This window comes from Mustela erminea, chromosome 1 (genome assembly GCF_009829155.1).
Source record: "Mustela erminea isolate mMusErm1 chromosome 1, mMusErm1.Pri, whole genome shotgun sequence".
NCBI lineage: Eukaryota > Metazoa > Chordata > Mammalia > Carnivora > Mustelidae > Mustela > Mustela erminea.
The window spans coordinates 218,790,097-218,851,535 of NC_045614.1; the positions used below are offsets into that span (position 1 = coordinate 218,790,097).

Sequence of the window (61,439 nt, forward strand, 5' to 3'; positions counted from 1 at the left end):
GTGTCCCCAGGTGTGAGCCCCTGTGTCCCCGGATGTGAGCACCTGTGTCCCCGGGTGTGAGCCCCTGTGTCCCCGGGTGTGAGTCCCTGTGTCCCCGGGTGTTTGCACCTGTGTCCCCGGGTGTGAGTCCCTGTGTCCCCGGGTGTGAGTCCCTGTGTCCCCGGGTGTGAGTCCCTGTGTCCCCAGGTGTGAGCACCTGTGTCCCCGGGTGTGAGTCCCTGTGTCCCCGGGTGTGAGACCTGTCCCCCCGGGTGTGAGCACCTGTGTCCCCGGGTGTGAGCCCCTGTGTCCCCAGGTGTGAGTCCCTGTGTCCCCAGGTGTTTGCACCTGTGTCCCCGGGTGTGAGTCCCTGTGTCCCCGGGTGTGAGTCCCTGTGTCCCCAGGTGTGAGTCCCTGTGTCCCCAGGTGTGAGCACCTGTGTCCCCAGGTGTGAGTCCCTGTGTCCCCAGGCTGGCAGGCCGGCCTCTGCCAGCAGCGCCACTGCCCCCTGCACACACACACGCACACACACCCCATCTATGGGGAGGCGATGCTGACCGCCCCCACCCCCCAGCAGGAGTACCAGCCTTTCAGGGGAAGGCAGGTGGGGAGGTGGTGGTGACCTGCAGGGCCCCGCCCCCGGAGCAGAGGGAGAGGGGCAGGCCCACCCCGGGGGCAGGGGGTGCAGAGAACTTCCAAGGGGAGGGGAGGGCCAGGGCGGGCCCACAGGTCAGCTCTGCTAGCACCAGAGCAGGGCTCGTGTTGCCACAGGAACTGAGGACGTGGGGTACACGGCTGGTACCCAGGGTCCATGAGACGAGCCTGGCTGCGCTGGGTTGCACTGGGGCGGGGGGGGGTGCGACCCCAACTCCTCAACCTGTGAAGGGCATAGCCCGTCCTCCAACCACCGGTGAGACAGCAGCTCCCAGAAAAGCCCTGGCGCAGAATCAAGCCCATCACATGTCCCCGAGCAGGCACGAGTGCCACCTCGAGCTCACGGGAAAGAACCAGCAGCTGAGGCCGCCCAACGGCACCCGTCGCCTCAGAGTCCCGCCAGAGTCACCCGCCTTCCGACACCTGCAGAACCGTGTGGCCTCCACATTGGCCGGCTGCTCCCCAGAGCCCCGAACGGTGGGGAGGCGCTGCGCTCCGAGGAGAGGCCGGCCACAGCAGGGCCGCTGTGGGGACAGGGCCCCGCAGGGAGAGGGCGTGGCGGGCAGAGCACAGGAGCGAGCAGAGAGCAGCTTGCTGAAGCACACTTGGGCCTGGGGGTAAAGTGACCCCCCCCCCACGGCTCCTGCTGTGCAACCCTCGGCTGGGGGCCTCCACCGCGAGCCCTGGATGCAACCGGCCCTGGGTTTTTGCAGGATCACGTAGAATTCAGCAAGGACAAATACTATGTGGACTGGAGGAAAATAGAGAACTTTATTTTCAACGTAGTAATTAAACTGCGCCACAGAGCAAGGACACGAGACTCTTTGTTTCCACTTAATAAATACAAGGGAGTAAAAATACTTCGTTTGCAAAGAGACCACCCATCTTCCTTCTCTAGACTCCTCGGAGTCCCGCCCGCACAAAGCCCGCCTTCCCTCTGCGGGAGGGGCCTGCAAGTCCCATTTGGGGACAGCACCTGTCCTTTCTGGTGCCCTTCCAGGTCCAAGTGCTCATACTGGACGTCAACGTGACGACGGTTCCCCCGAGAGAGAAAGAACTGGGTTTCCTTACAGAAGCCCCGCGTGGACGGAGCCCTTCCCACCAGCTCCCGGCGACACCAAGAAAGGACGCGTCCGCTCAGCGCCCGAAAGGGGGGGCAGGATAACGGAAAGTGTGACCTACTGTATGTCTTACAGACGGTCCCTTATTTCAAAAATAGAGATTCCTACTTAAATTTAACGTGTCTGAAACCGGCCAGGCATCCAAGTCTGCGACACATCTGTTGCTGCTTGTTCACGGAGCCCCTGGCACTGCACTGCTGGGCCACCCAGGCTGGCGGGCTCCGGAGCTGCAGCGAGATCACAGACCACAGCTAAGTGCCTTGCCCCCACGCTGGGGCCTGGGGAGAGGGACACCCCACCCCCACCCCCCGCACACCATGCTGCCCAACGGGCAGCGCCCAAGGTCGGGGATAAGGCATGCCTCTGCGCCCAGCACTCACGAGGGTGAGCGTTCCCTTCCCACGCCACGCTGCAAAGGACAAGTCCGTCTCCGTGTTAGGCTCCCGCTGCGGCCGCACATGCCGAAGCTCAGAGCTCCGGTGTCTACACGGGGCCGCGTGTTCCTGCCCTAATGACGTGCAAGTCAGCGAGGACACAGATCGAAGCATGACCGGGAGGATAGCGTCTGTCCTCACAACCAGCAGGAAACCTCTTTCACGCATCCCATTTCTCATCAATCTGTGTTTTTAAAAAGTATTTATTTCCTGAAAGTATCTCTAAGTGTGATAGTTTGTAACACACGACAAACAAAAACGATGTAACGAGATTATAAGGAAACAGGCAGGAAGTACTATGAAGCACTGAAACCAAGTGACGTCCCCGGCCGGGCCCGCAGAGCCCTCCTGCCAGCCACCGCTCGAGCTGCGAGGCCTCGTTCCCTCGAAGGAACATTACTGGTTCTAGGCCCCAGCAGTGTGGCACACACGCCCCCACCAATGCGACAGAAGGGAAGCCACAGCCTGTGTGTGTGCACCCCGGCCGGGAGAGGGGGTGGGACAGCTGTCAGCATCTCCCCAAAGCGCCAGGCCAGCAACACGGTAACACTGCCTCTGGCTGTCATCGTCCTACATACAGCATAATTTCAGAAAAGAAGCCTGTCTGGAGCGGGAAAGGTAGGGAAAACAAGAGATGCTGTGGTTCTGCAAGCTTGCCTTTTTTGGTACCAGCACAGAGTGTCACTGTCACTATGCGTTCAGCAGAGAAAGCCGGGCCGCGGCTGGGCGCCGTGTCTGTGCGTGCGTGAGGACGGGCCTCAGAGCCCCAGGGACTTCTGCGCCAGCTGCCTGGCCACCCGGCAGAACTGCTCCCGGTCGTCCCGCCACATCTTAGAAGCGTCCACGTTGGCCCCGCTCTCATCGTTGGGCTCTGCAAGAGAAGAGACACGCGCCGTGGGCAAGGAGCTCCGGAGAGCAAGGGCCGGCCGGGGTCTTCCGCCTCGCTGACACCCTCCACGTGTCCTTCCGGAGCCGCGTCCCAGAAACACGCGCGAGGGGAGAAAGTCAGCTCTCGGACAGACCCACCAAGGGGGGCTGAGAGGCAGCGTGAAGTCAGGGACACGCACGTGTGGCAGGAAGACCCACCCTTGTGACCCCTACGTCCCGAGTGTTTTGAAGACAAACGTTCTATCTTGCTCTGGACGCCCTGGGCCCCACTCCTCCGACTAATGTCCACCCAGCTCCTGCCACAGCCCAAGGCGAGGTCGACACCTGGCCCCGGGGCACACCTGACTCCAAAAGGTGCCCCAGACAGATCAGGACACACACACAGAGGCAGCAAGGCAGGGAGCCAGAGGCCCAGAGCGGGCCAGGAGCAGGGCCCACGGCGCAGGGAGCCAGAACAGTGGGAAGCACGGGATGGGAGCAGAAAAGACAGCCAAGAGGCCAACTGCGAGCAGGACCATGGTCCCTCCCTCCTGCCCAGCCCTGCATCCCTCTGTGGCCACCCCGTCTCTGTCCCTCCAACCACGATGGCTTCTTCCTCCCATTTACTCAAGAAGCCCTTCCTCAGCAGGTCCTGGGTGTGAGGTCCAGTGCAGGGGACTGCACCCCCGCCGCCAGGGCACTACAGACGGGACAGTCCACACACACATTGTTTCAAACTTGGGGCTGCAAAGTGGACGACGGGAGAGCAGGAAGCAGAGGACTTGGGGTCCCGCAGGCCTCGAGGAGGGGTTGTGCTCAGCGGACCCCTGAGTAGGCCCAACGGCAGGGAGCATACGAGCACGGACAGGGCCAGCCCGGCTCCCCACCCAGCCCCGGTGACAGCAGGAACCCAAGGCCCAGACGGCTCACAGAGGACCAAGGGCTGCAGCCTCCTCTCAAAGCAGGCCAGGACGGAGGGCGCCGAGTGGGGCCGCAGCCGAGCTGGGGGGGACCGAGCTGAGAAAGCAGCCCAGAGCACAGGACACGTACTCTGACAGCAACAGGTCGGAAATACATTAAAACATTCTCTTTTTTGCCCAGTGCGGAGCCCAAGCCCAGCTCGAGCTCCCAACCCTGAGACCCAGACCGGAGACGGGATCAGGCGCCGCAACAACCACCGGAGCCAGGGCCGCGCCTGTGCGACGACCTTTAGCGGTCAGCCTGGGCCTCTCCCTCCCTGCCCCCCGCCCCACCGTGCTCTCCAAAATAAACAAATAAATAAGTAAGTAAATAAAACCTTTTAAGAAAAGAATTTATAGGGCGCTTGGGGGGCTCAGTGAGTTAAAGCCTCTGCCTTCAGCTCAGGTCATGATCCCAGGGTCCTGGGATCGAGCCCCGCATCGGGCTCTCTGCTCAGCAGGGAGCCTGCTTCCTTCTCTCTCTGCCTGCCGCTCTGCCTACTTGTGATCTCTCTCCGTCAAATAAATAAATAAAATATTAAAAAAAAAAAAAAAGAATTTATAGCAAAACTGTCCCGGTGCGACTTACAGCTGCCATTCGCAGACCGCCGACCTACCGCCTCTCCTCTGGTGCCCTGGCAGCGTGCGGGGAAGGGAGTGCCTCCGCCCTCACACGCGCACACGCACGGACATTGGACGTCCTCACCTCCGCGCCGCGCGAAGGGCCACTGAGGCCCCACGAGCCTCCCCCGTGCGCCTCCCACTCCTCCACGTCTTTCCTTCCTGGCCGTCTAGGCTATCGCCCCCACGTTCCCTGAGCACCCCCCTTCCTCGTGCCCTTTCTCACGCCCTTTGTCCTGCCCCTCAGCCACCGTCTCATCCAGACGTGAGCTCAGCCTCACCTGCACAGCGGGCCTCGGCCCAGCGGCCACCAGGGAAGGACACCCCCACGCCAGACCCTTCTCCCCACTCTGCGGGCTCCTGTTGCGGAGACGGCAGCCCTCTCCCCCGGTGCTGAGGTCAGAGACACAGGAGCCACCGTGCACACCAGCGAGCCTGTCTCCCATATGCAACCCGTTCTTGTGGCCCCACAGCGGTCCCCGGCCTGCAGAAGTCCTTGTCCCCCAGCCCACTGCAACACTTGCCCGACAGGCTCCCTGCCACACGGACAGTCTTGCCGAGGTGTGGCTGCACAGCCTCATGTCCCTGGCTGAGCTGGAGCCGCAGCCGGTGCTGGTGGTGTCCCCACACGAGCCACAGGCCTCATTCCAAATGCCCCTCCCGCCCCCTTAGCTCAGTACCTCCTCCGCAGGACAGTCCCATCTCGGGGCCGGCCTGACAGCCCCTGTGAGTCCAGCTCAGGATGTGTCAGTGACTGGCCGCCACTGGCGGATCTGGAAAATCCCCTCAGAAAGCAGGCTTACGGCTGGGGTCTAGGACACACTGCGCTGGACACCTCAGGACCCAGTGTCGGCCACACGGCAGGTGCCCCAGGAAACACCGGCTCCACGAGCGCGATCCCCAAGGACCGGAGCGCGGCTCACTCTGGCCAACGTCCAGACTCATAATCATGAAGAGTGTATACGAGTAATTCCGCGAAAAAGCAGAAGCGGCAGATGTGGATGAAGCGCGAACAGACACGGCTGTGACAGAGGAGCAGAGGAGGAGGACACAGGACAGAGACGTCTGCGCGTCCGGCCCCCCTCCCGCCCCCCGGGGCGGCCTTACCTGCCAGCATGCTCACCACCGACAGCAGGATCTTCTCCACGCTCTGCACGGGGCTCCAGCGCTCGGCGCTGCTCTCGTAGCCCATGGGGTCGTCGCCCGGGGCGTGCAGGATGGAAATGCAGACTCTGCCGTCAGGGTAGACTGCGGGGGTGAGGACGCAGCAGGTGAGCCGAGAGAACGGGGACAGCGGGCAGCAAGGCAGGCAGCGGCGCGGACACAGAGAGCCAGCTGCTCGCGCGGCTGCGGCAGAGCCCGAGGCCCCGAGCGCCGCACCCTGGTGCACCCGGCCGGCTGGGCCCGCACTCGCCGACCAGGCTCCAGGCCGTCTGCCTGGCCCCAGACACCCCCACAGCTCCGCCTCCACGGGGATCTGGATTTGTCAGCAGTGCGTCTGAACGCACTAACTAATGATGGGGAACCTGGCAGAGAACTAGTTCACCAAAGTAACTCTTGTAACGAGCATTACAGTAATTGTCAGAGCTGATTTCTAAGATTTTCCAATGCCCCCATGAAACCCTGGAACCAACTGGACGTGGAAATCTACATCCCCGGTGCCAGGATGAAGGCAACCAGGATTACAGAGACTTCTAGAAGGAAAAAGGTACCCTGACTTCTCCCAGGGCCTCCCTCTAACACACAGCCCGTCATCTGTGCCCTGGAGGTCCGCGGTATCCCGTCGAAGTCACGGCCACCAGCAGCATCAGGAACCAGACCCGTGTGCTCTGGGTCGAGACAAACGCGTCTCTGTTCCCAGTGTGTGACTGATGCTACCAAGGACCCAGCAGCGCCCGCCGCTTCTCTCTCTCTCACGGGAGAGCCTCAGGCGGTTCGATGTGTACCCAGGACAGCTCCACTGTAAACTGTGAAGGCTGCAGGTTATAATAACAGAAACGACAGACAATTCAGGATAAATGTATGTAACTCTCCTTCCTCGTGAGCGCAGAAGCCCCAACCACTGAGACACCAGAATGGCTTGAAGGACGCCCACACACATGCGCCACCCCACCTCGACCGTGGCCACCTCACAGCCAGCCTTCTCGAAAGAACGGGGCTTCTGAGCACTTACCGCACACACAGAACTGCATCAGTGTGAGAAAAGAAAAATCCGAAACAGTCTGTCTGAGGAGGGAGCTAACGACCCACACGTAACATCAGCAGGACGCAAGTCGATCCAAATGAGGGTCTGCATGGCCGGTCCCACAGGGGGACACGATCCTGAGCCCCTCTGGCAGGGGTGGGGGTCTGGGCAGGCCTCCCCCGACCCCGTGGAGGTGCCCAGGCTAGGGGAGAACTGCGAGGTGGGTTCGTTTGTTATTAAGCCAAGGGGTGTCAAAGGCTCGGCCAGTTCTATAAACACTCCCGTGGATTAAATGAGACTTGAGCTATTTCATACGCAGAAAAGTACAGGAAAATAAGGAATACTCAAATGAGAAAATACTTCATTTCTACAAAACAGGGCATCTTACTCGCTTTTATTCTCCACAACCATTAAGATCATGATTTTCGTGGCAATAATCATTTATAAAAAACGAACATTATCCTAGGGGCGGCTGGGTGGCTCTGTGGGTGAAGCGTCTGTCTTCAGCCCAGGTCAGGATCTCAGGGGCCTGGGATCGAGCCCTGCGCTGGGCTCCCTGCTTCTCTTTCTCCCTCTCTCTATCAAATAAATAAATAAATCTTTCAAAAAATTTTATGTAAAGGAACATTATCCTAAATGTGATCCTTAAAAATATATTTTCTTACTACACTATACGTACTACAGACACTCTTCTCTACGACCATGTCTTGTAAAGGAAAAAGGAAAAACCAGAGCTATTCAGGAATCCAATTCCTACCACTGGACACTTTCCCAACTTAAATCCATAAATGTAATTAATGACGGAATTCCCCCCCCTTCAAAATACATGTTTATTTTAGAAAAAAGATTTACAAAAACCAAAAAAGATGCCGTTATTGAAAGAGAATCACTTTCAACATTTTTGAGCCATGTTCCCAGTTATGTGCATTTACCCACGAAGCGTTTTCAGGACGAGTGAACTGTAACAAGGATGAGGACCCGGAACCTGCCTTCCTCATTCGACACAGAACTTCCGCTCTAGATCATTAAATTCTACTCAGGTCACTGAAAGTATCTGTATAGTACTCGGAGGTACAGTCTAGCGTGGCTCGGCTGTTGAAAACAGCTGCTCCGGCTGGTCCCCACCGTCAGAGCCCACGGCGGGTGGGGCCGGAGCCACACTGCGCGCACACCCAGCGTGCGTCTCTGACCGGCCCGCCGGGAGAAGGAGCCAGCAGGTCAGAGGGCGCCCAGCATCAGGTCCACATTCACCATCTACGTCACACTGTCTTTCAACTGATGTCACCACCCCCACGAGGAGGTGGCTGTGGTTTAACACACGGGTTACACCTCCCAGGCTCTGCGACCCCGCCCACAGCCCCGAGCCTCCTGTCGGACCCACGCCCCACAGCACTTACTGTTGGGATGAAACATCTCGCAGGTAAATCTCATCTTTGGGGGACTTAATGGGTAATCCAGCGGGAAGCTCAGGATGGCAGGAAAGACCCCGAACTCAAAGCAGGTGTCTTCTGGGCCCCTGGAGGACAGAAAGGACAGAGACGCTCAAGTACGTTTCCCAGAGCCCACCACACTAGTAAGAAGCTGGGAGATTTCTACTGCTTCACAAGCGCACATGGAGAGACTATGTGAACGCTAACGGTGAACCGTTACTTCTCTCTGAGCAGGGAAGCGTCGCCTCCTCGTCCCACGGCAATCTGGTTAGACTTAGGGACAAGCACAAACACCGAATTACAGGCACAGTGTCTGCACTAATGGAGCTAAGCGTGGGCGGCAGAGCCTCCCCAAAATACGGGATCGGGGGAGAGCTGCCAGCAACACTGGAAGGCCTGGGGGCGTCTGTCTGCTGTGTGCATGCTGCCGTCTCGTGCGATAAAGGTACACTGTAGGCGCACACCATCGTATTAACCAACCGAGCCACCCAGGCGTCCCCACACCATCGTATTAAATGAGGGTTAAGAGTTGTTATTTCAAAGGCTATTTTGAAATTTTTAAAAGTGCCCAAGAAACGATTTTGTCACCCTTAAGAAAGAGGTACGGAGCACCCCGTGACCACGGACGCAGCTCCTGCAGGAGCTGGGGGTGCACACGCGCGGCAGAGCCAGGCCAGCGCCCCCCAGAGTGCAGTGTCACGGGGCACCTGCGCGCCTGTCTGCGGGGCTTCCGTCCCCATCACAGGAGAGTGGCAGAGGCGGATGAAACCACTGCTGAGTCCTGTCAAACCCCAACACAATACGTGTGAGTTAACAATATCTGGGACCCCATGTGGGTCACGACAGCAGCAGCTAGTAAGAGCCCTCCCTTATGGGCGTGCATCAGGGTCGCTCGTATGACGGCCTCCGTGAGAGCAGAGCTGCCCCCTAGGAGGGCCGGTCCCGCTGAGCCAGGGTACAAACCAGCAGCTCTGCGAACACACCACCCCAGGAGCCCGAGACCCAGGCCACTGCAGGGGCTGCTGCACACCGGAGACAGGCTCCCTTCCCAGATGAAAACCAGACACGGCACAGGAAAAAAACAACTGAAATAGATTTATTCCGAGACAACCTTCATTGTTTAAAAATCATTTTCTCAGGGCACCTGGGTGGCTCAGTGGGTTAGACCTCTCTGCCTTCTGCTCGGGTCATGATCCCAGGGTTCTCGGATCAAGTCCCACGTCTTGCTCTCTGCTCAGCAGGGAGCCTGCTTCCTCTTCTCTCTCTCTGCCTGCCTCTGTCTACTTGTGATCTCTGTCAAATAAATAAATAAAATCTTAATAAATAAATAAATAAACAAAATCCTTAAAAAAATCATTTTCTCAAAGTATGAGTTTGTTTCAAATCAATGAGACTATTTTGATGCAGCAAAATAATAATATAAACTTGCAAGCAGTATCAATGATGTTCACGTCCACAATTAAAGGAAAAAGAAAAAATTCAAAAGGACACGGGACAGAGGGCTTTCCTGTCCCTTGTGAAGCCGCCCAGGGCTTTCGACAGCACCCGCCGCAGACACCCAGATCACGTCCCGGGAGGAAGGGGCCGCAGCAAACCAGCCACAACGAGACACGGCGAGAAGTGTTTGGGGGAGCCCGTTTGTTTTTCCTCTTTAAGAGACCGACCTTGATTTTGAGCACTGTGCCTCTGCTACTCTGGGGGGAAACCACAGTGAATAACTACTTTGTGTTGCAGGTGTGAGTGTCCCAACGGCGCCCACAGCCTTGGCAGGAAACCAGGACTGGAAAAGCCACATGAAGAGGGACAAGCGGCGGGCAGGGCACCCGTCCTGGAGAAGGGGCCGCCACGGCACAGGAAGCGAGCGCTGCCACCAGCAGCAGCCAGAGGCCGGGCAAGGCGGTCTGAGGCCCGCCCTGAGCTTCCCGTCCTGGACGCCTGTTCCTCTGTGGGCGGAGGGCGACCGCCCCTGCTCCCCGCCTTCCCTCCGCAGGTCCCTAGCGGCGGGGCGTCTGCAAGCTCCGCTTCCCCGCAGGGTCGGCAACGCTGGGGAGGCCGGTGACCACAGAGCACGGCCGCCAAGCCAAAGGCATCCAGGTCGGACCAAGGCGCCCAGCATGACTCCCGGGAGGCCAGCGGCACAGGCGCCCCTCCAGCGTCCGTCAGGAACGCTCCCCGGGGCCCCTGCATCGTGGGCACAGCCGAGTCAGAGGAGAAAAAAATGTCTGGGTGGTGTTTTGGAACAAGCCAAATGGTATTTGCTCAACGCTCTAGTAAGTTCTTTGTTTCCCATAACAGGGCTTTCTTTAACACTTAAAAAAAAAATCCCCTTGGTGCCCCGTAGCCTCAGAAGCAAGAGCAAACATTTCCCTCAGGGCTCCCACATCTTACTTATCAAAGCTGTTTTCAAATGCCCTGGTTCGCTACTGGTTTGAAAGGAGGGTTTCCCTGTCTTCCAGGACGCCCTGAGGCTGGGACAAGCACGCAGGGGCCGTGCCCAGCGGGCCTGCTGACTCTGGAAAATGCTGTCGCGTCAGCTCCTGAACCGCGACCGAGAGACGTAACCAGTGTTATTTTTGGACGCACCTTGGTGCCATACTCCAGAAAGCCTCACTTCTCTCTCACTAAAGGCCTCATCTCAAAAATGCTCAGATAAGATAAAGTTTGAGAAGAAAGGAAACAAACTCATCTAAAACACACAAAGTCTTCAAAGCCAGTAAATTACCATCCCTCTGTCCACTAAAACCATGGTCTGCACTGTTCCAGAGCTCAGAGGCAGGGACTCTCGTGCCTGAGACAAGCATCCGCGGGAGCTGTCCCCCGTGCTCTGCACTGTGAAGGGAACCTCCTTCCCAGCCGCTCCGGCCGGCCGCCAGACAGCGGGAATGACCGGCTGAGCGGACGCCGGGAAGGCCACACTTGCGGCCTGAAGCTGACCCCTGACCAGCCACGGCCACTGATGAGCCACGCTCTCCCTTCTAGAAGATCCACAGCCCAGCCCACCCTGCGCCCTGAGCCGCCGAAAACGCGCGCTCACGCGCCGAGTCCCTGAAACCGGCACAAACGCTCCCTTAGTCCGTCCACCCGGAATCCCAGTGAGCAGCCGCTCTCCCTTCCCCGGCGGAAACCGCACCTCCGGGACACGGGGAGCTTCCAGCTGCGCGCTGGAGGCCGCAGAGACTGTGGCGCTTGCCGTGCGCCCTGGGTGTCTGCATGGGAGTGAGCCGGCGGCCGCCGGGAATGTTCTCGGCCCGCGGCCTGCATATCACTGCGGCTGCAGCGGCGTGGAAGCCCGCGGTCCTTTCCAAGCCCGCACAGCACACGGACGATCGTCTCCGACACACAGACGACAAGGCTGTAGGTCACGGAGACCGTAAAGCACTCGCGAGTGCCTAACTGCAGCTGCGCTGCTGAGGGAGAACGCGCTCTCCCGGGTCAGGACCAGCCGCAGCGGGAGAGGAGGAAGGCCGCTCCGAGACGGCGGTCATCGCCATCGCGGCCCTGGCGCTGCGGAACCCCCAGAGCACCCGGTGGGTGGGCCGGGCCGGGGGCTGCTGTCAGCTGGGGCGTCACCCCTCCAGCCATCACTGCCCCTCAGCGGAGCCCCAGCTCACCCGGGCGGAGGGTGGCCGGCTCTGCCGCGGCTACTGGCCTTCACTCCGTCCGGCCGCTGGGCTCCAGGCCCCACCAGGACGGCAGGGGCGGCAGCTGCACGAGGCCCCCAGGCCACTCTCTGGGCAGCAGGAGCCCACAGTCTGGCAGGAAAGACGGCACGGGCTCCCGGGGACTGGGGCTGAGGGGCGCGCCGGGGCAAGGAGCGGGCAAGCCGGCTGGGCATCGGCTTTGCTCCTTTCTCCTTCACTTGTCGTGCCCTGTGCGCCCTGATCGTCCCAACGTGCGGAACCCGGGCCGAGAACCCTGGCAGGAAGACAGACAGATGTCCTGTGCTTCGGGAGAGCGCGGCACAGCACAGAGTTTTCTCAGCCTGAACCAGTCCATAAGGAGGCTGCAGGCATCCTCTGATTTGGGGTTTTCTGTGATACGGACATCCCTGAAAACGGAATCAAACGTATCTGACCTACACTTGAACTCAATGAGCCTATCATTCCGAGAACTTCCCAGTCGGTTCTAACAAACACCAACCTTCACGACATGAACGGACTCTGACTAGAAAAGTACGTGTTGGAAAATACTCAAATACATGAGGTGTATAACCTAACAAAACGCTCCCCTCCACGCCCCCTCCGGACTCACCTCCCCAAGGCTAACAAGCTCGTCTCTGCTCATCTACTCACACACCTTCATCTGCGAAACCGGATTCTTTCAAATTAAAAATGTATCATGGTGGGGCTCCTGGGTGGCTCAGCGGATTAAGCCTCTGCCTTCGGCTCAGGTCATGATCTCAGGGTCCTGGGATCGAGTCCCGCATCGGGCTCTCTGCTCCACGGGGAGCCTGCTTCTCCTCTCCCTCTGCCTGCCTCTCTGCCCACTTGTGATCTCTGTCTGTCAAATAAAAAATAAAAATCCTTAAATAATAAAAAAATTATTTAAAACTGTATCTCGGCACCACTGACCAGAATGTGAAGAGACCTAATGAAGCGGCCTGGGAGCGAGCCCTGAGGCTGTGCAGGCGGCAGCCGTCCTTGGCCAAGCCCACACCTCCCCGTGGAACCCCCGCTGGCGTCGCTGCGGACACCGACGCGCCGATCCTGACATGCAGAGGGACACGCGCGGGACCCAGGAAGAGGCAAAAGAATCTGGAGGAAGAACAGAGCGACAGGAGTCGCACTTTCCAATTCCAAAACCTCCTCCAAAGCTCCAGGAACCGAGACGGCGACGACGGGAGGAGGACAGGCCCAGATCAACGGAGCGCGACGCGGAGCGCGACTCGGAGTCCGACAGAAACCCGCGCGCGGGTGGTCGGCTGATGTCTGCGGGGCGGCCAAGGCAAGTGTGCAGCCCCGTGCCGGTGACTAAAGCTGGGCCCTCCCGAATCCGTCTCCAGAGAACCCCCAACGGTCCAAGGACATGAAATGTAAACGAACAGAAAACACAGAAGAAAACCTCTGGGACCGTGAGCTGTGCGACACCAAAAGCCTGGTCCATAAAGGAAAGAAACTGCGGAAAGGAAAGAAACACCTGAAAATCACATGTCGGACAAAGGATTTGTTTCCAAAATATATAAAGACTCCACAAGAGGAGTCCAGGTAATGGGCAACAGTTGTGCAGGCCACCAAGACCCAGGGGCGGCGGGCAAGTCCCCAGAGACCCTCCGCACGGTGAGTTCAGAGAAGTCAAACACGGCCCCGGTGAGCGCCCCACACACCCACAAGGCAGCGGGGATGGCGCCAAGCGCGGGCGAGGGTGAGGGCGGAGAAGGGAGCCGGCTCACAGCCGCCGCTCCGAGAGCCCTGGGGAAGCACGGAATACGGCAGTGAGATCCCCAAGGCCTTCCCCCCTCTTCTAGCCCGAGGACACAGAGCCGGCCCACAGCACAGGCCTTTCCCGTCCTCACCGAGGGCTCCCCTGGAGAAGTACACCCACCCTGTGCAGACAGGGTCCCCAGACAGCCCAGCGCGACGAGGCCGCACGGGCCAGACTCTGGAGCCAAAAGAGGCAGAACAGGACACCACCTCCCTATGCGGACGGTGCGCCTGTCTGTTTTGCTCCAATCAAGCGCAGAGCGGCAGGCACGAGGGCATGAGGCTCCGCCGGCCCCCAGGCCGCGGGCCCCGCAGCTCCCCATCTGCTGGGAGGCCTGGTTGTCTTCCGGGCCGCGGCTCAGACTGCACCGTATGCCCAGCCGGGAGCCAGCAGACTTACCTTCCACCAGTTTTCTTAAAGGTTTTATTTAAGTCATCTCTGCACCCATGTGGGGCTCGAACTCAAGACCCCAACATCAAGAGTCGCACGCCCTTCTGCTGGAGCCAGCTGGGCGTCCCAGAGCTGCCTTCTGCTTGTCCTCCGAGAGGAGCTTGTGCAGTTTCGTTCTCCGTGCCCCTCCTGGGCACTGATCTGCTGCGCTCACATCGTACACCCTCCGCCTCCTTCTCTTGGGGGCACACATGGGGTCCCCCCAAATCCTTTGTACCTGTGGCCCAAGCACCCTCACTGCACAGCCGAGGAGAGACGGGGGCCCTGTGGGTGAGACCCCGTGCCCCCCCGGAAACGGGCCACGCATGGTTTCAGAAACACTGGGGCACCACAGAATCTCCGGAGACAATCAAAGAACAAAAGAGAGAAAAGAAAACCCATCACTAAGGAGTGAAACTCAGCCAGGTGTCTGCGAATACGGCAGCGTGAGGCCGATCGACGGGACGACAGCTAATTCCCTAACAGGTGTTTTAAGTGCATTTGTAAACGGCCTCTTGTTTGTAAAAGGGTCTGGAACAGGACCAAGACCCACGGGCGCACCAAATCCTGAAGCAGGGGAATTCCACGCTAACGCAACAGCCTTACTCAGATATAAACGCGCTGAGGAAACCTGAAAAGCTCTCCTTACTTTTTTTGAAGTTGAAGTTGAAGCTGAGGCATAACTGACACACGACGGTCTACGTCCTGGGAGCGGGACAGCAGGGGCCACGCTCTGGAGACGTACCGGACGACCACCGTCAATCGAGTGAACACCCGTCACCGTACGAAGTTACAAACTGTTCCTTCCTGTGATGAGGACTTGCAGATGCACTGTCTTGAGGACTTTCATTTCCCTGCTGCAGTGTCACCAGCCCTGGTCACCATGCTGTCCCTTACAGTGCCAGGACAGAGTTATTCTGCGGCCGCAAGTTTGGGCTTTTGCCCTCCTTTGCCCATCTCACTGTCCCCCCACTCCGGCCCTCCAGCACCCAGCTGTTCTCTGAGTTTCGGGGTTTGGGGGTTTTCAGATCCCACCTGTGAGATCCTATGGTATTTCTCTTCCTCTGACTCATCTCACTTAGTATAATACCCTCAAGGTCCACCCACGTTTTCACCAATGGCACGATTTCCTTCCTTTTTAAGGCTGCTATCCTGTGTGTGTGCGCGCACATGCGTGTGTACACACACTGCCTGTTCTGTCCACTCGTCCATCACTGGAGAGCAACTTTGGGGGCTTCCAGGTCTTGGCTGCTGCAAATAACGCTGCCGGGAACACGGAGATGCTGACGGCTTTCTGAGCCGGGGTATGCGCTGTCTCTGGGTAAAGGCTCAGTACTAAGTCTGTTTCAGTTTTGGGGATGCCCCACACAGTTTTCCGGAGCGGGTGCAGCAACTGGCACTCCCACCAGCAGGATGACGCGGCTCCCCTCTCTCCGCAGCCTCGCCAGCACCTGTCATTTCTGGTCTTTTTGTGTGACGCCCGCGCTGACTGGTGCGAGGTGCCGCCTCCCTGGGGTTCCGATGCGCACTCCCGGGACACCGAGTGATGCCGAGCTCCCTTCCACGCGCCCGTCAGCCATCTGTGTGTCTTCTTCAGAAAAGCGTCTATTCAGGTCCTCGGCCCGTTGTTAAATCAGATGATTCACATTTTTGGAGTTGAGCTCTGCCAGGTCTTCATGTATTTTGGAGAGCGCACAGGCACGGGACCACAAACCTCCTCTCCCATCCTGCAGGCGGCCTTTTCGTCCTGTCGGTGGCTTCCTGCGCTGGGCAGAAGCTTTCCAGATGGACCTTGTCCTGCTTCTTGATTTCTGCTTTTGTTGCCTTTGCATCTCATTATTACTGTGTTTTCAAAATATTGGTTCAATATTATAGTGTTTATCTAAAATTAGTAACAGTTACCCTAACAGGTTTAGTTACCCCAACACTTCAGAAATCACACCGGAAGGCTCCCATGTCCCTTAGAGGGTTTCCACCCAAGCCTGCCGACAGGCACGAGCCACTAGCCTGCGAACTGTCAGACCTGCCAGGGGCCACTCACCTCTGCACTCAAGCCTTCCAAAGCCCCGTGTCCCTCCCACAGGCTCGCAGCCAGGTGGTGCGCACAGCTGCCCGCGTGAACACGGAGAGAACGCACAGCATACAGCAAGTGGAAAAGCAGGGCTATCACTCAAGTTCCAATGATATAATCTGCTGTTTCCTTAAAAAAAAAAAAAGGCTCTGCGGCGGACACAGCAGCCAGTGCCATGCTCCAGTAGACGCGGGACACTGCGGAGCTGGACCCCCGCCATCCCATGGTAATTACTTCAGGGGACAAAAGACACAAGATGAGACAGAAGTACAGACTGCAAAGACCTCCTCATGCCGGGAACATTTCAGCATGGGAAGAACAGCGGGCATCACAGGCCCAAGCCATCAGACGGCACGCATGCTGTATTTTCTCTGGACAGTCGAAAATATTTGCTTTATCAAAAACCCTCATTCTTGTCATCAATTTCCATACGTTACTCTAACCTCCAGGGACACTATCAGTGCTCCTCAAGCACGGAAAGCATGAAGAGCTAATGTGACGCTGGCCCTGGGCAGACCCCCAAGGGGTGGGGACGGTGTCTGAAGGCCCGGCTGCCCCTGCCCCTCACTCCTCAACCCAACAAAATCCAGCCCCAGCCCCAGCACCTGCCAACTGACTGAGGCATCTCGTCTTCCTACAGGGAGAACGGAGAGTCCGGGGACCACCTCACAACTTCACAAACGTTACTGAAGCACGTTCTGCTGAAAATACAGCAGGTCTCAGACAGGACAGGAACGCAGAAACTGCCCACATAAAGTAGGAAGAAGGCAAACAAAGCGTCTGGGTCATATGAATCTAGAACATTCTAGATTCGGGGGTCCGTTTGTGACCCCCTGAAGTAACATCACTAAGTGAAATGGGAAATCCACGCATGAGCTTTCCACGGCAGGGCCAGGCACCACACTGCTGGCCTCAGAACTAAGCCGCGTGCCGGGGTCAGGGACCACGGAAGCCGGACAAGGCGCCCGGAGAGAGCGGCAGCAGCAGACGAGGTGCTCCGTGGGGACGAGAGGAAGAGGGAAGTGTGGGTGCACAGGCGCGTAGGGCCAGAGGCTCACTCTGGCCCCTGAGAGGGCATCAGAACCCCTCAGCCCCTGAGGGGCCCATCTCCACTCAGAGCTGAGGGCTCTTGGGGACTCCCCAAGGTGAGAACTGCCAGCGCAGCCACACAACATTCAAAATGTATTACCGTGCAGCATCTGGGGGGCTCGGTCGGTTAAGTGTCCCCCTCGGACTCAGGATGTGACCCCAGAGTCCTGGGATCGAGCCCCGCATCGGGCTCCCGGCTCAGTAGGGAGCTGGCTTCTCCCTCTGCCGCTCCCCCTGCCTCTGCTCGCTCGCCCTCTGTCAAATAAATACAATCTTTTTAAAAAAATCTTAATTACTATAAAACTCAAGAAATACAACATCGACTAAACCTTTCACTGGCTCTAAGGAAACATTTCCGCTTCTCAGGATGCACACCTGTGCTGTTCTCTGCTCTGAGTCGAGCAGACTAGAAAGAGCTCAACTCAGGAAGCGCACGAAGGAACGGACACTTGGAAGCACTGCATGGCCACTGAAGGGATTCAAAGGTCCCGTGTCCGGGAAAGTCTTGAAAACCAGAAACACATGTAACGAACTTACATGATCAGTGCCTCCCACTCGAAAAAGTTCTCTTCATTCATGGGGCCTGCAGGGGAAAAAACAATTTCCTCAATTAATTGTGAAGGCAACACTGGCGATCAGAAGTAGGTTATAAAGAGGTTAACTGCAGTGCCTTACCTGCCACAATTCCTTCTGGAGGATTCAGCGTTAGTTCTATAAAACGAAAAAGTAAAACCATTATGAAACACAATGTGTATTAGGTTGGCATTTTAACAAAACACTTTTTAAAATTATATAAGAAGGGCGCCTGGGTGGCTCAGTGGGTTAAGCCTCTGCCTTCGGCTCAGGTCATGGTCTCAGGGTCCTGGGATCGAGTCCCGCATCGGGCTCTCTGCTCGGCAGGGAGCCTGCTTCCCCCTCTCTCTCTCTGCCTCTCTGCCTGCTCGTGATCTCTGTTAAATAAATAAATAAAATCTTAAAAAAAAACGTACACAGTTAAAATTCTGGTCACAAGACCATGCAAACACGGATGCTGTTGCTTATCCTTCCACTTGCTTCCCGGTCCCCTCGGAGCTCTGAGGAGCAGCCCAGAGCCACGGGCAGCAGCGGTCTGAGCAGCCCGCGAGGCCACCGCGACGAGACGCGGCTGAGCACTGATGGTCCGTTACACGTCTCTGCCCAGCACTCCTCCAGCCAGTGGACACGCAGGGGCAAAGGACAGGCAAGGGCCCTGCCTTCAGTGAGCTCACGCGCTCGGGAAGGGAGACTGCAGACAAGGACCACTCGTGAAGAAAGTTCCAGGTACCGGAGAGTATGACGTGACAAAGTGAGAGAAAGACATGCCCGCGGGGGCAGGTGACGCCTCGCTGTGAAGGTGACACTGGAGGGGCTCCTTTTTTTTTAACTGAGATAGAGCTGACTTATCCCATGTTAGTTTCAGGTACGACACAGGGAGTCGGTACCGTTTATATTCTGAAATGGGCGCGGTACGTCGTCTGGTTAGTTAACGTCCACCAACACACGCTCACAAATCAGTTTTTCTTCCGGTAAGAACTTTTAAGATCTACTTTCTTGGCAACTTTCAAACGCACCACATGGCATTATCAACTGCAGGCGCCGTGCTGTGCGTGACATCCCCGGGCCTCCGTCCTCTTATCACCAAAGTCTGTACCTTCCGACCACTTCCACGCTTCCTGCCCACGGCCCATCCCCCGCGGCTACCACGAGGCCGTCCTGAGTCCGGGAGCCGCCGCTCTGATTAAGATTCCCTGCGCGAGACAGACCACCTGACACTCGTCTGTGTCTCACTCCGCTTAGTGTGACGCTCTCGAGGTCCCTCCAAGTTGTCGCAAACGGCAAGATTTCATACTTTGCTGTGGCTGAGTAACACCCCCTGGTACAAGCATTATCCATAACAGCCCCCCAAAATGAAAACACCCAAATATCTATCTATAGAAGATGAGATTAAGAGACTGTGGCAGGGTCACACAAGGCAACAAAAGCGACAATAAATGATGCTACACACAACATAAAGTTGTGCGAGGAAGCCAGGTGTCTACCTATCGACACAATACTCCTCACACTACATACATACGCACGACCCAGAACACACAACACAAACTACATGTATCGCTAGATTACACTGACCACGTTCATTAAAAACCCGGCAAGTGAGCGCCAACGTTCAGGAACCCAGGCTTCGGTGGAAAAACACAGCAAGGTGGTGATTCTCCTGCAAAGACAGAGCTGCTCTGGGGCGTGGCAGTCCCACACTGTGGGGTCCTGGGGAGCTCAGACTTCTTGCTCACCCGGGGCGGTGATGCTCGGGGAGCTCACTGAGGGGAACATGTCCTTCCTGCACCTGTCCTCACACCAGCGGATTCCAAATTAACTTTTAAAAAAGACTTATTTATTCGAGAGAGGATAAAGAGCATGAGCAAACAGGGCCGGGGGTGGGCGGAAGCGGACCCCTCGCTGAGTAGGGAGGCTGACACGCACCCACAGGGCTCGATCCCAGAACCCTGATATCATGACCTGAGCCGAAGGCAGACACTTAACTGACTGAAACACCCCGGTGCCCTTCAAATTAATAAAGGGCTTTAAGAGTTGTTACCACGACAGTCTAGATGGGGAAGCTGATGGCTTGAGTCAGAGTAGTAAGTGAGAACTGGGGTAGCGGCGGGGGGTCTGTTCTGCAGGCAGAGAGAAAGAACAAGGCTGTTGCCGGGTTCCTGGCCAAACAACTAAGCGAACGGCGGCACTATTCCTGGGACGGGACAGGAAGGGACAGGCTTGAAGGGAAAGCAGGAATTTTCATGTAAACACATTAAAATGGAGACCAGGAAACAGACAAGTAAAGGGCTTCCAGGCGGCTCAGCTGGTTAGACATCTGACTTGGTTTTGGCCCAGGTCATGATCTCGGGGTCAAGGGATCGAGCCCACGTCCGGCTCTGCATTTAGCCAGGAGTCTGCTTGGGATTCTATCTCCTTCTCCCTCTGCCCCTTTCCGCCACTCACTCTCACTCTCTAAAATACGTAAAATAAACCTTGAAAAAAATAAAAAGGCAGTAGAACAGGCAGGTGGCTGGAGGACAAGTGTGAGGCTCCAGGGAGAGACGACACTAGCCGTAGAAATCTACGCACACACGGAAGGGACAGAGCCGCCGGAGCAGTCCCCCAGGGAACACCTGGAAACTCAGGTGCCACCGGCAGGTCTCCACAATGACTAGGGAGTACCACCGCCACGGAGGGAGAAGGGACCAGGAATGCTCCACACTCTGCCAGGAACGAGTCCTCCACAAGGAATATGAGCTGCCGAGCCGGCCGGATCCACTGAGAGCCACAGAAGTCACAGCCGGCCGCGGGAAGGGAAGGGACAGAGCGGGCGCCCAGAGGAAGCCGGGGAAGCAGGGCAGCAGACGCCTCGGAGCGGGCACCAGGTGCGAATGAGGAGGAGGAGTACCAGGAAGGCTGAGCCCCTCGGGTGGGGCAAGACAGACTCTGTCTCAGCCCCTCGTCACGTCTCTGCGTGACAGCCGACCAGGAGAGCGGCCCCAGGGGATCCCAGAACCCAGCTCCCCAGGCTCCGCAAACCCAGTCATCTGAAATCCAGTCTAGTTTTCACGTCTAAAGTCAAATCACCGTATTACAAGAAAAACCCAACAGATTAAAGCAGGTGAGTTACAAACCGCTGTGCCTGAGAGCACAACAGTAGAGACGGCACTGGTTCCCCGGGAGCCCTGAAGGGGTGCTTCCCCGCAAACGAGCTGGCTGTGCTCTTCACCTGCGGCCCGCTGGAAGCGCTCACCCTCCCCCGAGGGAGGCCGGAGGGTGCTCTCTGAGCGGCTGCATGCACCCGGCACCCTGCGCGGCCCACCCGCCTCCTGACTCGACAGCGGCACCTACTGGTCAGAGGGGAACTGCGCGGCCCAAGCTCCCCCGACGGGAAGGGGTCCTGACTCTCTTTCTCCGCTTTGTTCCAAAACACACACCCGCAGAGCTTTCACGTTTACTGGCAAAAGCAAATTCAAACAGAAAAACTCTTAACAGTATCAGAGAAGTCTGCACAAACCATAGCACTGAACCCTTGAGAATGTTAATTTGTTCAAAACATTTTAATCGTGGCTTAAAAAAGTCACCACACAAAATGCAATAGAAACTCAACTCCGACCCAGCGATCCCAGTCTTGGAGCCTCCCGTAGCAGCAGATACACTGGTAAAAACAGGAAAAGAGGTAGGCATTAGGCTATTCATTTCAGAATTATTTGTAATAGCAAAACACTGGAAATTTGACCCAAATATCAACAGGGGACCAGTCAGTCAAATCATGATTCTTCTACCAACGGAGTGTTTCGCTGCTGGAAGAAAAGATGCACGCTCTCTGTACAGGTGTACAACGAAATGAAAAAAAACACAGAAATGGAGAAAAGCTTGTACCGAGGGTCTGTAAAGAGGTGATTAAATAAAAATGAGGGTGTTAAGGGCCTGAGTCCACCAGGCCTGGTGTTCTCGGACGACCAGCATCCAGCCCCAGGAGGATGGCACCCACACGCCCAGGAGAGAGGCCCCGGAAGAGCCAGGCCTGCCCCCAGCTGGACGTCAAACCCGAAGACAGTATTTCTGTTGTTGGAGGACCTACTCCCAGGTATTGTGTCTCTGCAGCTCTAGAACACGAACACGGTCCTCGAGCAGGTGCGCGGCCATCTGTAAGTAATCTGCAGGGGAACCCTGACCTTTACCTCACGGCGTGCCCAAGCCTTTCCCTGACACGGACCACAGATGTGAGAAACTACACCGTACTGAGAAAGACACGTGATTTCTGTCATAGGAGAAAATCGTAGCAATCTCCCGGTAGGCTGGGGTTTCTTAAACACGGAGAACATGAAATATTTTGGAAGTAAACAGACTGGACGTCAGTGAAATCAAGAAATCCTCTGTTCTTCAAAAGGCTGCGCTATGGAAACTCAAAGACACACCACACAGGCTGCTGCTCCGGCGGTGCCCTCCGGTCACACAAAACCAAGGAGTTCTAAGGCTCTGCTAGACAACAGCATGCATAGGGTTAACACTGTAATGTACACTTAAAAACTGGTAAGAAGAGGAAATTATGGTGTTTTTTTTTTTTTTTACCACAATTTTAAAAAGGGGCAAGCCTCAGTTTAAGGGAAAATATTTACAAAACATCCAACGAAAGACTACAACGAAAGATACATAATATAAAGAACTGTTACAACTTACCAAGAAAACAATATACTTGAAAATCAGCAGAAGACTCAAGACCCAGGATGGCATGAAACACAGAATAATGCTCTATGTCATTGATTAGGAAAGCACCTATCGGGGCGCCTGGGTGGTTCCGTCGGATGAGCATCTGCCTTCGGCTCACGTCATGATCCTGAGGTCTTGGGATCAAGTCCTGCGTTGGGCTCAGCGCTCAGCAGGGAACCTGCTTGAGATTCTCTCCCCCTCTGCCCTTCCCCCAATTCACATGCACGTACACTCTCTCTCTAAAATAAAATAAAATAAAGTCTGGGGGCGCCTGGGTGGCTCAGTGGGTTGAGCCTCTGCCATAGGCTTGGATCGTGATCTCAGGGTCCTGGGATCGAGCCCCGCATCGGGCTCTCTGCTCAGAGGGGAGCCTGCTCCCCTGCCCCGCCTGCCTCTCTGCCTCACAGAGACTTGTGATCTCTCTCTCTCTGTCAAATAAATAAAAATCTATAAAAAAAATAATAAAAGTCTTAAAAACAAAATAAAACCCTAAAGGCTGGCTGGGCCATAAGCACACATCAAGCAAGTGAGGAGGAAACCACGCTGAAGCAGCGGGGAGAGGCTGGGACTCTGTCCTCCTCGAGGTATCTCACAACCAGGAGCAAACGCAAAACCCAGAGCTTCTCCCTGAGCAGCAAAAGGTTCCAACCTCACAGCAGCGCCCCGACTTCTAAGACGTACACTCGAATAGACAAGCCCCCCAAACACCTAACTTTGAAATCCCAGGGGACTTGCATCCCGAGACCGCAAGACAGGAGTAATTCGGGAAGGCTCTCTGGAGCGGCTTGCACGCGGGGACCCAGGCGCCCCGGGGCCCGGCTCAGAGGGAGCCCGTGGCTTGTGCCTAGACCGAAGAGAAGCAGGCTCACCTGCGTCTGTCGGGGCGCCGGCCTGAGGGCAGGCACGTGATCTGACACACACACGTCAAGAGCCTGCTGGGTCACTCTCCACTGGGAACAGGGACTTGGGGGCCACCCTTGCCCCCTCCCTTTGCTGGGCTCTGGGGCACCAGCATCTCCCTGAAGGGAGCTTCTATGCGTACCTAGTGCCCTGATTTCTGGGGCTGTCATCCACCGAACAGCTCTCGGTCACCTGGCTCTGCAGGCCAGGGACACTTGGCACCCGCTCCCAGGAAACTGTAATAATCAGTATCACACAGAAAGGAGCTCACACTTATCTGGTGTCCCAAATTCTATGCTTGCTTCTGGGGACTTCTCTACATCACCTGACTCCGGCAGCCAGTGGGACTTACGCTGTGGGTTCTGGAGGACCCTAACCAGTGAAGGAAGGGTTCTTAAACAGGCAGTACCCCTGGGAAAGCAAGAAGCCACAGATTCAGGAGCCGGTCTCTCTGTGCAGGGGGCCCTGCACTGGGTGTGGAGCGGGGTCTCTCTGGATTCTCTCCCCTTCTGCCCCCTCAACTCCCTCTCTCCCTCTCTAAAAACAAACAAACAAAAAAAGAAGTTGCAGAGAGAGGACTACAAAAGCTGACTGAAACACAGCCTAGATGAAGCAGAAGAAAGGGTCAGCTCAGTCAAGGAGTGGAACTCAGGTGATCAGAGAAGCAAGAAGAAAAAAGAAAAAAATGTGAAGATAGCTTAGGGGCTTATAGGACAATATCGAACAGACTAATATTTGGATCACGGGAAAAGAGAGAGAGAGAAAAGTTCAGAAATCTCCTTGAAGAAGTAACAGCTGGGGGAAAAAAAAAGTAATGGCTGAAAACTTCCCTAATCTGGAGAAGGAAACAGACATCCAGACACAAGAAGCCCAGAGAGTTTCAAATAAGAGGAACCCAATGGGACCCTCACCAAGACATATTACAGTTACACGTCAAAAACTAACGACCAGGAGCGAATCTTAAAAGCCGCAGATGAGGGAGGGGAGGGGAGGTCGCGGCAGGAGGATAAATCAGCAGCAGGAGAAAAACAGCTTATTATGTACAAGGAAACCCTTAAGTCTATCAGTGGATTTTTCAGCAGAAACTCTGCAGGCCAGAGAGAGTGGCACGATGTACTCAGTGCTGAAAGGAAAACCTCTAACCAAGATAACGCTACCCGGCCAAGTGATCATTCGGAAGTGGAGGAGACGTAAAGTGTTTTCCGGAGAAACAAAATCTCAAAGAGTTCATCACCACTAACACGGCCTTCAAGGAATGTTCTTCTTTAAGCTGAAAAGATGGGGTGTCACAAGAGCACGTGTGAAAGAATAAATCTCACTGGAAAGTTGAATATATAGTAAAAGTAGTGGGTTAAGCACTTAAAAAGCTAGGATGAAGGTTAAAAGACATAGGAAGTAAAAAATAACTATGATTATAATAATTAAAGAACACAGATAAAAGAATGTACAGTGGGACATCAAAATATCAAATGTGGGGGTGAGGGAGAGTAAAAATGTTGAGCTTTAGGAACTTAAGTCATTATCAACTTAAGAGACTGTTACAAACATAAGTTGTTATAGGTAAGCCTCATGGTAGCTAGCCACAAAGCAAAAACCTGGGGCAAACCTACAAAAGATAAAGAAATACAAGCATACCACCTGAGAAAGTCATCAAACCACGAAGAAGCAAGCAAGAAGAAGAAAGGAACAGAGAGGAGCTACAGGAAATGTGAGAAGGGACGCCTGGGTGGCTCAGTGGGTTAAGTGTCTGCCTTTGGCTCGGGTCATAATCCCAGGGTCCTGGGATCGAGCCCTGCATCGGGCTCCCCACTCCGTGGGGAGCCTGCTTCTCCCTCTGCCTGCTGCTTCCCTGCTTGTGCTTGCTCTCTGTCAAATAAACAAAATTTAAAAAAAAAAACTTTCAGAAAACAATTATCAAAAATGGCAACAATCACATGCTCTCTAAGTAATTACTTCAAATGTAAGTGGACTAAACTCTCCAATCAAAAGACAGGGAGTGGCTAAATGGGTAATAAAAATCAAGAGCCGGGGCACCTGGGTGGCTCAGTTCTTAAGCATCTGCCTTTGGCTCAGGTCTATGATCCCAGGGTCCAGGGATCAAGCCCCACATTGGGCTCTCTGCTCGACGGGAAGCCTGCTTCTCCCTCTCCCACTCCCCTTGCTTGTGTTCCCTCTCTCGCTGTGTCTCTCTCTGTCACATAAATAAATAAAATCTTTAAAAAAAAAAATTCAAGACCCATCCCTATACTGCTTACAAGAGATGCACTTGAGATGTCAGGACACACACACTACAAGTGAAGGGATAAAAAAGATGTTCCATGCAAATGGAAACCAAAAGAAATCTGGAGCAGCTATACTTCTACCAGACAAAACAGACTTTAAAACAGAGACTGTATTAAGAGATAAAGAAAGGAATTACATAACGATAAAGGAGTCAATCCACAAGAAGATGTAATATTTGTAAATATTTAAGCGCCCAACACAGGAGCCTCTGAATATATAAAGCAAATTTTAAGAGACCTAAAGAGAGACACAGACAGTAATACACTAGTAGCAGGGGATTTTAATACCCCACTTACATACAGAAAATCAGTAAGAAAACACCAGCCTTAAGTAACACATTAGACCAGTTGGGCTCAACAGATATTTGCAGAGCATTCCATTCAAAAGCAGCAGAAGACACGTTCTTCTTAAGTGCAAGGGGAACATTCTCCAGGACAATTTACATATTAGGCCAGAGAATAAGTCTTAACAAATTTAAGAGGAGTAAAATCATATGAAGCATCTTTTCTGATCACAATTATGTGAAACTAGAGATTAGTTACATGAAGAACACTGGAATATTCACAACATGCTACTGAAAAACCAATGAGTCAATAAAGAAATCAAAAAAAAATTTTTTTAAATACCTGGAGACATAAAATTAAAACAAAGAAAATGTGATATACTAAAATTAATGAGATGCAGCAAAAGCAGTTCTAAAAGAGAAGATCACAGTGAAAATTCCTATGTCAAGAAACAGGAAAAATCTCATATAAAGCACCTACTTTACACCTCAAGAAACCAGAAAAACCAATGAAGCCCAAAGTTAGCAGAAGGAAGGAAGGAACAAACATTAGAATGGAAATAAATGAAACAGACTAAGAAGACAACAGAAATGATGAAACTAAGAGCTGGTTCTTCAAAAGATAAAATCGACACACCTGTAGCTAGACTCACCTCATTAAATGGAGAGAAGACTCAAACCACAAAAGTAGAAATGAAAGAGATGTTACAGCTGACACCACAGAAATACAAGGGATCACAAGAGACTACCACGGACGACTGCCGGCCAACAAACTGCACCTAGAAGAAATGGATGAATTCTTAGGAACACACAACCTCCTAAGAGTGAAGCATGATGAAAGAGAAAATCTGAACACATGGATGACTGGTCAGGAGACTGAATCAGTAATTAGAAACCTCCCAACATACCCAAGTCCAGGACCAGATGGTTTCACTGGTGAATTCTACCCAACATTCAAAGAATTAATTAATACCAGCTCTTCTCTCAAACTCTTCCAAAACAAAGACAAAACAAACAAACGAACAAAAAACAGATGCGGAGGGAACATTTTTAACAAAGCCAGTTTCACCGTAATACCAAAACCAGACAAGAATGTCACAAGGAAACTACAGGCCAATATCCCTGGCGAACACAGATGCAAAAATCCCCAAGAATATATTAGCAAACCAAATTCAACATATAGTAAGAGGATCATAGAGCATAATCAAATGACATTTATTCTAAGAATGCAAGAATGGTTCAACATCTGCAAATGAGTCAATAGGACAGACCACATTAACAAAATGAAGGATAAAAATTATACGATTATCTCATCAGGTGCAGAAAAGCATCTGATAAACTTCAACATCCGTGTATAACTCTCAGCAAAGCAGGTGGAGATGGAACACAACTCAACATAACAAAAGCCATATATGAAATCCCACAGCCAACACCAGACTCAATGGTGAAAAGCTGGAAGGTTATCCTCTAAGATCAGGAACAAGATAAGGATACCTCTTACCACTCTTATCCAACAGAGTAGTCAAAATCCTTGCCCTCTAGGCAAGAAAAAGAAATAAAACACATCTGAATTGGAAAGGAAGAATTAAAACTGTCACTATCTACAGCATACATGACATTATACATAAAATAGAGACTCCATCAAAAAACTGTTAGAATAAACAAATTCAGTAAAGTTGCAGGACACAAACAAAATCAATACACAAAAATCTGTTGTGTTTCTATACATTAATAGTGAATTATCAAAAAAAGGAATTAAGAATCCCATTTATAACTGCATAAAAATGAATAAAATACCTAGGAATAAACTTAACCAAGAAGGTGAAAGACCTGTATGTTTAAAACTACAACACACTGGGGCACTTGGGTGGCTCCGCTGGTTACGCATCTGCCTTCAGCTCGGGTCACGATCCTGGGGTCCTGGGGTTGAGTCCCGCCTCAGGCTCCTTGCTCCACGGGGAGCCCACTTCTCCCTTTCCCTCCGCCTCTGCCTGCCATTCCCCCCACTTGTGCACTCTCTCTCTCTGACAAATAAATAAAAATAAAATCTTAAAAAAAAAAAGAAAACTACAAGACATTAATGAAAGACAGAAGTGGAAAGACAGCCTATGCTCATGGATTGGAAGAATGAAATTATTAAAATATCCATACTACACAAAGCAACATACAGATTCAGTGCAATCTCTACCAAAATTACAACGGCACTTCTCAAAAAATAGAGCCTGCCTAAAAATTGTATGGACCCACCAAAGACCCAGAGTAGCCAAAGCAAACTTGAGAAAGAACAAAGCCGGAAGCACGACACTCTTTGATTCCAAACTGTATCGCAAAGCTACAGTAGCTAAAACACCGAGAACTGGCATAAAAGCAGATACTTAGATTAGTGGAACAAAATAACCCAGAAATAAATCCACACATATATGGTCTATTAACTTAGAACAAAGGAGCCAAGAATACACAATGAGGAAAACACAGGTGAGTACACTTTTCAGACAAAATGCTGTTACACAATCACAGAGTGTCAACACAACTTTTACACGTACCAGGAAACCAGAGAATCCACGTGGCCAGCTTGCCTGTAATATTCACTTTCTTGTGTCTGAAACTCAACCCACAAGATCGCCAGGGTAGGCCTGTATGCAATGGAATATTTGGAGGGGAAGAACTGTTGCAATTTTCAGGACAGGGACAGACCTGGAGAACATCAAGCTAAGTGAAGTAAGACAGAACACCCAGCATCTCCCACACGTAGAGGCTACAGTGTGTATAAGAAACAAGGTCATAGATACAAAGTGCAGACGGGTGGGTGCCAGAGGTGGAGGAGGCGGGGAGTGGGGGGGGTGGCGCAGAAATGAGTGAACTGTTCTGGTTTGGGGTTCTTTTTTTTTTTTTTTTTTTAAATAAATTGAATTTAAAACTTAATTTAAAAAACAAGCACAGAAAGTGGTAGAATACATTAAGATGTCTTAAAAATTTAAAAAATGTAAAACTACAATGAGAGACCACTACACACCAAACAGAATGACTAAACATTTAAAACCCCATCACACCAAGTGTGGACAAGGCAGTGGAACCACCAGAACTCTTTGATACACTGACGGCAGAAATGTAAAACTGTACAACCACTCGGGAAAACAGTTTGGCTGTTTCTTTAAAAATCAAACATTAACCTCACAGGTGAGCCATGCATTTGCCCGAGAGATGAACATGTCTGTCCACGGAAAGACTCCAGCGCTGCTGGAGGATTATCTATATTAACCAAGAAGCAGAAACCGCCCAAAGGTCCACCGAATGCAGGAACATGCTCTGGTCCGTGCAGACGGCGGACGGTCACCCTGCAGCGGAAAGGCCGCAACGGAAAGGCCGCAACTCGCAGGACGGACGGCTACAGAGTTGCACTGGATGAAAAAATCCCGAGAAAAGAAAAGACGAGACAATCTACAGTGACTCAGAGCAGATGGGTCGGTCGTCACCCGGAGTCCAGGGCCCAGGGGCCCAGGAAGGCACAGAAGAGCTGGATCCAGAAGCAGAAGGACACTTCTGGGGCAGTGGGCACGCCCCTCATGCTGACTGTGGCCAGGGCTTCAGTGGTGTGTGCATCCCCCAAACTCATCGCACTGTAAACTGACTATATTAACGTGCTGTGTGTAAGTTAAACCTTAACGAAACAGCTTTAAAAAGAAAAAGACGGCTGGGGAGAAAGACACCACAAAGGCTGAACGAAGACGAAGAACATACTTACAACATGCGCGACCAACCATGGACCGGGGTATGCAAAGGCAGAGAGAACACGCGAAAGACACCTACAAATCAGTAAGAAAACGACAAACCACTCTGGGAATTTGGTAAAAGACAAAACGGGCATTTCACAAAGGAAAACACATAAGCCACCTACAAACGTGACAGGACGCTCAACTTCCATCACAGCACACAAATTATAACCACAAGGGACCATGTCCTTAGACACGGCCGTGCCCGATGTAGACCGTGCCCCACACCAAGGCGTCAGGGAACGTTCCAGGCAATGCGCACAGGGACAAGCACACAGAGAACCAGGCTGGCATGAACCAGGAACGTGGATTATGTGGATTACGAGCTCCATGGCTGTCTTACACCCCGGATACAGACTTGCACAAACGCACCAGCCATGGCCACACCAGCATCATATACACATACACACGTGTGTACACACACACACACATACACATATAAATGAAAACTGGAAACAACCCAAGTGTCCGTCCCTAAAGGACGGGATCAATTCTGGCTTCTTCATGAACTCCACCACCACCCAGCAGTGAAAAGGAGCCACAGCTATGGGCTAGGACAGGCCTAACTCTCAGAGTCAGTGCTTAGAACACACACTGCACGATTCCATCTCAATTATTACGACAACAGCAGGCAAAACGAACAGTACGCTGCCTGTAAGCCGGAGAAGCAGTAGAACTCCGAAGAGAAGGAAAGGAGCCCGTTACTGGACTTCAGCGGCAGTAACCTGCGGGGGCGGGGGGCGGCACAAAGATTTCCAGTTGCCGCTAACGCTGCTTCTTAGGGGGGTGTCCTGCGTACAGATGTCATGTACCGTTTCGTTTTCCATCTGAACAGACCCATTTACCTCTACACGTACAGTACGCTTCACAACACAGAGGGTTTTTGAAAACTTCAAAAGGGATACATACTGCCAGGGAGAAAGGACAGTGACCGGAGGGACAGACAGGAGTCTGGGGGTTCGGGGAAGACTTCTGCAGGGGAGCAGGGTATCCAGGGGAAGGAAGTGCTGATGCCCAGGAGAGAGGAGTGCCCAGGATGTGGCCGGCGGGGTGAGGGCACAAGGGTCAGCAGAAGTCAGAGAGGCAGGGCTCACCGCCAGGCCTTTGGTTCTCACAGCAACAGAAGGCGCTGGGCAGAGGGACGTGAGCTGACAAGCCGGAAGGGGCTCTCCCCCCGCAGTGCGGAGAACAAAGCAGGACAAGGGCAGGAGAGAAGACCCTTGAGGACTGTCCTGGCTGTAACCCAGGCCACAGCTGAGCGGCTGGGCCCAGCGTGGGACCCCAGATAAAGTCTGAAGGTCGGACAACAGGTTCCACGGGAACAGAAAACAGAAGGAGTCATCAAGGGTGAATCTAAGGTTTTGGGCCCAAAACCATGGAAGAAGGGGGCTGCCGGCCCGACACAGGGGGACTGCGGGGAGCGCTGGTGCGGGCAGGGCAGGCGCGCAGCTCTCCACGTTCAAGTTTGCGGTTCTTATTCAGTACGTCCTAGGTGGAGCACAGCCCCAGAATCTGTGACTGCGACCTTGTTTGATGGTGATCCTGCTGAGGGGGGCCCACTGGACGAGGGTGGGGTCCTAAGCCGATGCCTGGCAGCTCCCTAAAAGGGAAGACAGCCAAGCGAAGACAGGCGGAGATGGGAGTTACACTGCCACAGCAAGGAGCAGCAAGGGCTTCTGGCCACCAGAACCTGCTGGAGGCCGAGAGGGATCACCCCTAACGCCTACAGAGTGTGGCCCTGCCGACACCTTGGTCTGGGCCTTCGGGCCTCCAGAAGAGCCGCAGAACGAATTCCTGCTTCGTGAAGACACTCAGCCAGCACTACTTTGTTAAGGAGACCCCGAAACCCAATGCCTGAGTCTATTTCTCACGCTCGTCGGGAAGGCTGGATGTGTGACAATAGAACATAAAAAAGATCCACACGGGATCTGGGGCACCTGGTGGCTCAGTCAGCTGAGTGTCTACCCCCTGATCTCAGCTCGAGTCTTCGTCAGGCTGGGTGTGGAGCTTACTTTAAAAATAAAAATAAAATTGGGGCGCCTGGGTGGCTCAGTGGGTTAAGCCGCTGCCTTCAGCTCAGGTCATGATCCCAGAGTTCTGGGATCGAGTCCCACATCGGGCTCTCTGCTCAGCAGGGAGCCTGCTTCCTCCTCTCTCTCTCTGCCTGACTCTCTGCCTACATGTAATCTCTCTCTGTCAAATAAATAAATAAATAATCTTAAAACAAATAAATAAATAAATAAAAATTAAAATAAAAATAAAATAAATTTTAAAAATACAAAAGAGAAAAATCTGGGTTCTTTTTCTGACTCTCCCTTTTCTGGTTCTAAGAACCGAGGCAAAACATTCTGCCTCTGATTCAATTTCCTGCAAGATGGGAAAAACCGGGGGCCGAACAGAACCCCACCCCAGGTTCCAGAGCCCGTAAATTTCTGCAGCTCTGGGACTATTCCCAAATACGAAAACGTACGCCTGAGCCCTCTCCCTATCACCTGCTGAAACCTCACGTCACAGAGAGGCTGTTCTACAAAATCCACCCGCACGACGGACGCGCCACCCTCAAGTGGCGAGACAAACGGGACGCTAATCCACGAAAGATGAGGCTGACTGGAATTGTATGATGTTTCTAGACCCAGCAACAGCAGAACTCCCCTCGGTGACATACTGACATACCTCCGATGTCAGCACAAACTCGTGACTTAGAACAGCACTCGCTTGGGGCTCCTGAGTGGCTGAGTCAGTGAATTCGGCTCAGGTCATGGTCTCAGGGTCCTGGGATCAAGTCCCACCTCGGGCTCCCGACTCTGGGGGGAGTCTGCTCCTCCCTCTCCCTCTGCCCCGCTCCCCTCGCCCCAACCCCACTCTTGCTCTCTCTCTCTCTCTCAAATAAATAAATAAAAACCTAAAAAAAAAAATAAAAAACAGCGAACCACCTAGGATGACATCCCAGTTTCTGTGTGTCCCAAGGGCAGATGGTTCTCTGCTTAGAGTCTCACGGGACAGCGTCAAATTCACTCAGGTTCTTAGGAGAACTCAGGTCCCTGCGGCTGTAGGACAGAGGCTCCCCAGGGATCAGTCCCAGGTCCTAAGGGCCACCCCCGTTCCTCGGTTCCTGGTCTCCAGCGCATCCTCCACGCCAGCCACGGCAGGGGGAGTCCTCTTCCTGCTTTGAATTTCCCGAACCTCCCCTCCCGCCTCACCCCTCCTCCTTCCTCTACGGTTTTGGGGGATTATTGGGTTGTACCCCAATAATCCAGGTTACTCTCCCGACCTGTACGTCGGCTACTCGGTAACCTCCAAGTCACACCTCCAGAGTGCCCCCCAGCAGCGCTAGACTCGGGTCTGGCGGGTGGAGCAGGGGCAAGTGAGCTTACGGAGACGCTGGCGGGGTTCCGCCTTCCACAACTACCCCGAGACGTCACATTAACACAGAAAAACACATATGGTACCACTTTGGAAGTCAAGTGTTACCTGCATTCCATTACTGCAAAGGACAGGAGTGTTGAAATAAGACGAGGTTTTTGTAAATCCAGAAAAAGCAAAAATAATCTTTCCTAATGCAACTATCCTCAGCAAATACAAGGTCAACAATGCAGAGTCGGGGTCCCCTGACCCCTTCCTACAGACCGGAGACAGTGACGCTCGCTGCAGCCCAGAACTGGGACTGAACGGACTGAAGCAAATCGAGAAACACCAACCGGCACGGCGAGAATGACAGGTGTCCCCGCGCGCACCACCCCAGCCCAACTGCCCACGAGGAGGCAGAGGCAGCAGCGTCCCACTCCCACCCAACCCTCTGTTCCCACTCTGCCCCCCAAAAGCACTCCCACAGCAGAGGACACGGGCTGCGAGCGGTAAGGAAACCCATATCCTAATGAGCCCACCTCTGCCCCCCGCGCTGGCCTGCTGCAGGCACACACGGGCTCTCCCTGAGCAGGGCCAGCTGGTTAGGACACTGGGCTCCCTGCACATTTACCAGTTACTCTGGCTCATTTCCAACCTTCTGAAGGCGTCCTCCGGGTCATCACAGCAGTAGCCTGGAGAACCGAGAGCCACCTAACGAATCCTCCCAGAGCAGCCGAGGCAGAGGTGAAGGCCACGCTGGGCCACGAGCTACTAAGCAGCAGCAGGTGCACCCCCTGACGTTGGCCGTGGAGTCGCTGCTCTCCACCCCAGGCGGGCTGCAGCCTGTGTCCAGCAGCAGCTGGGGACACGTTCCACACACCCGCTGGGGCCGTGACTTCTGCCAGCTCTTCCACGGGAGCGCTCCGCTGGAAACAGGCAGGACACGGAATGTTCCAGCTTCTTGGTTCCGCTGTGCTCTCCCAGACATCAGGCACTTCCCCGGCTCAGCAAGTGCCCAGGTCTCCGAGCACCCCCGGAAGAAGGACACACCGGTCCCTTGGAACAAAGCCCAAATCTGACCTGTCGCTGCCAGCACATCACAAGGCGCTTTTCCTCCAGCTGCAGCTTTGGTCTCAACCTATGGGCGGCCCATCGGTTTCCCCACGTCCCCACCGGCTCCTCCGTGGCGCGGGTGCAGGGCTCCGCACGACAGGAGCCAGACGCAGACGCTGACGTGGACGCTGACACTGACAGTAACACGGACACTGACAGAGACACAGACACACGCAGACGCAGACACAGACGCGGACACACGCAGACACGGACACGCGCAGACACAGACACGGACACGGACACAGACACGGACACGTGCAGACACGGACACAGACACGGACACGCGCAGACACGGACATGGACACACACGGACACAGACACAGACACGGACACAGAAATGGACACACGCAGACACGGACACGGACACACGCAGACACGGACACGGACACACAGACACGGACACGGACACAGAAATGGACACACGCAGACACGGACACGCACAGACACGGACACACACAGACACGGACACCGACACCCGCGGACACGCGCAGACACGGACACGGACACACAGACACGGACACGGACACGGACACAGACACGGACACGGACACCCACGGACACGGACACCCGCGGACACGCGCAGACACGGACACGGACACACAGACACGGACACGGACACAGACACGGACACAGACACGCACACCCGCGGACACACAGACACGGACACGCGCAGACACGGACACGGACACACAGACACGGACACGGACACAGACACAGACACAGACACGGACACAGACACGCACACCTGCGGACACGCGCAGACACGGACACGGACACACAGACACGGACACGGACACAGACACAGACACGGACACGGACACAGACACAGACACGGACACCCGCGGACACGCGCAGACACGGACACGGACACACAGACATGGACACGGACACAGACACGGACACGGACACGGACACAGACACACACACCCGCGGACACAGACACAGACACGGACACACAGAGACACGGACACGCGCAGACACGGACACGCGCAGACACGGACACGGACACGGACACGGAAACGCGCAGACACGGACACGCGCAGACACGGACACCCGCGGACACGCACAGATACGGACACGCGCAGACACGGACACACACCGACGCGGACACACACGGACACCCGCGGACACGCACACCCGCGGACGGACGCAGCCCCCCAAAGTCCACTCTTGCAGCGACGCTCACCGAGCGCAGCGGGCGGCGCCGGCCCAGGACCGCGCGGAGACTCGGCCGCCGCCCGCGACTTACGGGACCGGAACCCCCCGCTCCCGGTGGCCAACGGGCGGCATGACTCAGGGGTTCGCAGTCCACTACCTGCCCGTCGCCCCAGCTCCGCCCGCGCCCAGCCCGCCGCGCCACAGCCGCGAACCCGGGCCGGAGGAGGGCGCAGGGCCACGGATGTGGGAGGGGGAGGGGGCGGGGGCGCGGGGCCGGGGCCGCGGGGTCGGGGTGAGGGCGGGAGGCGGGGGTCGGGGCGCGGGGTCGGGGTGAGGGCGGGAGGCGGGGGTCGGGGCCGCGAGGCCGGGGGCGCGGGCGCGGGGTCCACGGACCAGGCCGCGGGGTCGGGGTGAGGGCGGGAGGCGGGGGTCGGGGCGCGGGGTCGGGGTCCGCGGACCAGGCCGCGGGGCCGGGGTGAGGGCGGGAGGAGGCGCGCGGGCCCCGCACTCACGTTTGTACTCGGCCATCAGCCTCTTGAGCGCCGTCCCCGCCATCGTCCCGGCAACAGCCGCGCCGTCCGGCCTCCTCAGCGCGGATCCCTCCCGCCCGCCGCGGGCTGCTTCCGGGTCGCCGCCGGGGCCGGAAGCCCTTCCGGGGCGCGGGGCACGGGGCGCGCCTGCGCAGTGCCGAGGGTGCCGAGGGTGCCGAGGGCGCGGAGGGCGCGGAGGGCGCGGAGGGCGGCGGCGCGGGGGCGGCGTCGGGGGCGTCCGGGCGTCGGGGTCGCGGGTCCCGGCTTCGGTCCGCGCCTCGGCCGCTCTGGGGGTCCGGGTCGCGTGCGGAGCCGCGGCGCCCGGAGACGGTGGGTGTCGGCCGCCTGTTGCATCACACTGGCCGGGCCTCGGGAGGGGCCGCTCGGGGGGCCGCGCACGGAGGACGGCGGCCTGGGGACGGACCGGGCCAGGACCCTGGGTGAAAGGCGGACGCGGAGCCCGGCGGGGGCGGGCGGGGGCGGGCGGGGGCGGGGCGGGCGGCGGGCGGCGGAGATCGCTTCGGGCGGGGGTCCTCGTAAACGTGACCCCGTGGCGGGGGATGGGGACCGAGGGCCGCGCCTGCAGGGCCAAGCACGCGTGGCAAGGGCCGTTTCAGGGCGACGTTCGGGCCCGGATGCCGTCAGCGGAGAGCTTCGGGTCTGCGGGTCCGAGAGGTCGCGGACTGGGTGGTCCTCCGCGGGCGCCAGGGAGCGTGAGGGAGCAGAGCCGCGCGACCCGACCGCTGCCCTCCAGCCACCCCGCCGGCTCCCCCACCGTTGTGTGATGTGCCCCGGGGTGACGGAGTCCTTTCTTAGTGCTGTGGTCTGTCCCAGTGGGCCCACTGTGATGTGCCGACCCTGTCATGCTTCTCGGCCCCATTCTGAACGAGTAAGAAAGTAAGCAAACTTCCTATTTTGTGGCTCTGCCGTGCGAAGATTTACACACCTTAAACCTTAAAAAAGAAAAGTTTCGGGGTCTGGTGGCTCCACTGGTCATGTCTCTGCCTTTGGCTCAGGTCACGATCCCAGGATCCCAGGATCCCCTGCTCCGGGGGAGTCTGCTTCTCCCTCTGACTCTGCTTCTCCCCCTGCCTGTGCTCCCTCCCCCTCTCTCAATAAATAAAATCTTTAAAAAAAAAAAAAAAAAAAGTTGTTGCGTCCACAGCGTGTATGTCCTACCTACATCCTACACTCCTGTGTAGAAGTGACTGTGGAACGTCCTGTACCGTATTCAAGCATCACACGGAACTGCTGGTTACTGTCTGCCTCCTGCACCCGGAAAACACGTTCCACAAGGGCAAGCAGTTTCCGTCTTGTTCACTTGTGGAGCAGCGTTAGTGCCCGAGCGTGGCAGTCCACGTATGCTGAACTGAGTGAATTTTGTCAATGCAAACACCTCCCACGCGTGCGTATTTTAGGGTAGAAGCACACAATGTACACCAACACTAGCTTCTCAGATGGGGAGGCCACGCACCACACGGAGGACGGGTCTTCTCTTCAAACACCAACAACCTTGAGAAGCCCAAACTTCTGTCCCCAGCCATCCAGATGATGCTCTGGAGAGGAAAGGGGTCGCGGTACTAGTTCCCAGCCACAGGCCGGGAGAGCTCGTGAGGAAGGAGGGGGACAGCCAGGACTGGCATGTGTGACCTGCCAGGGTGCAGAGGGTGACTGTCAGGTGAACACTCCCCTTCAACTAGCCTGAAAATGCCAGTGGCCTCCCTGAATGGTCTATACGGATGGGACACTGGGACAGTATGGCCCAAGGCCAAAGGCAGTACTTATTACAAGCCTGGAGACGGAATACCAAACTATATTTACTGTTTACAGTAGCAAAGGACAACAAATAATGTACAAATCGGTGAACGAACAGAACAGAGCCAGCAGACCACCCCCCCCCAACGCCCAAAGAGCAGGACACAAAGGAAATGCAAACACCTTCAGCGAGATTCCAGGCAAGCAAGAGATGACAGTCATGGTCACACGTGGTGACTGGAACAAGGCAGCAGTGGGTCCATACACAAAGACAGGAGGAAAACTATCCGTTTAATTGGTGTAGCTCCCAAAACCTCACAGAACCAAGATCACGTACTAAAGCTTAAGTCCCACACCTATTTGGAAAGCAGCACAGCCCACATCTGTCAGGGTGACATGGAGTCACCTTTCCGCGGGCTTCGTGGATAACACACTCGGGAGCAGGTCTTTCACATGAAAACAAGCGCATACCCAGCAATACTGAAAACTGCTTTTTTCAGAGAGACCATAATTACTCCGAGGAGAGAAAAGTGAGGCCAGGGCCCTATGACCAAGGGAGACCCGTGGGGGTGGCTTTCTTCTCTAGGAAGGGGAAAGGCCTATCTCTGCGGCCCCAGGCGCCAGGCAGTGGGTGCCCACGCCCAGGGCCATGTTGCCAAAGGACCTGCTTATTTTCCTTTTCACCTTTTAAAAAGCATTTCAGTATCTTCCCTTCAACCTCACCGTATCCTGAAACGCAGTACTTCTCAGCATTTAAAAAACCTGTGCCTACACGAAAGGGGGAAAGTTTATCTCCCTTCCCCAAGCTGCCCCCAAACTTGCCCAACAGAAGCGCCCCCGCCGCGGTGCTGTGAGCTCTCCAACAAGCAGTGGGGTGGGGGGGCCGACCCCTGTGGGCAGGTCCTCACCTAGACTACAAGTGGACATTCAGACCACAAGTCGGGGGGCAACATTGAAGGGGGGAAAGGACAAAAATGAAAGCAAAAACAAACCCCAAACCCCTCAGAACACATTTCACCCCAACAAAGACAAGTGCGACCGGCCCAATTCCAGCCGTGGGCTCCCCCTGCAGACAGTTCTGAGTTGCCCTCGCCAAACGTCAAAAGAGAGGGAAGTAGTTTTGGTGACCGTCCTTGGGTTTCCCCAGACTCCTTTGTGATGGGCACGGTCTCTGGTTCACTATTCAACAGCAGACGCAAGGACGATGACACAGTGGGGACAGTCCCTGTAGACGGGGCGCCCTTAGACACAGCCGCTCTCGGGCGAGCCTCCCGTCTGCTGCTGGAACACATCGATGGTGTCTTCGTCCTCCATCTCCAGCTGCCGGGGGTGCAGTGAGAGGGGAGAGCGTTAGTTTCCTCACCGTCCCAGGAATGCCGAGCCCTCCCAAGCAAATACACAGGCTCACCGCACGGTCTTCCTCCCCCGGAGGACACCGTCCAGCCTGGCCACGCCTGTGCGCGTCACACGGGGACAGATGCCCGGCTGTGGACGTCCCGTGAGCCCTACTCATCCCCCAAGCCTCCCCTCACAGAACTCACAAAAGATGTTCAAACCTAAGGACTTAGAAAAACTAAGCCTAACTGAGGGGGCACAGACCTGGCTCAGTCAGTAGGGAATGGGGCGTGTGATCTCGGGGTTGTAAGCTCAAGCCCCACACTGTGTATACAGATCGCTTAAAAATAATGAAGTTTCAGGGGTGCCTGGGTGGCTCAGTGGGTTAAGTGTCTGCCTTCAGCTCAGGTCATGATCCCAGGGTCCTGAAATCGAGTCCCACACATCAGGCTCTCTGCCGAGTGGGGCGCCGGTTTCCCTCTCTCTCTGCCTGCCTCTCTGCCAACTTGTGATCTCTCTCTCCCTCTCTGTGTCAAATAAATAAAATAAATAATTTTTTTTAAAAATGGAGTCTTCAGAAAGAAAAGTAAATCTCATTACAAAATAAACAAGGGTCTCGAGCTTTGACCCCCGTGACCCCCCACCCCATCCCACTCAGGAGCATCTAACGAGCTGTGCAGGTCACGCCCACGGACCCCAAACAAAGCCACATCCCACAAGGAGGGGCTGCTAGAGCAAGAGAGCTGCTGGAGCAGACGCGTCCTGCCGCCGGCTCTTCTCTCCTGGCACGGGGTGCTCACACGCTTACCCCGACCTCCCCCATTCAGAGTCTGCGGAGGCTGGAAGCACCGATGCTCCCCCGGGATGCTCTCCCAAGGACAGAGGTGCGGGGCTAGGACAGCAGGGCCTCTCCCCGGCTCAGGCCCCAGCAGCAGCCAGAATGACAGGCAAGCAGGACAAGGTGCCCCCCAGCCCACAGGAGCCCCCCGCAGCCCAGCACCCCAGGTGAGCGGAGCGAGAGCTCCTGGAGTAGCACCCGCGGCCCGTCGCTCGGCGGTCCTGTCCCGTGGCCCCATCTGCCTGTTCTCACACCCCAGGACCGAACGGGTATCCTCTCGCCTCACAGAGAAGAGGGAGGCTCCGAGACGGTCGGGGCTCTGGATCACAGGGTCACCCAGCTGGCGGCGGCAGCAGCAGCCCAACCTCAGCGCCCCCCTCCAGGCCCAAAGCCCTCCCACTGCAGTGTGCTGTGCGGCCAGGCGAGGGGCGCGGTGGGCCCCGGGGAGCGAGCCCACACGATGGGTGACGCCGTCTGCGCCGGTCGCGCCGCCTCAGCCCACACCCCGGGCACAGCACTGGAAGGGCACAAGGATCGGGCCGGCCATGGAGTTGCCAGTCCGGCGCCCTGGACAAGGCGTGGGCGCTGGGAGAGGGGGCAGGGGCGCGGGCGCCGGTACCCCGTTCTCCGCCCCATCCACCAGCACGGGGGACGACATCCAACTTGTCTCCTCTGGAAAGTGAACCCCAAATTTAAAACTTAAATAACTGATTAAAATCATTAAGAAATGTCACGTATCGTGCGTGAGGCCGCCCAGTAGCACTCCGACCAGCGCCCCCCCCCCCCCGTGGCACGGCGGAGACGGGAGCCCCCCACCCCCACAGCCCACTGCTCCCGCCGGCTTTCCTACCTGCGCGGGGGTGTCTGTCTCGTTGATCGGCTGCCCGTCAAACCTGAACCTGATCTGCCTCATTGACAAGCCCTGAAAAGAAACACCAGTTACCGTTCGTGCTTCCAGGGGACACGTTAATTCCAGAAAAGAAAACATTTATCTCAAAACATCAGAATTGATGTTTTGAACATACAGCCTTGTGACCCGCGTGATTATAAAACAGGCCAGCGGGCCTACCACACACCGTGGGATGCGCAGCACGGAGACCCGGCTCTCACACCTTCCAGCCCCCGGGGTCGCGCCCTGTGGGGGCTGGCCCCCACGTCCCCCCAAAAGCGACCAGAAGTTCACACTGCTGGCGCCACCACCTTTAAGAAGGTCCCAGAGAGAAAGTGAGGCACTGTGACCCGAGGCAGTGAGACCCGGGTCGCAGGGCTGTGTGTAGGCCGGAAGCAGGCCGACCGCAGGGCCCAGCCGGGGAGGAGCCCACGCAGACCGCTGCGCCCGAGGCCAGGGCCAGTGCGGCGGGGGAGACCGAGACCCCTCCTAAGAAGCGACTCTGATTCCTCCCCACCGAACAGGCAGGACTGAAAGCTGCATCTCTGCTCCCTCCTGAAAAGATCTGACCCAAAACCCAAGGCGTGAAGCACAGGGACACAGAGAACAGCAGAGGAGAGGGACCAGCAGAAGCAGACGCGGCCACTGCCAGGCACTGCACGGCCACGGACACTAGACCCCAAGGTCAGGTGTGGGGGGGAAACAGGACTGGAGCCCCCAGAGACTCGGGCTGCTCACAGCTGACGCTCCAGCAGTGCCTGAAAACTGGTGCAAGAAAGGTCCCTCCAGACCCCCAGCTTGGGGGCCCCCTGCCCCAAGCGGCCAGGCACTGCCATTCCCCAGGCAAAAGATCTACCTTCCGGAGAGATAGGCTCTGAGCCCTGGGCTCAAGACACCAGGGACAAGTGACAGCAGCCAGCGTGGAGGCCAGCCACCAGCCAAGCCCCAGCTGCCCGTCCAGCTGCACGCCCAGGACGCAGACCGGAGGCTGGGAGGTCCGCTTCCGGGAAATTTAATGACTCACAGGTTATGACACCTGCAAGGCACACTCCCCCCCCCGCGCCCTCCCCAGTGCTGGCAGGCCACCCCACCCGGGCTTGTGGCCTCTGTGCAGGTGGCTTTTCGTCAGCCTTTGGGCCTCACTCACAGATATGAGCAGCTAACCACGGACTTGGAGACGGAAAGCCTCAGATGTGCAGGCCTCCAACCAGCGAGGAAGGAACGGGTCCGCAGGCACAGGCAGGGAGGGCCCGGAGGACACAGACTCTGGAAATTCTAGAGACAGTCACTGCTGGGAAAAAGCAACCCTCAGAGATCAAGGGAGAATGAAGCGCGTTTGGAAATTAGAAATCACGGCAGAGGCTGGCCAGCCCAAGTCAGATGGGAGCACGAAGTTAGAAGAACTTCCCAGGAAGAAAACCAACGGCATCAAGCACCAAGCCCGAAGCCAGTGGGCAGAAACGCTCCTGAGTGACCGGTCCAGAGCAGGGAGCTCCAAGACGCAGGGGCGTCCCGAACACAGGGGACAGGACGGGAGAGGGCACTGTCCTCAAAGAACCAACGTCAGCCACGTTTCCTGAACTAAAAACACGTTTCCACACGGAGGGGCACCTGGCCGGCTCCACAGTGAAGCCCGCGACTCCTGATCTCAGGGTGACGAGCTCAAGCCCCACGACTGGTGTACTGATTACTCTCAAAATAAAAGGAAAAGGAAAAAGAAGGGAAAAAAGCATAGGGTAGCCTGGGTGGCTCAGTGGGTTGAGCCTCTGCCTTGGGCTCAGGTCATGATCTCCGGGTCCTGGGATCGAGTCCCATGTCGGGCTCTCTGCTCAGCGGGGAGCCTGCTTCCGCCTCTCTCTCCCTCTCTCTGCCTGCTTGTGATCTCTGTCTGTCCGATAAAGAAAGAAAGAGAAAAAATGCACCAGGAAAGGGAACGGCACAATCATGCCCTTCAAAGCCGTGACAGTGATGTTTCAGGACACAGAATTAGGTCTTAAAATCTCTCAGAAAAGAGCAAAGTTACATCAAAGGACCGAGAACCGGAATGTCGCTGCACTTGCTACGCCAACACTGGGAGAAGACAACATGGTGAGAACGTGCAGCCAATGGTGACGCGCTGAGGTTTAGGAAAAGCCGGTCACCTTCAGACACACGCTGTCTCAAAGACGCTGCGTTTTGTAAACCTCCCACAGCAAGATGCCGGAAGACATGCTCTGCCCAGAGGAAGATTAATCCAGAAAATACAGAGGATGGGGGCCAAAACCATCTCCAGAAGGGTTCTGAGGGGGCTCTGCGAGGACGGCCCAGCCACCAGGGCAGCGGGGCAGGAAGGGAGGGACAGGAGGCGGCGGGGACTGCAGGACGGGCCCCCGGGCAGCGGGTGGACAATGCAGGTGACGCGTTCACCATGATCACCCAGAAAACCCCCCGCAGGGACGGCCTCTGAAACCAGCTCTGGAAGGTGGGGAGGGACACGCGGAAGGCACACCGTGTGCCTATAGTGTTTTGTGTAATGACAGGTCCCAAGGCCACCACCGGCAGAGCCAAGAACGGGAACAGGCCAGCAGGACTTCCAGAGCGTGCAGACAGAGGCTGCCTCCCGCTAAGAGGACCAGGGCGTCGTGGAGAGAAGGCCGGGCAGGACCTGGCCCAGGAGCCCGCACCCCGCACCGCAGAGCGATGTGGACACAGCCCCCGCAGGGAGGGACGTGGAGGGTCTCAGGTCCGTGTGTGATGAGGACCGAAGACTGTGAGGTTCAAAACAGCGACATGTGTGGGCCAGTGGCTGCAACACCAACCGTAGAGGGCCAGGCGGTCACTGCGGGAGGGCGCTGGAGACCCGGCCCATGGCTGCAGCGCCGCTAAGCCAAGGGAGGAATGAAGGGTTCTCCGCAAACCCGACTGTGAGCAGGGCCGTGTCTGCACGCACACGCTCCAGCCGCGGCCAGAAGTAACAACGGAAGCACGCGCGTCCACGACTCTGCCAGGACACGGCCACACACGCCTGACTGTGGGGGGAAGCCGGCAGTGGGACCTGGCTGCGGACAGGGCTGACCCGCCACCTGATGAGACACCAACAGGAGCAGAAGGACACAGCCAGCGAGGGGTGAGCGTGCGTGTGCACAGACACATGCACCACATGCACTCGCACACATGTGCACACACACTTGTGCACACACTTGTGCGCACAGACTTGTGCACACGCTTCCAGGACTGTGCTCGCACACCCCCATGTACACACGCACACACTCACACACGCACGCTCGCACACGTATATGCCGTGCTCATGCGCGCTCACACACACGTGCACACGCATTTATGCATTCCGCTCGTGTGCACACGCTTCCAGGAATACCCTCATGCCCACACATGCACTCGAGCACACACCCGTGCACACACATGCACTCGAGCACACGCTTGTGCACACACATGCACTCGAGCACGCACGCACACGTGCATCCAGGACAGCGAAGCCCGGGGCAGCGTCGCGGAGCCCCGGCTCAGGACGGGAGCCCCGGGCCGCAGCGCGGAGGACGCACCTGCCGCTCGCAGTACGCCTTCATCAGCTTGCTCAGCGGGGTGTGTCTCTTGATTTTGAACTGCACCACGGAGCCGTCCTGCCCGGCCACCTTGAGGTTGATGTGGTCGTTCTCGGTCTTCACGCCCTCCTGCAAGCACACACGAGACCGCGTCTCAGCACCGGCCCCCGCACGGCCACCCTGCTCACGGGCCGCGGGCGGGACCTGCTGGGTGGAAGGCCTTAGGAGCAGCTCATCCGTCTCCGCAGCCCCGAGTCCCTCGCACAACGGCTTCGTCTCGACACAGGACGCTCCCAACGCTACAAAAGTCGATAGAATTCACGGGTTATGAGCTCAAAGGACAGAATCTGCTTAATGACGCTGGGAAAAACCCACAACCCATCTTCGCTGTAGCAGGACTTCCAACATCCCAGCGCGCGCTTCCAGGGAACTCAGGGACAAATAAGACAAGCACCGCCCACGACATGAGCTCGAGGGCAGCGGCCCTGTTGGGGGGGCGGGGTCACCCCACTGCCGCACCTCTCTCCAGCGTGCCTACGGGGATCCTGCAGGCACAGGGCCCACCCGGGGAGGAGCCCACGCAGACCGCTGCGCCCGAGGCCAGGGCCTGTGCGGCGGGTGAGACCGAGATCCCTCCTAAGAAGCGACTCTGATTCCTCCCCACCGAACAGGCAGGACTGAAAGCTGCATCTCTGCTCCCCCCTGAAAGATCTCACTACTCACTACTCACATCTCACTACTCCGGCACGATCTGGGAAGACAGGAGTCCTTTATTTTGAACAAAATGAGAAAGCTGGCCCGGGGCCCTTTGAAAATCAAGTGTGCTGTGAACTGTGTTCCCGCCCCCTGCCCTCACACAAGCCCGTCTTGCTCCTGCACATCCTGCAGGACGGGGACCCATCTGTCCCGCCCCCGCGGCTGCCTCCCCTCCCTCCTGCAGGGCCCTGCGCCTGGGCTCCCAGGGACTGTAGGGCTGGGCAAGCAGCAGCCCCCGAGGCAGGACTCCAGCAGCGCCACAGAAGGCGGGCCAGCTGGGGCGCGCTGTGGCCTGGGCCGGGGCAGGCATGAGGACACCCCGATACCCTCCCTCTCCGGAACAGAGGCGCCGCAGTGGCCAACCGGGCCCTGCACGTGGAGTGCTCACTGGCCCGTGGCCAGGGCGGAGCTGCGCACGGATCCCCCAGACATGAAGGATGCATTTGTCGGGCTTTTTTTTTTTTTCAAATAAAGGTTTAATTTTGGAATGATTGTACATTTACAGAAAAGGAGCAGCCAGACCAGAGCTGGAACTGCGCGCGCCCCTCGCCAGGCTTCCCTCGCGTGAACGCCCCCGGCGCCACTCTCCGTCTGTGCCCCTGGGAGCCCAGAGCTCGGGGCCGCACTGGCAAGGGAACGCACACTTCTCTGACACCTCCGCAGGTTTCCCGCCAACGGCCTTTCTCTCTTCCAGGACCCAACCCAGGCCACCACACCTACATCCATTTAGAGATAGAACTTTTTTTTTTTTTTTTCCCAATTTTTTTGTGTCACCACCTGCATGGCTCAGGTGGTGAAGTGCCTGCCTTCGGCTCAGGTCATGACCCTGGGGTCCAGGGATCGAGCACCGCATTAGGTTCCCTGCTCAGCGGAGGGCCTGCTTCTCCCTCTCCCTCTGCCCGCCGCTCCCCCTGCTGTGTTCTCTCTCCCTCTGCCACATAAATCAAAAACAAACAAACCAACCAACCAACCTGTGACATAAGATCTGCCATCTAGCGGCTTCCGGCTGGTACTACGCGCAGACCTGCCGTCCTCCAACCTTCACCACACCCACCTCGAGACCCTATTCTCGCGGCAGAACTGGGACTCTGTGCCACTGAACCCTAACTCCCCTCCACCCAGTGCCCCCATTCTCTGTCTCTGTGATTCCACCCCCCCTGGGCATCTCACGAGAGTGGATCACACAGTGTTTGTCCTTTGGGACGGCTTCTTTCACTCGGCATGACGTCCTCGAGGTTCAAACCCAGTGCAGCAGGGGCCCGTGTTGATGTCCTTCCGCCACACGGGGGGCCACGCTTCCCGTGCCCGTTCCTCTGTGCACATCCGTCCGCGGGCCCCTGGGTTACTTCCATGTCGTAGCTGCTATGAATAATGCTGCCATGAACTTGGGGGGGGGGACAAGTAACCTTTGGAGACCCCGCTTTCCGTTCTTTGGGGCAAATACCCAGGAGGATCGTGGCTCCGTATGGTGATTCTATTGTTAAATCTTGTAGGAACACCCACACTCACTCTGCTGTGACTGCACACTGGACGTGCCGGCCGTGCGCAGGCTCACCGGGGGCTGGGTCTGACTTCGGAGAGCAGCCGCCCCCGTCACTGGAGTTCTGATTCGCACTTCTCCATTCGTGACTCTGAGCGTAGCCGACGGGCTCAGTGGCCATTCGTGTACCTTCGTCTGGAGAGCTGTTGGCTGGAGAGCTTTGTCCATGTCTGAATAAAGTTCTTTTTTGCTCTTGAGTTTGAGGAGTGCCCTCCGTATTCTGGATATTAATCTGTGATCAGACCGGTGATTTGCAAACATCTCCTCCTCTGCGGGCGGCTGCTGATTCCGGGGACGGTGTCTCTCGATGCACAAAATGTCTCATTCTCGAGGAGTCGGGTTGCTCTTTCCCCTTGTGGCTGGTGCTCTGGTTTCCTACCCAGGAAATCACTGTGAAGCCCACTGTCCTACATTCTCTCCTAAGAGTTTCACTGCCTTGGGTCTTACGTTTCGGTCCCTGATCCATCTGAACTGCTTTTTGTATACGGTGTGAGGTAGGGGTCCAACTCCGTTCTTTCGCATGAGCACGGAGGATGCATGTGCTTTTTTAACGGAAAGAGATGAAAGTGTCAAGACAGACATGGGGACTAGAACACAGAGCAAACAGACACACAGGGCAGCGGCTGCAGGCCAGTGCAGGAAGGCAGCAAAATTAAGGAGGACATTTCAGGCTGGTGCCGGCAGAGAACATCACAAACCGCTCTCCCTGAGGGAAGGACACCAAGAACCAACGGCCTGTCCCCGACCCCTGGTGAATTCCTAGTAAACCAGCAGTAAAAGAAAAAAAGAAACAATGACCACAAATCACCAAGGTCACCCCCTGCGTCAGCTATCCAAAGGAGGCAGACACTGTTTTCCCAGCTGACCCCCCTGGTCTTCTTCCCAGCACCACGATGGCCCGCAAGTGCACCCCCACCCTCTCTCCGGGCCTGGAAAGCACAGGTCTTCCTCGGTTCAGAAGTAGCGCAAACGAGGTTATCCTGACCCCGCACAGGGAAGCTGGCCACATAGCTGCGAAGTCTGAGGGCTGGAGCTGTCCCACGGTATTGAAACTTTAGTGAGAGGAAGCCAGGGAAAAAGCTCTAAAGGCGTTTCTATTTGCCCCCAGCAAGCCATGGACCCAAGATGGGAAATTAGAGTAAAAGGCCAGGCTGGCAAAAAGCAAACACAGCTTCACCTGCCTATGCCACAAGGCAGCGGCTCTGGAGCGTGGCCTTCTCTGAAATCCCAGTGGGCAGGCGGCCAGCTTGCACAAGGCCTGGAGAGGGGCAGGGCCCTGGGCTCCAGAAGGATCCGCTGCACCCCAGCCCTGCCTGCTGTGTCCACGGAGGCCCAGAGGGGCAGGGACTCCGGGATCAGAAGAAGCCTAGGCAGGAAGCACCCACCTCAACGGATGCTCCGCTTGGGCAAAAACGATGGACACCAGCAGTGCAGACCAACAGCCTCAAACGCTTGTTTTTGACGAAAGCAGTTACTCTAACTCACACTTCGCTAAGAACCGCCACAGCACCTACACTGTCCACTATGTAGGAACCCAGACCAGGGAGCCAGAAAGGATGGAGGAGCACAAACCCGGAGGACACGATGGGGAAGGGGCCGGGGAGGGGGGGGGGGCGGCGCTGACCTGGACACCAGGAGCGCAGCGAGGGGCAGGTGATGTGGGGCGAGGGGCGCACACTGGAGAACGGGATGGGTAAAGGGGGGCGCGCACTGGAGGATGCCACGGGAGGGGATGGGGAGGGGCGCGCACCGGAGCACACAGACGCGGGGGCGACGGGGAGGCACGAGCGCGCACGGAAGATGTCCCGGGGCGGTGGCGCACACCCGCAGGACCGCGGTGGGACGCGATGACTGGCGGACGCGGCGCCCACCGGATGACGCGGGCGGGGAGCCGCGCGGACACCGGGGGCGCCGCAGGCCCGGCTGTGGGGGGGCTCCCGCGGGGACCCAGCGTGCACCCTGTCGGCGCCCTGCGAGGGCAGAGCGGGGCGCGCGGACGCCGCCGGGGGAAACGCGGCCCGCAGGGGCGGGATGGTCCCCGCGAGGAGGTCTGGGGAGGCGCGGCCCGCGGGGAACCGGACGGAGCGGGCAAGGGCGAGGCCGGGGCCAGGTCCCAGCGCAGGGCTGGTGCGGGTAGAGGGTGGGTGACTCCGGAGGTGGCCAGGGGGTCCCGGAGACGGCGGGTTCCGGCAGGAAGCGCCCCGACGGGGAGGGTCCGGGCAGGGGCTGCCCCGCCCGCGCCCTCCAAGGGCCGCGTCCCCACAGCGCGGCGTTCCACGTCCGCCCCAGCGGGGCTCCCGGGAGCGGCGGGGCGGGGCTTGGCCGAGGGGCGGGACCCGGGCCGTCGGGCGGAGCCTGGGTGGGGCGAGGCGCACCGCGAGGGGCGGGGCCTGGATGGGGCGGGGCCGGGGCCGGGGCGGAGCCGGGGCGGGGCGGGGCGCGCCGCGGGGCGGAGCCGGGCCGGAGGGGGAGGGGAGCGGGGTGCGGGGGAGGGGCGGGAGGCCCAGGGCGCGGGGAAGCCCCGCGGACGCCGCCTAGCCCCCGCACCCCGAGGTCGCGGAGGGCGCCCGGGGCGGGCCGGCCCGGGTCGGACCGGGGTGGGGGGGCGGCAGCGACGGCGCGGGCGCGGGCCGACCCCGGGGCTCCGGCTCGCACCCGCCGGCCCTTACCTTGGGCTTCTCCTCGGACATGGCTGCGCGCGGCGGCGGGAGGCGGCGGCGGGGAAGCAGGCAGCGCCGGAGCGGGCGAGTCACGCTCTCCGCCCGCCGCTCTCCCGCCGCAACTGCTCGCGGGGCCGCGCTTTGCCCCCCAAATCCCTGCGCGCCGGTTGGCTGCCGTGAGGTCACGTGGCGGCGCGCGTGCACGATGCGCGCGCCCCCGAGGTGTCGGGCGCGCGCTCCTGTGGGCAGAGGTTCCTGGTGGTTGGAAATGCGTCACGGGGCGGGACGGCGCCATCCGGTGGGCCTGACAGCGGGGGCGCTCGGGGCACCGAGGGGCCCGGGGGCGCACACGGAAGGGGGGTGTGCTTAGGGCGTCAAGCGACCCCGGGGGCGCTCAGGACACCGAACGGCCTGGGGCGGGGGGTGGGCAAATATACAAGGGCGTGTTCAAGGCACGGAGGGCCCCGGGTGCAGGGTGGGGAGGCCAAATGCTGTGCCAGGGGGCGCTCAGGACACCAAAGGGCCCCGGGGGCGGGGGGAGGCCAAATATTCAGGGGGTGCACAGGGCACCGAGGGGCCCAGGAGTGCGCACGGGAAGTGGGGTGGTGATGGCACCAAGGGACCCCACGGCAGTGGGGGGCTGCTCCGGACACCAAAGGGGTGGGGTGGGGGGGAAACAGGGTCAGAGGCTCTCAGGTGACCAAGGGGCCTGGGGCTGTGAGTAGGACCAGGGGCTGCTCAGGGACCCAGAGGCACACAGGGAAGGGGAAGCAGGGGACGGCAGGGGCTATTCAGGACACCAAGGGGCCCCGGGGCACATAGGGAAGAGGGGTGCTCAGGACATCCGGGGGGTTGCTCATAGGTGGGGGGCAGGGACAAAGATGGCACGTTATCTTAGGGACTGAGAAGGACCTGTCCACTTTCTCCGCGCCCTAGCCCACACACCTGGTGTCCCATCCCCCTCCCCCCTTCCGCTCCTCCAGCCAAGCCCGGGCACACCCACTGGTCTCTGGGGGCAGGGGGGGGTGGGGGGGTGCGTTTTTCAGAGCAAAAGGAGCAAAGGCTGTGTGGTCAGCCATCTGTGGTGGGCACAGGGGACCTGGTGCATGAGTTGCCTCAGAAGGCAGCCCCACTCCTGGAAAAGGCTCCACTGGCCCTCACGAGGAGCCTCACGTCCTGTCGGGAGCAACCGCAGGTGGAGAAAGGTGGTCCGAGGCGGGCGCACCTGTCCTCCAGCGACAGCTTGCACGCGTTCACTTAGCGCACCCACGGGAACGCCAAAGCCTGCACCCCCCACCAGGGCGCCAGGGGGACGGAGCCCTGTGCTAGGCCTGCCCGGCCGGGCCACGTGTCTCTGGCTGGAGCCAGGCTTCCGTCTCAGCTGCCTCCACTTCCCTCTTACCCGTCTCTCCCGAGCCTGGTGACTGGGAGCCAAGCACCTGGCAGGGGTGCTGGGGGGATGGGTGCGGGAGGCTGTGCTGTGCCCGCCTTCCTGATGTTTCTGGAACGCACGCGACACGGCAGAAACTCAGCACACACAGAATCTGCATAACACCATTAATTACATATTAGGTCTCTCGGAGAGCGTCATTGAGTCTAAGAAATCATACAGGGGAGGGTTGTGTCCAGGAAGCAGAAGGCTGCAACAGTCATCATCTTGGTCTGAAAACGAGAAGCTGGGAAACCTCCAGAAACACTGCTTTTCTTAAACCATCCGAGAGCTGGGATTGCAGCTTTGCCATCCTTAAGTCCAGGCCCCTCTGATCGGTTCGGGAAGATATTTTCCCGGGTCTCGGGATCTCACCTTAAAGTCTTTGAAGGTGTCCGTCCCGTCATTGTCCTCACTCAGCATACATCCCGGGCCAGGCCCTCTGGAGGTCTGTGCCTGGAGAGGAAACGGGGTCCCTGTAAAAGTCCACCCAGATCCAAGGACAGGAGGCCTGCTGAAGGGTAGGGCTGGACCAGGGCAACAGAATGTCCACCTGCCCCCACCACACACACACACACGCGCGCACACACAAACGCACGCCCACACCAAGACAGCCAACACCAAGAAGTAAGCTGGGGGCCTGTGCTCCGTCTCAGGAGAGAGACCCTCGCCCTCCCCGCGTTGGGGGCGCACGAGGAGGCCTGGACCCGAAGGTGGAGCAGAGAAACTGCCGCCAGCAAACCAGCCTCCCCCTCAGCGCTGGGCGACGCCGGTGGAATTTGGGTCCGTGGACACACTGAACAAACCAGTACCACAAAACCCAGACCCAGTCGCCTCCCAGCCCCCAGACTCGACCCCCTGGGAGAGGAGCACCCATTTCCGGGTCAGCCGGTCTCTGGGATCCTGCAGACAGCATCTGCTCAGTCGATGATTCCAAGACACACACACGCAGGAAGAAACCCACAATCCAGACAGGAAAATCCAGATCCAGAGAGGACGCAGAAGCTGGGGTGGTCTGGCCGGCTTTGTGTCCCGGCTCCGGGGGAAAAGGTCAGCGACATGAAGGAAAAGGTGGGGCTTCCCAGCCCCGAGACGGAGACCAGGAATGTGGCCGCTGGAGACAAGAGCGCCACACCGATGAAGAATGCCTTCCTCGGGCTGGCGAGCGCAGAAGACACGGACAGGAGAGAATCCAGGAGCTTCTCAAAAAGCCGAGAAATCCAGACTAAAAGAGGGGAAACAGGTGGGAACCAAGAGAACCGAGCAGAGAAAGTGCTGGAATGAATCATTTCGAACAGCCTGAATTGCGTGGCTGGAAACACAGAAGAGAGAAGGGGCAAGAGAAAGGTTTGCAAAAATAACGGCTACGGGTTTTCTAACCCTAAAGATACCACGGCTCGGATCCGAATTCAGGAGACCCAGCCGGGATTTATGCCTGCAGGAGGCACACCTGTCCCCACTGGCCGACCGCAAACAGAAAACACATCCCAAAGGCAGGCGGGGACCCACACACGGGAGCCGGAAGGGCAGTGCACCTGTCGTGGAAACCGCGCCAGCCAGAGGACAGTGAGGACAGGCTGCCAAAACATGGCCACAGCCCGAGGAGCAAGCCTCCAGCCCGTGGTCCTCCACTCCAGCCACGTGTCAGAATCATGGGGAGCATTTAGGGACAAGTGCTCGTGGCCCCATGAAATCTGGAGATAGGCTCCGGCATCGGTGGGCTTAAAAATTCCTCAGGCCGCGCGGAGAACCGCCAGTGTGTGTGCAGGGCGAGCCCGAGGCTCCGAGTGGGGAGCTGGAGCGGGTCTGCCACGGGCAGCCCACCAGGTGCCCTCAGCCACAGTGAGGACACTCCAGGCACCAAGGGACTCAGAAGTCGCAGGGAGCCCTGCAGGCCAGAGCCGTCAGGAGGGAACTGGGCCACTGCTCTCAGTGCGGACAACGTGGTCCTGGGGCGGTGGGTGCCAGATGCCACAGTAAGTCACCCAGGCGGAGAGGGAACCGGAATTGTGTGAGCCGTGGGGGTCGTGAAGGCTCGTTGATCACAGGGACCCTCGGACGGGAACCAACACACAGTGAAGCCACCAGAGGCCAGTTCTAGGTCTGTTGGGTGGAGTCCCAACGTGACTGCCAAAACGGGGACTCCTGGCCCCCTCCCAGATGCTAGGGCTGGTAAGGACGGATCCTGTCATTCAGGCACATGCAGAGACCGTGAATTGGCCCCCAAGCCTTTCCCAGACGGGCCCGTGGCCATTTTCAAGGGTCGCAGGGTCCCGGAGGAAAGGGAGCTCCCTGAACTTCTGGGGTCTTCTATCCCGGCTCTGTGGAGACCCCAGCCAGCCTCGGAGGCCCACGGGGCAGAGGAGAAGGGCCTTGCCCTGAATCCAGCCCACGGGGCCTAGTGGGAACCAGGAGCCTCAGACGTCCCCTCACGGGCTGTGGTTGGAGAAAGGGCCGATAGGGGCCGCCGGGGGCTCTTAATTTTGGCTCCAGCCTGGCTCTCGGGCCTGGAATCGAGCCCCCACGTCAGGCTCCACATCCCGCAGAGTCTGTTCCCATCTCTTTCTCTCTCTCACTAATAAATAAATAAAATAAAATAAAATAAAATAAAATAAAAAAGGCTGGATGGGCGCGCTGACCCAGGGTGACTGGGGTCGCGCGGAAGAGAGGTGGGCACTGAGGGGAGGCGGGTGAGGACACGGAGGAGGCGGCCCGGGACAAACGGCCTGCCTGCGCCTCCACCGGCCGTGAGACACTGACGTTTAAATCCTCCCGGCGGTGGGATGTCCGTTGCGGCAGCCGAGCACACCCACGCACCCCACTGCTCTGGCTGCCCCGGAGCCGGGTGCAACCGGAGAACCGCTGTGGGCCGTGGACGCTCACGGGGCGGTGATGCCCACAGCAGCGACCCAGCTGTGCCCGTGTCCCCGAAGGCTTTCCCTCCCGCCGTGGGGACTCAGAATGTCTCCACTCTGGCCTCAGGGTTTCCATGGTTACGGGGCAGAGGGGACGGTGACATCAACCTGAGCTCATTAGGCCGGATGGGGACAGGAGCCGGCTGGAGGCTTCCCCGGCACCTGTGCTCCCCGAGGCAGCGGCTGAACCCTTCCCCACTCAGGGGCGGCCACAGGGGTGCCTTCCTGGGGATCCGGCTGCCCGGGACGGGTGGGAGTGTCCCGGTAGGGAGGACAGTCACCATGCACTAAGCACCGTGAAGGTGGGTGCTGCATTCGGGGGGCCTCTTGGGACTTCGGAGGTGACCTGGTCCACACCTGCTGTGCTGCTCTCACCCACATGCGGGAACCTCCTTCAGGCTGCCACTCCGGAGAGGCACCTGGAGCTGCCCGCCCTGGGCCGGTCACCAGCAGACCCTGCCGCACGGACGCTTTGTGCGCCTTCGGGCAGGTCCCAGGAGAAGAATCCCACAGAGATCATCTCTCGCCCTTGGGAGGAACACCTCGCCCTCTGCTGACAGCCGTCCTCCCCTTGAAAAGCAGGTCCTTGCTCGTGGGCACTGGGGGGCGGGGGTGGGGCTCCCTGCCCAGACTGCCCCGCACTAGCACCTGACCCACCAGTCAGCAAGTACACGTGCACCTCGGGGCCACGGGGAATGGGGCGGCAGGTCCTGAACACGCCCAGACCCGGCACCACAGAGGCTCAAAGGTCCTGCCGGCCGACATCCCGCCTCCAGGCCCGGGGGCAGCAGCATCCCCACCCCCGCCCCCAGGCAGGGGTCATGTCTTTCCAGCTTTTAGATGCTGGGGCAGTGCGGTCGACACAATGAAATGGAGCCCCAGCCTTGGGGCTCCCCGAGTCCCTCCGCAGCCCACCCACGGGACCACAGACCCTGAGAGGAGCCCCACAAGCACACCGCTCTGGGATTTCAAGGGGGAGCCTTTTCCTTTCCCAGCCAGCCTCACCACAGCAAATTCAGGAACCGTCTCTTTGGTGTGATGCTAGCAGGCTGTCATAGAGCCCGGCCAGCCATGCGGTGTGGCCCGAAGGACAGCTAAGGGCAGGCCTGCTGGGGCTCGGGTATGGCCCATGCCCCCTACCGGTCGGCCCCTGGGGCTCATCGTCACTGGGACTCCTGCACGGATGCTGGGGAGAAGTGCAGACCTCACGCTCAGTCACGGACCTCCCCAGAGAGACGGGACCAGAGGCCACAGGCAGGTGACACGGACATGGGCGTCCAGGGCCTCCAGCTGGTGCTGGCATCATTCTAGAGAGCTGAGAATCAACAGCCCAACGGCCAGGTCATGTACCCATAGCCCAGCAGTTCTCACCACAGTGCCTGGTCCTCAGACCGTCAGCTGGGCCACGGGCCCCCAAGGGTCCACCCTCGGGCACGGCCCGCTGTCCCTCACAGTCCCGTTGGCCATAACATGCCAGTGCCAGAAGCGCCTTAGGACGGCCCCCGGCCCAGATGCCCACACCCAGGTCACCTGCTCGTGGCCTCTGACCCAGCCCCACTCCAGAGCCCCTTTTCTCTGGTGCGTCATCCTTGAAATGGGCTGGGAGAGAGAGCCCAGTGGTGCTCCGGGAGACTTCGCATGTGAACCTGGTCATGCCTAGAGGAGACACAAGCTGGCCATCCTGACGGGGCTCTTCTGATCTGGGAACCAGCCTCGTCCTCTCCCCGCTACCCGCTCCTTCCCAGCAGGTCCCTGCTTACCTGGACGCCTGCAGTTCCGCAGCCGGACTCTGTCTCTCTTCCTGCCCAGGCTGGAAGGTCCTGGATACCCTCTACTGGCATGAGGTGCCCAAGGCGAGCACTGTCCTGCTGGCCCCAGCTGCACTGGGGCCTCGGGACCCGCCCGAGCAGATTCCATGGGGGCAAGTGGAGGAGAGGGCCTCAGGCAGAGCCGTTTCCCCCAGGCTCCTGCGGACAGACCGTGGCAGGCTCCACCACCGAGGGATGCTCGGGTCCAGGCCTGGGCCCCCCACCAGGCCGTGGCACACACGTCCCTCTCCCCTCTCCTAGGGTTCTTGGGACACGTCTGAAGGAGGAATGCACATCTCCAGAGGACGCAAGTCCAAGAGAGGCTTCTTTCAGGCCCTTCACTCAGGCCGAGAGACTGGGGAGCCCCTAGGAAACATGCAATTGGATTCATCTTCTACACCTGCACCAATGAACAGTCCAGAAAGATGGAAAACTCTGATGTAAAATCAAAATTTAAAAGGCACCAGGGGCGCCTGGGTGGCTCCATCGGTTAAGCGTCTGACTCTCAAGTCTCAGCTCAGGTCTTGATCTCAGGTCTTGATCAAGAGATCAAGCCCCACCATGGGTTCCATGCTGGGAATGGAGCCTACTTAAAAAAATTTTTTCTTTTTAAGGCACTAGAAAAAAACATAGACAATGTATGCTCATAATTTTGGAATGAAGAAAGGCCAAATACGACCACTGAAAAAGCCATAAAGGAAGACTGATGTTTATCCACATAAAAATACAAAATTTCTTCATGATAAAAACATGTGTGGGATGATGGGTGGATGGGGCGGTGGGGAGACGAGCCGACGAGGGAGGAGTGGAGGGGCGGGGAGGCTGGGTGGGTGGGCGGGTGGGTGGATGAGTAGAGGAACGAGTGGATGGGAGGGGGTGGGGGGACATGGGGAGATGGTAGTGGATGGGTGGGTGGGTGGGTGCATGGGTGGTTGGCTGGGTGGGCGGTGGGTGGTTGGTGGGTGCATGGGTGGTTGGGTTGGTGGGTGGTTGGGTGGTTGGGTGCATGGGTGGTTGGGTGGGTGGTTGGGTAGATGGACGGTTGGAAGATGATGGGAGGAGGGTGAATGTATGGGCAGATAGGTGGGTAGACACAGACATATCCTACTGACCCCACTTCTCTAGTCAAACTCTGCTACATTTGGTGGCCAAAACAGGACAGTAGATCTGAGTCAGGGAACAGATTACAGCACAGGACATTTCTTCAGGTAACTGGCCAGGGGAAGTGTAGACACCCGAATGGGGGGAGGGAATGGGGGTGAGAGCTGCCAGAATGCCTGAGGATGTGCTTCTGGAGCTCCCGGTAGCAAGCAGGGGAGGGCTGAGGCCGAGCAGAGCTGGCGTGTTATGGTCACCAAGGGGGCCCGAGTACTGACGAGGAGCGGGAGATGCAGGTGGAGGAGGCCACGGAGTCTTTCCAGGCCGTCCAAGAGCGCGAGCCTTGTTCTCAGTGTGGCGGGAGCTGTGGAAGGTTTGAGTGGTCCCTCCACGAAGCTTGCAGTTTCAAGGTGTCCATCGGGCCAGGCTGGGTAAGAGGCTGCAGGCAGAGCAGAGACGAGCACGCGGCGGTCTGCACCCGAAGTCTGGGCTCCTGAGAAGCCACGGTCATGGGGCAAGGAGCCCTACCCAGCCGGGGTCCTGCCCACCCGCTCCCCACCTGTCAGGCACCGAGTTAGCAGCCCTACGGTGAGCAGATGAAATGCGCCTTATGCCTGGTTAACGATTCTCTACACCAAGTTAATATTCTTTCTGCCTGGTTAACCCTTCTTTCTGCCTCCTCAACAGTTCTCCATACTGGCTTAACTATTCTTTTTTATGCTTTTTTAAAATTTTTAAAAAGATTTTATTTATTGAAGAGATCGAGAGAGAATGAGCATGGGGTTGGGGGTGGGGAAAGGCAGACGAAGAGGGAGAAGCAGAGAGCCCGATGTGGGACTCGATCCCAGGACCCCAGGATCATGAGCTGAGCCGAAGGCAGACGCTTGACCGACAGAGCCCCCAAAGGCACCCCAAGGTTTAACTTTTCTTCATACCGAGTTAGCTGTACCTTATGCCCGGTTAACAATTCTTTATGCCGAGTTACTCCCTCTTCCAGTTCCCTGGGTCCCCATTGTTGGCCCGGCCCGGCCCCCAGCTGGCAGCGCCCCTTCCCCACCCCCTGCCGTCTAAACATGAGAGTCGAAGATCATCTTGAGTAGCCTGAGGTGGCCCCCATGACTTCGTCAAAATGCTGAAAACAAGGAAACAGGCAATGCTGTTATCAGGGGTATGAGGTCCGGCATCAGGAGGCCTACGGAAAATCCCGAACCTCGGTCCCCAGCCTGAGAGACGCCGGGACTTCGTTTCAACAAATGTGGGTCACTCAGAAGTAGAACAAGAAGTGGCTCCTAATGAAACCGAAGGAAAACACGGTTCCGGGGGGAGGGGGCAGAGACTGGAGACCCTGCCGAGGACTTCCATGCGAGGACTTGGGGTGCAGGTGGTTGGGCCAACCAGGGGGGGGCCTGGGGGGCCCTGTTGGTCAAGTGCCTGCCTTCGGCTCAAGTCTCCGTCCCTGATCCTGGGTGTTGGGTCCCCTGCTCTGCGGGGAGCCTGCGTCTCCCTCTGCCCCTCCCCCCACCAGGTGCACACACGCTCTCCCTCTCTCAAGTAAATAAATAGAATCTTAAAAAAAAAAAAAGTGATTTATCTGTGGTGAGCAGCTGTTCTTAGCATCCAGGGTTCAAACAATGAGACCACTGCTGCAGGACCGGGGTAAACAGGATCCTTCAGCTCTGGAGAGCAGAAACGCCACCAGATCACGTACGTTGTGGCCGAGCTGCTCCCCTGGTGTTTCTCCGCAGGGTCGGTGTCTGCTCTGTGCGTGGGGTGGGACCTCCAGACCAGCGTCCTCCAGCGCTTTCCGGGGGACGTGGCGGAGCTGTTGGGATGGCCTCAGCGGCCTACCCTGGCCGGGCCAGAGAGGGCCCCAGTGAGGGTGGGGTGCACTCCCAGGCCCAGTTCCCAGCTCCTGCTGGTGGCATTGCGGAGAGGCCAGGCTGCCTGCCGGCAGGGGTGCAGGACCCCAAGGGCCCCAGGGATCCCTGGCTACAAGGCCCCGGGGAAGAAAGCCCTGCCAGCCAGTGAACATCTCCAGGCTTGGGGCCTCCAGACGCGCGGCCATCTGTCCACAGTTGCAGCTGGGGTGACAGATATCCGTGCACCTCAAGCCATTTCTATCCTTGGGCAGATCCTCTGGACTCACAGGCCGTCCTGGGTGGCCATGTCCTCAGCAGAATGCATGGGACCGGGGATGGGGGCGCAGCAACACTGTGCCTTCACCCCTCCCAGCATCCCGCAGGGGGAGTCCATGCCTCCTGCCCCACCTCCCGCCAGGCTTGGCCGGACACCTCTGTACCAGGGCACCCCACAAAGACGTGGCTGCCGCCAGAGCCACGGGCTCCTCCACCTCAGTGTGGGGCCAGAAGCGGCTCTCCGGCGGCGGCGACAACGAGACAGCAGGCGTCTGCAAAGCACTGGGCATCGGGAGCCTGCAGCTCTGGGGCCTCATGGGGCACCTGCCGCCCCTCCTGGAGGGGTCGGCACCCAGAACTGCCGCTGAAGCAGCCGGGCCCGAGACCGGCCCCGCACAGCCCCGAAGAGACCAGCAGGAGCAGCAGGCATGTCTGAAGGGGTGAGGGGGTGGGAGGAGGGGGGCGGGGAGCCGCAGACCCTGCAGCAGCCAGAGGGGCCTGGTCCCGCCGCTGGAATCGGCTCTGGCCTCCCCTGCCTCACGCCTCCCGTCCTGCCTCTGCTGCACCCCCGCGGCCTCACCCAGCAGCTCGTCTGTGCCCACCGCACAGCAGCGCCTCCCAGTGAGATGGGGGGGCGGCGGAAGGGCCCCCGGGGACGGGCTGATGGCGGGGAGCCCGGGGGGGCGAGGCCCCCCAGGGAGGTGGCGGCCACGTGCTCAGTGGCATCTGCAGAGCCGCACATGACACAGCCGGGCTCTGGGAGGACAGCAAGAACGCGCTGGTGGGAACGGCCACGGACCCCCCCCCCCCCGCCAACAGCTTCTTAGACCCCAGCAAGGGGACTGTTTCTCAAAAGCGGACATCGTGATGGAAGGACTTCATTCACCCGTCCTTGCCAAGCACTGGTCTTGCCATAATTAGACTTTGAACTTTCTCAACAAATCCGAGGTGACTGTTTCCTGAGTGGCCCAGATACCCTAAGGACATGAGGGGCACAGAGATACCCCATGACTGCACCTGGACCTTGATGTCCCAGGACAAGCCTGCACTGCCTGGTTCCCGCCCTGTGACCCAGAAGTGCCCCAGTGCGGCTCCTGCACAGCCCTGGGGGACACCAGGTGGGCTCACATGGGATCGCGGTGCCGACAGTCTCGGCCTTCGGAGTTTGCAGCACAGAGGAAGTCCCAGAGATCCCACGACTTCGGCGGCCGCCCCAGGTGCTCCGCAGCAGCTCAGAAGAGGGACAGGCGCTCCCCACCGGCCGGACACTGAAGACCCCCACCCCGGGGGGAAGTCTGCCGGCAGTTACAGCAAGGACACCAAGCTCCAGGCAGAACCACTTTCTCCCTGTTCTCTGTGTCTGATTACAGCTAAGCCGAAGGAAAGCAGTGCTGGGCGGGAGAAGGGGCAAGGGTGTGCAGAACACCAGCCCGAGTCTCTGCACTTGTTGGATGCACAGCAAACAGCTGGGGGAGAGGGTAACAGGTAACAGACAACTTGAGGATGTGGCAGTCATCCCCTTGGCCATGGTACCGAAGCCAGAATTGCTCTCACATGTGGGATAGGTCAGAGGTCTCCATGCGGCAGGGCACCCCTGCGGCGCAGTCGGTTCGGTGTCTGACCGCTGTCTTGGTTTCAGCTCAGGTCACGATCTCAGGGCCATGGCATCGAGCCCCATGCCAGGCTCCGCACTGGGCGTGGAGCCTGGGTTGAATTCTCTCCCTCTGTGCCCACCCTGCCCACCCACAGGCTCGCTCTCTTCAGAATAAATCAACCTTAAAAAAAAAAAAAGTCTCTATGTAGAATGTCTACCTGCCGCTCTTCAAGCAGTCACCTAACATGATGGAGAAATGAGACACGAGGACACGAAGTGTATTGAACAAAGTGTGTATTAAACTGTTTTTTGGAAACTGGTTAAAATTAAGGCACTCTGAGCTTTGTGGTTTCCTTGAGGTTACAATATACGGCTGCTCCTAGGCCTGTTCCAGAAAAAGCACAGGGACTGAGACAGCCCCCGAGATGCCCTGCTGTGGGCTCCGCACCCCGGGCCGGGATTCCATACACGGTAGGAGAGCGGGGGCTCAGCGACCCGGACGCGAGACCGGGCTGGGCCCACGAGTCCGACGCGAGACCCGGCCGGGCCCAGAGTCCACTGTGCTAAGGCAGGGTTGCCGGAGTCGGTTACAAAGTTTCTTTTATGAATACACAGTGAAAGACAAAGTCTGCAAGCAGCTATAAAAGACTTAGGAATGTATCATAGTACTTTAAACTGCAATTAAATGCCCAAGAAGTCGGAGAGGCAACAGAGTTTGCGGAGGTCAGCTTCCCCGCTCGTGGGAATTCTGGGACGGCGCCACACTTTACAGGACGCCTGAGGGACAGGGCTCTGACGGCGGGGTCGCAAGTGTGAAAGCGGAATGTGTCCTTCTATGTTCCCGTCCACCCACTTTCTCAAAGCCAAATGTCTTCCCAATCCGAAGCCATGTGGCCCCTGGGCCTGTTTTCAGAGCTCAGAAAGGCTGTTGACGGTCCCATCATCGTCGGCTACCGCCCTGGACGCCAAATGCTTGGTCTGTTTCCTGAAGTCCTAGACCTTGATCTGACAGGAATGGAATCGCACAGAGGCGAGCCTAGAGGCCACGGCCAGCCTCCCGAGACGCGGCCTCCACAGGAGTCCTCCCCACACACCCGCAGGAGCAGGGCTCCGGGATGGGGCTCGTTTGACGAACACGTGGAAACCCTTCTCGCCGGGAGACACCCTGCCTCCCCGGTGGGCAGAGCCCCAAAGAGGGGCCTGCGGGTGCTTGGCCCCTCCCTCTTTTGGGACAACCCAGG

The 61,439-nt window shown here is 57.6% G+C and overlaps 2 protein-coding genes and 1 long non-coding RNA gene across 4 annotated transcripts; 1 reads left to right on the plus strand and 2 right to left on the minus strand.

Annotated features, from left to right (window-relative positions):
- Window positions 1–1,412: 1,412 nt before the first annotated feature.
- Window positions 1,413–36,015, minus strand: UBE2G2 (ubiquitin conjugating enzyme E2 G2). Of its 2 annotated transcripts, XM_032357096.1 has the most exons (7): window positions 35,890–35,974; window positions 19,872–20,024; window positions 17,936–17,971; window positions 17,798–17,843; window positions 8,218–8,336; window positions 5,743–5,883; window positions 1,413–3,059 (listed from the first exon to the last, which is right to left on the minus strand). In XM_032357096.1, the coding sequence occupies exons 4-7, from the start codon at window positions 17,836–17,838 to the stop codon at window positions 2,947–2,949; spliced, it is 414 nt and encodes a 137-aa protein (XP_032212987.1). In that variant the 5' UTR covers window positions 17,839–17,843; window positions 17,936–17,971; window positions 19,872–20,024; window positions 35,890–35,974; the 3' UTR covers window positions 1,413–2,946. The 2 variants fall into 2 exon arrangements, with proteins under 2 accessions (XP_032212987.1, XP_032212980.1); XM_032357089.1 differs by lacking the exon at window positions 19,872–20,024 and having other exon boundaries at window positions 35,890–36,015.
- Window positions 36,016–37,704: 1,689 nt separating this feature from the next.
- SUMO3 (small ubiquitin like modifier 3) lies at window positions 37,705–49,355 on the minus strand. Its single transcript, XM_032357110.1, has 4 exons — window positions 49,229–49,355; window positions 44,264–44,392; window positions 40,686–40,757; window positions 37,705–38,982 (listed from the first exon to the last, which is right to left on the minus strand). The coding sequence occupies exons 1-4, from the start codon at window positions 49,247–49,249 to the stop codon at window positions 38,905–38,907; spliced, it is 300 nt and encodes a 99-aa protein (XP_032213001.1). The 5' UTR covers window positions 49,250–49,355; the 3' UTR covers window positions 37,705–38,904.
- A 4,321-nt stretch (window positions 49,356–53,676) lies between these two features.
- On the plus strand, window positions 53,677–55,824 carry LOC116598390. The gene is made up of 3 exons (XR_004289061.1): window positions 53,677–53,865; window positions 53,962–54,145; window positions 55,633–55,824. It is a non-coding gene; the product is annotated as an uncharacterized LOC116598390 (long non-coding RNA).
- Window positions 55,825–61,439: the final 5,615 nt, after the last annotated feature.

What these genes read in the sequence shown, in the direction of transcription:
- UBE2G2 (XM_032357089.1), bottom strand. Translation starts at nt 35,932, where the DNA reads ATGGCGGGGACGGCGCTCAAGAGGCTGATGGCCGAGTACAAAC. An exon ending in GCTGATGGCCGAGTACAAAC is followed by an intron (nt 17,972 to 35,889) that starts GTGAGTGCGGGG and finishes TTCGTTTTATAG; the next exon opens with AACTAACGCTGAATCCTCCA. An exon ending in GAGTGGGAGGCACTGATCAT is followed by an intron (nt 8,337 to 17,797) that starts GTAAGTTCGTTA and finishes TCTGTCCTCCAG; the next exon opens with GGGCCCAGAAGACACCTGCT.
- SUMO3 (XM_032357110.1), bottom strand. Translation starts at nt 49,249, where the DNA reads ATGTCCGAGGAGAAGCCCAAG. An exon ending in TGTCCGAGGAGAAGCCCAAG is followed by an intron (nt 44,393 to 49,228) that starts GTAAGGGCCGGC and finishes GTGTGCTTGCAG; the next exon opens with GAGGGCGTGAAGACCGAGAA. An exon ending in AGGCGTACTGCGAGCGGCAG is followed by an intron (nt 40,758 to 44,263) that starts GTGCGTCCTCCG and finishes GTTTCTTTTCAG; the next exon opens with GGCTTGTCAATGAGGCAGAT.